At 37.7% G+C, this 72,089-nt stretch overlaps 2 protein-coding genes across 2 annotated transcripts; both read left to right on the top strand.

The window, feature by feature from the left end:
• The first annotated feature begins 42,029 nt into the window (after positions 1–42,029).
• LOC133823373 (uncharacterized) lies at positions 42,030–43,425 on the top strand. Its single transcript, XM_062256071.1, has 2 exons — positions 42,030–42,369; positions 42,827–43,425. The coding sequence occupies exons 1-2, from the start codon at positions 42,030–42,032 to the stop codon at positions 43,423–43,425; spliced, it is 939 nt and encodes a 312-aa protein (XP_062112055.1).
• A 64-nt stretch (positions 43,426–43,489) lies between these two features.
• On the top strand, positions 43,490–45,412 carry LOC133823367 (uncharacterized). The gene is made up of 3 exons (XM_062256059.1): positions 43,490–44,018; positions 44,139–44,226; positions 44,449–45,412. Exons 1-3 carry the CDS (start codon positions 43,490–43,492, stop codon positions 45,410–45,412), a joined length of 1,581 nt encoding a protein of 526 aa, XP_062112043.1.
• The last annotated feature ends 26,677 nt before the right edge of the window (positions 45,413–72,089 follow it).

Genomic DNA, 72,089 nt, shown 5'->3' with positions numbered 1-72,089 from the left:
TAGACTTGAGGATTAGCTCAGACCCAACTTATGGATTCAAGCAAAGGTTAAGGTAAGCTCTAAAACCTGGTGATCAATTGAATTAAAAGTTTATGCATGTAAGCTAAGTTGTGAATTACTCTTGATTGTTTAGTTGTGTTTTGGGATTAGTGTCTGTTGGGTAATGTTGTTGGGAACATAGTAGAACTATTGTGATGATTAATATGAGTTGTGGGATTGATTGTGGGTTCAATTGGCTGGGTTTTGGTTGATAAAATGGGGGATTTTCTGGGTTCAAAAGGGTCGGGCCGCGGCTTTGTTCTTGGTGAACCGCGACCCTCTAGAGCAGAAGAGAGGCTAGGAAGAGGGGCGGGCCGCGAAACCCTATAGGTTGGGCCGCGATGTGCATAAGGAAAAATGGGAGGCTGGGCCTCTGGTTGAGGTGGCACACGACACTTAGTGGGCTATTGGACCCCGAGAGGGTTTTAGGCTTGGGAATCCAAAAGTTAAGGCTCAGGATGGATTTTATCACCTGGATTGATAGAATTCAAGGTCCCGGAGACTAGGATTATAACCCAAAGTTATTTAATGGATTAGAACTTGATGGATGGATGTTGTTGGCACGTTGTGACTAGGTTTTCAGTGAGGCTCGGACTAGGGGACTATGCTCAAGATACCGGTGCTCGGAAAGCTTGGGACATAGGTAAGAAAACTATTGTACCCGTAGAGCAAGGCGTGGCCCTATAGTTTGTATTGCAGGGCATGACCCTATGTGATTGTGTTGTAGGGCGTAGCCCTATTAATTATTTTTGTATTTGTTTAAGTATTTGTTAAGTTTATGCTATGTGTTGCATATCTGTAAATGTACGGTAAGGGCTGGGAACGGCGAAGGCCGAGTACGACAAGGGGTCGGGAGTGGTGTTAAGCACGCAGAGTGCAAGTCGCTAGGGTGAGACCCTTCTCAGATGCTTAAGACATCCTCTCGGTGTAGACCGTGAACCCAGGGCCTGGTAAAGTGCCTAGGACGGCATGGCCGTTTTGTGTTTAGCATGTTGGCAACTTTGTTATATGCTGATTGATAGTTATGCTTGTGTGGAGTTTTCTTGTTGGGATTTGGCTCATGGGTGCTCTATGGTGCAGGTAAGGGCAAGGGAAGAGTCGACCAACCATGAGTACGGAGAGCGTGGAGTGACGTGTACATGTTTGGCCTGCTTGGCTGCCACGACTAGGGGTATTTTTGGAGATGTTATGTATTATTTTAAGTTTTGTTGTTTAGTCGACTTTAATCATATTTTTGAGTTGTAAATATTTCTAAACAGTATTTTGGGATATCAAATGTATAATGCTTTATAATTTCAATGAATGACCATATTTTCAAATTATATGACTTTTATTATAGTTTAGCTACACTTTTAACCTAAAACCTCAATGAGTGAGTTAATTGCATGTTTTAAAATCACTTAGTAACGGCTCTAAGGAAGTTGGGTGTTACATAATCCAGGACCATTACACTGTGTGTTTAAAATAGTGCTTAACTCGTTAAGCGATCCATTTGGACTGAAAAGTTTAATTAAGATTAATTAAAGGCTTAGGTGATAATTTTTTGTCAAAAGGTATAAACTTTTTGTTCAAAACTCAAAATATTTACAAGGGATCCCAAAAAAATTTATTATAACATAATTATAAACATAGTTAACAAAATAGTCGACCTAAGCGACAAAATTGGACTCATAGCCTAAGTCCCTCAAAATACTATAGTGGCCAAGGAGGCCAAACATGTAGGCGTCGCCCTAAAGCCCTCCAACTCATAGCTGATCGACCTTTCCTTTGCCTTTACCTGCACCATAGAGCACCTGTGAGCCTAGGGCCAACAAGAAAACCATCATGACATTATAATTAACCAATTAAACATGAATAACTAACAACATGCTTCCACAAAAAATAAACAACTCATTTTAGTTCATAAACAGAGTACACGTCCAATGCCTAGCAAAGTGCTTCTCCCAACACTAAGCATACAACCATATGCTGAGTGAGTGTGTACAACACTCCACAGTGGTCCTGCACCATCACGGCCTACATTCCGCATGTATTTCCAAACCCAGCCAATACCTATTAAACACACACAATCACAAAGCAATCAGATGCATTAGTAAAGATAGGAAACATACACAACTCTAACTGTGTACAAAGCACATTTATAACTGTGATAAGATAACAGGGCCAATGCCCAACACAAGGTGCATGTATCAGTTTTCTTACCTCAGTCCAACGCAATGAAATCAAGACGACCACGAGTGTGATCCTCTCACAAGCCTTTCAGAAATCCTAGTCACAACAAAAAGTGTAGGTTTAGTTTCCCTCGAACTAAAACATATCACAATGTTTCTATGAACTTTATTAGGCCCCAAATAACCCTTAAACATGCCCCATAATGACCTAGGTGTTGGGGTTTTATGCCCTAATTAAAACCCAATTTCTTTGTAATCTCATTTATTATCAATAAAGATTAAAAATCAAATTTTGACTTGGTCAATCACTTTGCTCACATGATTTATTGTCATGATTATTTTTTTAATATAAACTTCCATTATATCCCAAGCATATAGCTAATCGTATTTATAGTGACATAATCACAGTGGAATATAAATATGATTATATGTTCAAATATAAGTTAGTCCTAAGATTAGTCAGTGCACAGGATTTACACTGACTTGCCAATCTACGATATGATCTACTTACACATTATAGTGTTATGTTCTTTCCAGAACATTAGAAAAGTAGATAAAATCAGATGTACTTTTTACATCGGACTGGACCGATAGTGACAGTAGATAGGATAAGTAAACATACCATTATTATCTATTCTAATCATATCATATAGTTGACCATAGGTCAATTCAATCTAATTCTGAGTGGTTAGTATTCTAACTGATTGTATTATTTGAGTTCTTTGGCTTGTTCGTTACCAGCTTACCCTACCGACTAGCCCATACTTACATCTTGGGAACTCGGTAGTATAATTGAGTGGGAGTGTTAATCATAGATATGAACATCTATAGCTTCTGATGAAGAAGTAAAATGATGGTTTCCTTTTAGGTTGGTTCAAGGTGCTAAATGATAGAGATCTCATTTCAGTAATTAATATTAGTTTACTGAAATATCATTTACAAGGAACTAAGTGTTTTAAGTTTAGTCCCATATCAATTTTAGACCTTCTATAGAGGATTGAGTGACAATTATGGTGGTAACAATGGATAATTAATAACTTATCTATATTGCTTATAGAGCGTTCTATGAATTCAAGAGTGCAATTCTGAGTCTTTAGTGGAGTGAGGAGGAATTAATAAGTTAGTAATTTTATTTGTTAAATGTATGATAACTTATTGGAGCTTTGATTTCATAGGCCCATGGTCCCCATTGTACCTTTGATAAAATCATCTAGATAGTCTCAATTAATTGATTTAATTATCAATTAGAATTATCAAAGTTGACTAGGTCAATTTGGGATAGTTTCACGAAGTTATGTTATTTAGAGAAGAAAAGAGAAACACGAGTTCACTCACTCAGCTAGGGTACAGCTGGCAGGTAAATACGTGGAAATATAACCAAGTAGAATATTTGATTATTAACCATGTGAGCAGCTCGAGTTCATAATGGCCAGACCTAATATTAGGCGTCCAGAATTCATTACGAGCTAAGAGTAAGATAGTTGTCAAACACGAACTCAGAGTCATATAGATGTCAAAGCATGAGCTCGGGTGAGATATGCAGCTCGTGATGAATTAGACATAAACATACTGAAGGATCCCAAGAGTCGGGGATTCTTTATATGCTCATCAATGACCAGGCTGTATTGTATTTATGTCATTTATTACCCAAGATAGCATGAATGTATTTATTATGTTATCAAATCATATCCCAATGTATATGGGAATAATCTGTATTAATTATATATCATATGTATAATTACGCAGTTTGTTTACACGGTTACCCAAACCTATTCATGGGATTCCCCTATAAATACTGGGAATATTGGATAGGAAAAGGGGGCCATTATTCTGTATTACCGAAACTCTGCCAAAGTAGAAAGAGAAACAACAATAATATTTGACTCATGGACTAGGTGAATTTTAACCACTGAACCACATAAAAGTTCTGTGTTTTTTTTCGTTATGGTTTAATATTAAGTGCTAATCTACCCTTTTTAATTCTCAATATACTGTTGGCGAAAAACCGCGTCAACAGTTTGGTGCTTTCATTGAGAGTAAATTAGTGCTTCACAAGTTCCAGTAAATTTTCATCATGGTGGTCACTCGTTCGATGCACGATAATGAGGCAGAATAGCCTGGTGTGCAGGAGCCCCATCATACTGCTGTTCCTAATGAAATGGGTCTGGATGTTTAGCAACATCCGGGAAAACAACCGGCGGGTTAGGGCGATACTAGGAGTTCGGTGTCATTATCGCTGAACCCTAACCCAGACTATCTAACTGCCATCGAGATGGAAATCATGCAGTTGAGGAGCCATCTCGCTAGAGAAAACAGGAAGATTGAGGAGGTTTTGGCTCGATTACCCCCTCTTGCAAGCGACGTTAATGTCGGAAAGAGGCAAAGTGGGTCTCATAAGTCCCACAAGAATAACCGGTCTAAACCGAGTCGATCTGTCAGAATTGCCACTCCAAGTTATGTACCTTCAGGGTGACACCACCAAAATGTTCAGCTCACTGACCATCACAGGGGTCATCAGCATGTCAGGATCGGTCAGGATTGCGACCCCAAGTTCGGTGCCTTCTTCACAGATCCCCAGAAATGCCCATGAAAATCCACGAGGAGGGGCTGGGATAGGCTCATGAAGGCACAACACTCCGACAAATCCCTTTGTGCCACAATCGGAGCACCAGGCACAGAGACCTAGGGACATTGAAGTAGAACAGAGGTAGGCTAATTTAGTCCGTCCTAATGGAATGAGGATAGCCTCACCAATAAGGCATCCTTCGTCACCTGTAAGACATCTAACACAACCTCGTCCTCAATGAGATATTCCAGCTTATGGGGACAGCAGGAGAAATCCTCCCCCATCCATGAATAATTCTGCCCCACAAACACATTTTGAGAATCCAGGCCCTCGATCTCAACTGCGAGTTGTAAGCTTCACAAACATAATTTATTAGATAGAAAGCCATCGTGGTGGCAGGTTTGAGAGTGACCTAAGACATCATTTGAGTTCGGCATAGAGTCCTCGGTATAATCCACAGCCCGACTTGCACGATCATCTGAACTCAGAGAGAAGGTATCCAACCTAGGATGAAGATATTAGCTATACTCGACACGAGGGAGGTCCGTCCATAGTACGCGACAATGGGAATGCCCCACCTAACCAAGCTCGAGCTTGGAGGGATAATAACTCGTCAAACGCGTATGATAGGATGGGAGTTGTTGAATAGCCCCCAACTAACCTAGGGACTGGGTACCAAACCCTTGAGAGGCTAGCTCTAATGGAAGAAGAAATGAAGAGACTCTTTTCTGGGAAGGAAAAGGATGATTGCGACTTAGAAGAGGAGCTCGAGCCTTTTGCTCCAAACATTGCGGCGACAACATATCCTATAGGTTTTAGGATGCCACTCATGTCAAAGTTTGATGGAGATGGAGATCCGTTGGATCACCTTGGAATGTTTAACACCATAATGATGAGCCATAATGTCGGGCTAGATCTAAGGTGTATCATGTTCCCTACAACTCTGGTCGGGCCTGCCAGGCAGTGGTTTAAACAATACAAGAGGCATTCCATAAGCTCGTGGAAGAAATTTTCATCCGATTTCAAAAAAGCATTTCGAGCTTCACAGGCAGCTCGAGTTGAGGCTGATTCTTTGGCCAACATGTAGCAGCAACCTGGCGAGACGCTGAAGGCATATTTAAAAAGAATTGCCAACATTGTTGCACAAGCTAGGGATGCTGATGACAACTCTAAGCTCATGGCGACGAGGACGGGAATTCTTGTCGGGGGCGACCTATGGCAGGAACTCCAAAGAAAAGGAGGTAAGAGCGTAGGCGAATTCGTAGCCCAAGCTCAAGAATGGATAAACATGGAGGAGGCGCAAGCTTTTGTCACAAGAACTAGCTAGACCCCTATCCAACCCATTGGAGCGGCAACGGATATTGCAGCTACGGGTCAAAGCATTGTCTAGAATAACCAAGGGGTGAATAACAAAAGGAAGAGGAGTGGTGAGGGCGACCAGAGAAGATCGAAGAAAAACAAGTCCGTGGAGAAGTTAAATCCTATCTATGCTACTTATACCGACCTAACAGACACCCGGGAGCACATTTTTCTGGCAAATTCTAATCGCCTTCCATGGAAGAAGCCAGATTCGTTGAGGAACCAGAGGGAAAAGAGAGATCCCTCAAAATTCTTTCGATTTCATAATGACATCGGTCATAACATTGCTGACTTTCGGCAGCTAAAGGATGAAATTGAAACTCTGATCAGAGTCAGACCATTGCACCAATATGCCCAAAATCAGGAGATTCCTAATCCGCTCGCTGGGCAGAACCCTCAATCAATCTCTGAAGCTCCAATAGGCTAATTCAGAGCTCAGTAAATTAGGTCGAACCTCCTCCGATAGTTGGGGGAGATATAACCACTATTGTAGGAGGACCTCATTTGGCGGGCACGAGCAGTGGGGCCCAAAAGAGGTACATTAACGAGCTGAAGGCTCATAACGGGGTGGAGTTCATCCCAGAGCAACGATTATCGAAACAACAACAATTGGAAAAGAAACCAATCATTTTCATGGAAGAGGATGCTAGCCACATCCAATTCCCACATAATGATCCGCTGGTAGTAACCGTTCAACTCGCCAACTGAAGGGTCCGAAGAACACTAGTGGATAACAGAAGCTCTGTAAATCTAATTTTTGGGTCCACCCTGGAAAAAATGGGTTTATCTGTAACCGATTTGAAGGCGACCTCAATGACCTTGTACGGGTTTTCGGGTGAAGGGTCAGCGTCCATCGGAACTATCAGATTGGTGGTGAAATTGGGAGAAGAGTCACGAACTGTTTCCAAAGTACCCGAGTTCGTGGTAATCAATTGTCCGGCCACATACAATGTGATTTTGGGCCGACCTGCGCTGATGGCATTTGAAGCCATAACCTCTATCCGCCACCTGGCAATGAAATTCCCCTCAGCTACGGGGATATGCACAGTCATAGGCGATCAGCTCATTGCCAGGGAATGCTATAGCATTTCTATTAAGGGAAAATTACAACTCGGCCAGCAAGTGATGGTTATAAATGACGGAGGTGAGGAGTCCTAGGAAGTAGAAGTTACTCATGGGATGGAAGAACCTCAGCATGAACAAGATAGTGAGGTCGCCCAACGTGACGACATTGACCCATGGGTAGGCAAAGATAGATCAGAGCTCAAAGCCATAGAAGAGCTCGAGGAAGTAAACATCGATCCCAACAAAGCTTCAAGAGTCATAAAGATTGTAAAGAATCTTGACGACAAAAGAAAGGCATAGTTGGTCGATTTTTTACAGAAAAACCTGGATGTCTTTGCTTGGTTGAATGAGGATATGGTGGGAATCATTTCAAATATAATAATGCACACTTTAAATGTGGACAAGAATGTGCCTGCAAAATCCAAAAAATGGAGACTTTCGGGAATAGTCCGAGCTAAAGCCCTTGAGGAAGAAGTAAATCTGTTACTAAAATGCGGGTTTATCCAGGAGGCGAAATACCCGATCTGGGTGGCCAATCTTGTGATGGTCCCGAATCTAAATGGGAAGTGCAGAACCTGTATCGACTTCTCCGACCTAAACAAAGCTTGTCCCAAGGACTATTTCCCATTTCCTAGGATTGACCAGTTGGTAGATGCCACGGCAGGTCACGAGCTCATGTCTTTCATGGATGTGTACTCTGGATATAACCAGATCGCGATGGACCCTGCGGACCAGGAGCATACTAGTTTCATGACCGAGCATAACGTATATTGCTACAAAGTTATGCCATTCAGATCGAAGAATACCGGGGCTACATACCAACGCTTGGTCAACAAAATGTTCGCTAACTAGATCGACAGAAATATGGAGGTGTATGTTGATGACATGCTTGTCAAGTCAAAAAATGACAATAACCATGTATCTGATCTGGAAGAATGTTTTGGAATATTAAGGAGATATGACATGAAGCTGAATCCCTAGAAATGCACTTTCGAGTTGGCATCTGGAAAATTTCTGGGGTTCATAGTCAACACGAGGGGAATAGAGCCGAATCCTAAAAAAATCAGATCGTTGTTAGAAATACCTTCACCTAGGTTGCGAAAAGAAGTTCAAAACCTGATTGGAGGGGTGGCGGCTTTAAATTGCTTCATTTTGAGATCCATTGACAAGTGTCTGCCATTCTACAACTTTCTAAGAGGAAACAAGAAATTTTAGTGGACCAAGGAGTGTGAACAAGCATTCCACGACCTAAAAACGCATCTGGCGGAGCCCTCGATATTATCTAAACCAATACCTGGAGAGTCTCTGTTCCTTTATATGGCCGTGACAGAAAATGCAGTCAGTGCCGTGTTAGTTCGAGAAGAAGACCGTTCTCAGAAACCAGTGTATTATGTAAGCAAGAGGTTTCTCGGAGCCGAGTCATGATACCCACTGATATAGAAGCTGGCGTTCAGTCTTTTATTGGCTTCCCGAAAGCTCCGGCCATAATTCCAGTCCCATTCTATCAACATCTTAACCGACCAACCTTTAAGGAAGGTTTTTCAAAAACCTGAAACGTCGAGATGTCTTTTAAAATAAGCCATCGAACTTAGCCAGTTCGAGATATTGTATAGGCCACAGACTTCAATCAAGAGTCTGGCCTTTGCTGATTTTATGGTTGAATGCACTGGTTTTCAAGATGAGCTCATGAGGGAGCCGGCACAGGAATTAAGGAAAATCTTCATTGATGGATCGTCGAATGAGAACGGATCAGAAGCTGGGATAATCTTAATCTCTCCAGAGGGACATCGATTCCATATAGCTCTAAGATTTGAATTTGAGGCATCCAACAATGAAGCAGAATATGAGGCCTTACTGGCAGGGTTGAGGGTGGCAAAAGAGCTGAAGGCAAAAGCCATCCAATGCTACAGTGATTCCCAACTCGTGGTACATCAGGTATTGGGGGAATATCAAGCTTGAGGCATCAAGATGGCGACCTACCTAGCTAAGGTAAAGGGAAAACTATCTGAATTTGAGTACAACTCTGTTGAACAGATACCCCACAAGCAGAATTCTAACGCTGACACTTTGGCACGACTTGCTACCACAAAAGAAGCTGAAACATTAAATGTAGCACCAGTGGAGTTCTTAGAAAGCCCAAGTGTAACGGGAAAAGCAATGGAGGTCGAAATGATTGACATAAGACTGACCTGGATGATTCCTATGATGGAATATCTTGCAACTGGAAAGTTACCCGATGACAGAAAAGACGCGAGAAAAATACTCTATCAAGCTCCACTGTACATAATAGTCGATGGCTCCTTATCTCGGCATGGTCATTCATTACCTCTCCTGCGATGTGTTCTGCCCGAAGAAGCCAAATCCATTTTGCAAGAAATACACGAAGGATTTTGTGGAGATCATGTTGGGAGGGAAACTTGGCGCTAAAGGTACTGAGACAAGGCTATTTTTGACCCACTTTAACAAAAGATTTGATCTTGTATGTTCAGAAGTGCGACAAATGCCAGCGTTTTTCCATAGTTGCCCGAGCTGCTCCAGTAGAGTTAACAATGATTTCCTCCCCGTGGCCATTTGCAGCATGGGGAATTGACCTGATAGGTTCCCTACCTATGGGAAAAGGAGGAGCTCGATATGAGGTGGTGACGATCGATTACTTCACGAAATGGGTAGAAGCAGAACCTCTGGCAACCATCACCTGAAAGAGAGTCCTGGATTTCATAATGAAAAGTATCATCTATCGAGTTGGACACCCTAAGAAGATTGTGTCAGACAACGGGACGCAGTTCGATAGTGATCTCTTCACAAACTTTTGTAAAAGATACGACATAACGAAGAGTTTCTCGTTGGTAGCATACCCACAAGCCAACGGGCAGGTCGAGGCTGTAAATAAGACCCTTAAGGAGAGCCTGAAGAAGAGGTTAGATGAAGCCAAAGGATTATGGCCCAAACAGCTCCCACAAGTAGTTTGGGCCTACCGAACTTCTCATAGGACCTCCACAGGGCATACTCCTTTTTCCCTAACTTTCAGAAGCAAGTCCATGCTTCCAATTAGAGCAATGGTAACTACTCACAGGCAAATGACGTTTGATCAAGAACAGAATAATGGGTTACTTAATGCATCTCTCGATCTGATCAAAGAAAAATTATAGCTTGCCCATTATCAACAAAAGATCACTCGCTATTTCAATTCAAAAGTCAAGGCGTGTAGAGTGTGATTAGGTGACCTGGTTCTTCGAAGGTCTTTTTGGCGAATAAAGACCCTAAGGATGGTGTGTTGGGCCTGAACTGGGAATCACCATACCAGATTGTAGAGGTCTTACGCGAGGGAACTTTTAAGCTAGCTCGACTGAATGGGGAATTAGTCCCACGGACCTGGAATGCTCTTCACTTGAAAAAGTATTATCAATAGTACTACCATCAATGTAAGGCTTGTTTATAAAAGTCGTTTCAATTAAATAACAAGTGGATTATTAAATAACCATTTCTTAGTTTTATTATTGCGGGCTCGTGTTTTCATAATTGTAAAAGCAACCAGGAAAGTTTATACATTCTGGTTACTTAGGGGGCACATAACCGAGGTTGGTGAATTTTAAAAAAAAATTAAGCCTACTCAGATAAGATTAAAAACTTAGAAGCTTAGAAAAATTGATTATTCAACTACTTTTTAAAGCTTGAGTTTTCAATAAACCTAGTGCGAACTAAGTTTAAATCATCTAAAACTCTGGATATAACCATGTCCGAAGCTTAGAAGCTCAGAGAAATTGATTATTCAACGGCTTTATAAAGCCCGAGTTTTCAATAAACCTAGCACAAACTAAGCTTTAATTCATCTAAAACCCTCGATATAACCAGGTCCGAAGCTTAGAAGCTTGGAGAAATTGATTATTCAACGACTCTTTAAAGCCCGAGTTTTCAATAAACCTAGCACAAACTAAACGTAAATCTTTTTTTTTTTTTAAATAACCCTGGATATAACCAGGTTCGAGGCCTGATTCTCAAAGTGTATAATGTTATTAAGCTTATTAAAAACCCTGGATATAACCAGGTCCAAGGCCTAATTCTTAACAGGTATGATGCAAATAAGCAAGCAAAATCTTGGATACAACCAATATTGATATAATCTATCTCAATCTAGAGTCGATCCTTAAGATTTTGAATGTGCAAGAGTCTAAGGATTCATAAACATGAGAAAATAATAAAGGAAAGACAAATAGATCACAAGTTAGATGTCTATTCAAATAAGAAAAAATCTTGTCACATAGAAGAGAAAAAACCTCGAGTTAAGCCCTATGGCAAAAATTTTAATCCCAAGGGATTGTTAGAAAATGATAATGATTACAAAAGAAAATCTTAAATAAAGTCATTGGGCTCCGTCAGCTCGTCCCACTGAAAAATCCTCCTCACCGTCTCCCTCAGCTGCTCCAGAAGCCTCGCCAGTTTCCGAGGGTTCTTGCGAAAATCCAATCTTGAATTTAGCAAGATATGGATCCCATAGCCCGGGCTCCATGAAGGAGAAGTTCCCGTCCTGGTTGAAAGCCCAACAATGGTAAAGCATTTCCTCCATTGTTAATGATGACAATGCAGCTTCCTCCTTGGCTTTAGCTTCAACCTCGATTAGCTTCGCTTTGAGTTCGTCATTTTCGGCCTGAAGCTGTTTAGCACGACAGCTCGCCTCTGCGACCTGAGCTTGAGAAGCGAACCATGTGGTATTTGTGGATCGCTTGCCCTCTTGAGAAGAGATAAGAGCAGCCTTAGCAGCATGCTCACTCTCCTGAGCAACTGTCAAGGCAGCTTTGGCGGCATGCTCACTATCTTGAGCAGCATTCAGGGCAACTTTGGCAGCGGCCAGCTCAGCTCGGAACTCTTCTTTTCTGGCCTTAGCACGAGCTATGCTTCAGTATTGGGCCCGGATGGACTGCCGAATAACGAAGCAAGTCAATAAAAAAAAGAGGAAGAACACATAGTAAAGAAAATAGAAACAGAAGTGGGAAAAGGACTCACAATGTAACACCCTGGATAACCAAGGTTGTTACACTATGTGATTATAAAAGTGCAAAACTTGCTAATCCAGCCGTATAGTTGAAAACATGACCCTAAAGTCGTAATCAGCTTAGGGTTAAATAATTTTGGTCATAAATAGGAAATTTCTCATTAAAATAAACGTTTAATACATGGGATCCCAAAATAGGTGTTAAAGGACAGTTTACATAATTTCAGAGGTTGTAAACAACCACAAGCCACTCTAATGGAAAAATAAACACTTTAGGTTCTCCTATCCCTGAACCATCCCTCGGCCGTGGCGGCCGATCAGCTGACTATGTACATTCTACCCCAGAGCTCTCCAACTCAGGATTGGTCCACCTTTCCCTTGCCTTTACCTGCACCACGTAGCACCCGTGAGCCAAGGCCTAGCAAGAAAACCATAATGCAGAGCATACACGATAATCAATAGCCAGATATTTCTTAAATCATCAAACAGACACTCAGAAGGTCATATTATTCACATAATCAATGATATAAATCTACAAATATATATTCAATCATCTAGATAATAAACACGCCATAATGATCAGATTAATAACAATAAACGTATCACACAATATTCAGGGTCGACGCCCTTAGGCTGCACCCTCTGATTGTCCCACTGACTCCGGCTCGCTTAGGCCGAGCTCAGTGATTATATACTTAACCTCAGCTACGAGTGGCTGAGCCGCATCCTGTGCGCTAATATTAATTCCGGCACTCTTAGGCCGTTTATATCATGTCCCCATGGCATAATACCATCATATGACATCACATACAAGTATAGGGAACTCTTAGTCCCGACATAACCACATAACCGGGTGCAGTTCTTTTACCTTTGATTTCGAGCGCTTTGGCTAATTAAAATGACCCTCGAGTACGATCCCGTCTCAGCCCTAGCGTACACCTAATCACAACCGTAAAATAGAATCCTCATTAACATTCAATCCCGTGATCCAACTTTGGAACTAATCCCAAGCTCTCGGGAAGCCCAATTCCACCAAACGGGGTCGTGGAATCGACCCTCGAGCCCCCAAGCAAAAACCCTAAGAAAAATACCCAAAAACCCATTTCTGGAGGTAGGGAAGCGCTACAGTGCTAGAGTTAGAGACTCAAGCCCCCTAGAAAACGTGGCCTAGCGCTGTAGCGCCCCTTACCTAGCGCTACAGCTAGCACATGCAAACTTCTGGATTTTTTCCTTCGAACTTACTCGAGCCAAAGCTCCCTAAACCCACTCCAAACCTTAACTAAACTCCAAATTGAGCCTACCATCCACTACATCTCATCCAACATGACCTAACAACATCAAAACTTGGCCACAAGCATCATCGAACACATAAAACAGAATCGATCTTGAAGCTCAAGAACTTCATCAGGAAACCAGAAAACCCAGAAACTCAAATGGTCAAGTCTAGAAATTGTTACCTGAGCTGAGAGAATTCAACCTTAGGTTGCCTTCTATGCCCTTCCAGCCTTTAGTTCCTCAACTCCCCAAGCTCAAGTCCTCAATTTCCATCCAAAATCCAAAATCAGAATTCAACCTCAACAAACCCAAAAAATTTAAGATAAAAACTTTAAACCTTACCTTAATTAGTAGCTAATTCCAGTTAAGCTTCTCAGCCACTTCCAAGGTTCAAAGTCCCAAGACCTATCCTAGACCTCCCTGAGTTCTCAGCTTGAAATTCACAAGAGAGGGAGAGAGAAGTAGCAAATTGTGTGGGAAAGGGATGGAGTGTTTTGTTTTTCCTTCTTTCCTTTCCTTTCCTTTCCTTTAGTTTCTATCACTTTCCTTTATACTCTAAAAACATCAGATATAACAAGCTTATCTCCTAATAGGCAAAAGACTCTTTTACCCTCCCATTTAAATCCAAGCCTTTTAATCACTTTAAGGGCATTTGGGTCATTTGCTCCAAATTTCCGCTAATTCCTCGAGTGTCCCTAACATTTACTACTTAAATCTCGTCATCTAATTAATCACCAATTATTTTCTCCAATGCCTAATAATCTCCAATATATTTCCCAAATTCCCAGAAATACCCCCAGGCTCCCCCGAGCCGGATATAAATCCCCACCGTGGCCATATCGCTAAACCGCTCACTAGGATTACCTCGAGCCTTATGCTGCAAATACATACATATAATAATGTGGTCTTAACAATTTATCACAAATAATAACATTTATGCCCTCAACGGGCTAAAATTACGAATATGCCGTTATAATCTAAACAGGGCCTACATGCATAGTAATACTCATAATCATGCATCTCATATATCCATATAATCATATAAGCATGTGTATCACATAATCATGCATTAAATAATTTAAATCACATATAAACCATTTATGCCCTCCCGGCACACTAATCAAGGCTCTTAAGCCTTATTAGTGATTTTGGGTCGTTACACACATTGAGGTTCATCCCCATAGCAGACTCGAGGACATCCTCCGGGCTGCACCCTTCTATGGCCCTCAATTCCTAGCACTAGCTTTATATGCATGGCCCACCATGTGACTCACTGTCTCATACACGATACCCCAAAAGGCCTCAGGGATCTTGTCCAAATTGTGTGTCTCAACCGGTATCCAGACGATAGGGGCCTCGGTTTGAATTACTTGGTGGTATGAGGGAGGCATATATCGAGGAGGGGGAGGAGGAACTTGACGAATGGTGACAATTGTCACAGGAGCTGGGTCTCGAGTAGAGCTCGCATGTTTACCCTTAGAGGGGGATTATGTAGTACCCCCCATTTTAGGGGTGGCCTTCTTCGCCACCCTGGGCCTTTTCACGATGGGACCAGTTCCAGACCTTCCAGCCTGAAAGGCACTCCTTAAATCAAAAGCTCTTGTTGATTCCATCTCTTCACCAGAAAAGAACAAAGAGGAGTTAATTCACAGGAGTAATGTTTCAAAGGAAAATATATATAAAAGAACAAGGATCCTACCCTCCGGGCTAGGGGAGGAATCTATTACGATTAGCTCGGATGTATGGACCGGGCTAGGCACGACCTCCAACTCTTGGATTAACGGAGGGGAGGGGGAATATAAGGCTACAATCTCTTGGATCCTAGGGGGTTCAAGTCCCTCCTTAGGGCTGGATTCATCTACGTACTGCCTGAACCCAGGAGCAAATGCACCCTAGAGCAGAGAAGGCCAAGTCCTACGGTTAGTCCCATATTCTTTGAAGATAGAGGATCTAAAGTTTAGCATGTTATCAACTACAACGGTGCCTCTAGGATAGCTGTGGTCATAGCGTACCACCAAATGATCCACGCATTGGAGGAGGTTTACGTTTAGGTCCGGAACAGTGGGATGGCGACTAACGAGCTGGCTGGGATTAAAAAGTATTAACCTAAAGCTAGCAGCAGCCTGATCTAACTCTAAAGGGGTATGGGTTACCTCGGCCGGAGGGACTGGCTGCTACCCCTGACGCAGCTTGGTCAGGATCGAGCCCTTAGTTAACTTTGGGAGCCCATCTTTTTTGCACAAGGGGCACCACGGTCTCTTCCTCGTTAGTGTCCTTAGCGGTTGGCAAGGCCTCTTAAGAGGAGGGGTGCTCGAGAATAACCGGGAGCAGAGCTCAGGTCCTCAGAGCTAGTGTCTGACCCTCGCTGACCAATTCACACGCTAACATCGTGGCATCATTCACAACTTGGCGATAATATTTTTCCCTAGGGTGAAGACTGGACAAAGTCTCGTACTGACCCCCGAGGGTCACATATTTGCCCATCCTTGCGAATATAGTTGCACGAGGAACAAACTCAGTCAGAACATATGTAAAAAAAATGTATTTACAATGAAAGGGATAAAATTCACGTGCTTAGTTTACAAAGATAGAGGACTTACGAGGACGGTTGAAGTACTGATATTCGCAGTTCTTGAATCCATTCAATATAAAGAATAAATCTTTATAGTCATTTGGATGGCTGGGGAGCTCGATGATGGAGGTGGAATTCGGAAACTGCGTAAGGTAGTAGAACCCACCACCTTGCCCTTTCTGGTCGGGGCTCACTTTGAGGTAGAAGAAATATAAAATATCTGCTAAAGTGGGGACATCCCACTCATGCCTCAGAAACAGATATTTTAGCCCCACCAAAAGTCTGTAGGAATTCGGGGGGAGCTGGAAGGGAGTCAATTTCACGTAGTTTAAAAAATATGCGAAGTATTGGTCTAGAGGGAGGAAAGCACCAGCCTTCAGGTGCTCGTCACTCAAGCCCAAAAGTCATCTTGGAAGGGGGCATAACTCCTTTCCCCTTCAAATGCAGGTCGGGCAAAGAGACTGTCAACTTCCATTTCGATGTTGTGACTTAGCATAATTTTGTTCACCTTTCCTTGGGTCGTTATCTTCAAGACTATATGCTCAGCCTCAAAGAATGCGTTGGGGTCGATGGTAACTTCTCTTTCCACCATCAGACCAAATTGTGGGATAGGAGATTCAGAGGCGATCTGCTTCCCTTTATCTTTGTGTTGAGTGGATGAGCTCGCGATATTCTTCTTAGGAAGTGCCATCACATCGACTGACGACAAAGAAACCTAGTTAGTAGGCGACCTAAGATGGTCTATAACTGTGGTCGTGGAGGTACGAAGGATGAAATGGATTACTTTCGCTATACAAGTTAAAGTTTGTCCTGGCCTCATCACGTGATGCCACGCGATATCCTAGGCTACGCGCCTTGGTTTCTTAAAATCCCCAGATACTTCGAGATCTGCGTGTCAGAAATGTCAGGCCCACTACTTTCCTTTGGAAAGTGGTTTAGTGCAAAACCGCCTAAGGAATCGTAACGCCTAAGCTACCCGGTATTAAACCTAAAAACTCTTCAGTTTTTATACCCCAAACAGGTATTCTTTAAACCGATTTGCCATTATGGCTACCCCAAATTAACCCAGAAATTTGCCCAGTTTTATGAATGTCTTATTTCTAAAATATGTTTGGGTTCACTCATAGAGCCTAAACCAAAAACTATTTCCTATTAGCACATAGAAATAGCCTAACGATACCGAACGATGAACATTGTTGAAAAAAAATCTCATTAGATAATGAAGATTAAGAAAATAAAACCTTTCAAAATAGGGGATAAAATACTTATAGGAAATATGTTTGATTCGGAGAGGGTGTAGATACGGCCACGGGAATTTCCTGGAAAGCATCTAAAGGTCTGGGATACGATGAAAAGTTCTAGGGATTCTAGAGAAGAAGAAAGGTAGCTTGAGAGTTTGATAAGGGATATTTTTATAATACAAAGGTGGTGAAGTCTGAGGACTGATCACCCTATTTATACGTAAACTACAGAAATTAATTTGGGCCATCCAATTGGGTTAGCTCGAAATCCAAAGACCAATATTAAATAAACCAGATGGCAGAAAAAAGTTGATAGGACAATTATTTCAGTCCTCAAAATCCAAACGGACACCAATCGCAGAAAGCCACATGTCCAGTACTTGAGTAATAGGCAGGCACAATTTTATGTGACAGAAGTCTAAAAGCCCCTACTGTGTATGTCAGAAAGTGTCGACATCAAACACAAGCAAGAGCTTAGGGAGAAAATGTTGTACCCTTAATACGAGTTCACTCACTCAGCTAGGGTACAGCTGGCAGGTAAATAAGTGGAAAGATAACCAAGTAGAATATCTGATTATTAACCATGTGAGCATCTCGAGATTCATAATGGCTAGACCTAATATTAGGCGTCCATAATTCATTACGAGCTAAGAGTAAGATAGCTGTCAAACACGAGCTCGGAGTCAGATAGCTATCAAATCATGAGCTCGGGTGAGATATGCAGCTCGTGATGAATTAGACATAACGCATACTGAAGGATCCCAAGAGTCAGGGATTCTTTATACACTCATTAATGACCAGGTTGTATCGTATTTATGTCATTTATTACCCAAGATAGCAGGAATGTATTTATTATGTTATCAAATCATATCCCAATGTATATGGGAATAATCTGTATTAATTATATATCATATGTATAATTACACGGTTTGTTTGCATGGTTACCCAAACCTGTTCATGGGATTCCCCTATAAATACAGGGAATATTGGACAGAAAAGGGGGACCATTATTCTGTATTACCGAAACTCTGCCAAAGTAGAAAGAGAAACAACAATAATATTGACTCATTGACTAGGTAGATTTTAACCACTAAACAACGTAAAAGTTTTGTGTTTTTTAGTGAATTCTGGTTATTTCATTACAGTTTAATATTAAGTGCTAATCTACCCTTTTTATTTCTTAATATATTGTTGGCGAAAAACTGCGTCAACAGATTTCATAGGCCCATGGTCCCCACTATACCTTGGATAAAATCATCTAGATAGTCTCAATTAATTGATTTAATTATCAATTAGAATTATCAAAGTTGACCAGGTCAATTTGTGATAGTTTCACAAAGTTATGTAATTTAGAGAAGAAAAGAAAAATTAGGGAAGATTTATTAATTAAGATAAATTGGTATCTAAATTAATAAATAAGTTTAAATCAAGGTTCAAATTATAAATAATTAATTTGATACAGGATTTAAATAATTATTTCATTAATTAATCAATAGAAAATAATACAGGCCTTGATTTTAAGTCCAACATGCTTATAATTAAATGGGAAATTTCATGGGCCTAAAGCCCATGATAATTTTGACCTAGGGCTGATTATTTGCTATTATTTTATTAATTTTTTAATTAAATAAATGACCTAATTGAGCCTATAAAAGGAATGCTAAGTGAGAGTTGAAAACATATGTTTTTGACAAGTTTTTTAGAAGATCTAGTCTAGATGCTCTAGGTTTTAGATTCTCTCTACAACATAAGTCCTTTTCTAAGCCTCAATTTTTCTCTTCTATTCTTCTTCTTGTTGTATCTATCTCATGTGTTGAGAATTGCCCACTCTAGTTTAGGTGATTCTAAGGATACTTTGGAAGGCTGTGAAGAAAATTGAAGATCGGTTCAGTTTCTTGGTGATACCTAGCGACAAAAAGGATACAAGGGTTAGAGAAATTGAAGGAAGGACTCAATCATTTCGTTGCGTATAATGTAAGTGTTCTTATCATTATTTCTATTTGAATTCAATTTTAGGAACATGTTCTAGGTTTTCTTATATTAATTTGTTTAATATAAGATCTACATGAAAATAAATAAGATCCTATATAAGTTTTCCCACCACTAGGAACCTTAGCTTTCAATCCCCTAGGGTTAGTCCTCCAAATCCCTTAAAACTAACCCAAGAACATAGATGTGAGCATGGGCCGGTCGACTGCCTGACAAAAATTCTTAGGCCTGTTGTAGCTGTTATAAAAGTATGTATTTGCCTCAATGGAAATGGTAAGAAAATACAACTCTAGACAAAATATTACAAATAAATATTGATTGATTAAATAAAGTTACAACTCTATGACTGAAAATACAAATAAATAAAAGAAGAAATAGAAGAAGAGAATAGAGAAATACAACTCTAAGCAAAAGAATACAAATAAAGTAAAGTGTTTGATACAAAAGGAAAATGGATTACAACTCTAAACAAAGATACAAGTAAATATGACAAGAATGATGAGAAGAAAAACAATAGAAGAAAAATAAGAACAAGAACAAAATAATAAGAAACTCTCACTCACACAACCAAAGTGAAGAGTGTTGGGGATCACCAACTTGAACAAGGTTTGAAACCTTTGTCCAAAAGCTTATTTCCCCCTAACTCAAGCACTAAGGGATCTCTCACAGATTTTTGGAAATGCTTTCTGGAATAATCAAGCCTCTAGGTGTTTTCTAGCCAAGTGCTCTAACAGATAGAAAAGTTGTGTCTTACAAGTGAGCATTAGGCTCCTATTTATAGAGTTTTGAGACACCCTTTGAATTTCAAATTTCACCAACCCCCATGGCTGTTACCAATGATTAATTGGATGTTTTGTGGAATTAAAATTGAGATTTGGGACTTATTTGGCTGTTGGAAACGCTCAAAATTGGATAAAACCGAAACTTGGAATATGCTGCCAGCCACTTGGGCCGCGACCTAACAAACAGGCGCCGCAGCCCTAGGCCTTTTCCAACAACCAATTTTTCAATTTTTCCAAAAACGTTCCAAATTTATTCCCAATTGATTTTGTAACCTCCATACACAATATGGGAGTTAAAATCACATCTCTATCAGCCATTTCTCATATGGCTTTAAGAAATTCATCTCAATATTGTGTAACAACAAATCTACACAATAATGTGTGATATTTGGAAGTTACAAATTTGTAACACTAAATATGTTACATATTTGGATATATCTCATATATCTAAATATTGTAACTCTATATTATATGTTATAATATGTGACACTCTTTGTCACATTTATTTAATCTAAAACATTATATTATAACATAATATAATATTACATTATATTATAAAATAATATAATAGTAACGCCCTAGATAGCCAAGACCCTTACACTGTGTGTTTTAAATAGTGTTAGACATTCTAAACGGGTCTCTTGGCCATAAACGTGTAGCTAAACGTGATTAACAATTTAGGGTTAAAAATTTTGGTCAAATGTTTACGTTCGTACATGGGATCCCAAAATAATATTTGAAAGGCTAATTATAGTTCAAAAGGTACAACCAACCTACCTATCCTCGGTATAACCAGCCTTAGAGCTGGCCCAACGTACCTGACGCTTTAATTTTCCAATGACCATAGGGTTTGTCAAGCGTTTATCACACTCCTGATTAGGCCTAACCATACCGACCAGCGTTTAGCATGTTATTGCCACCCTTGACTTAAGTCAATGCTTTCGACCAGCGCTCAACACGATATTGCCTCCCTTGACTTATAAGTCAATGCTTTCCAATCAGATTATACAAACATGCATACAAAATCTAACAATTATCCACATACAGAGTATTCAAGCATGCTTAATCAATCAATCACAGGCAAAATCATAATCATGCTCATTCATAGGGGCCTGAGCCCTAATCAAATCTATGTCTAACAACTGGGGCAAGCCCTAATCACATACATCACGTATTGGGTGTAGTTTTCTTACCTCCGTTCCAAGCACAAGTTAGTTAATCATTACCCCCGAGCACGATCCTTTTCCGAGCCCTAGCGATACCCTAGTCACAACCATAAAGACTTCCATTAATATCGAATAAATAAAGACTTCCGGACCGAGTCCTAGTCTCTAAGACCTCGAATTATACTAAACCGGGTAGTAGAATCCTTTCCAAGCCCTTAGGTTTGAGTTCCTGCCACCCAAAACCTAACTTGGCCAAAATTCCCATTTTGAGACGCGATGACCCTCACCGCGACTCTCCTTAAATCAGAGAGCCCAACCATCTTTTCTCTGGACACAGACCACGTGTTGGGAATAGTGCCCTTAAAGAAATTGTAGTTGACAAATGTTTTAAATGAAATAAATAATTGAATTGAATTATTATATATATATATAAACTATGCCCGATATTATATTGAAAATATTAAGTAAATACCAGAAAATTCCAAAGTTTATCTATGTGGTCTTAATCTCATATTGGTATGAAAGGATCTAGATTAAGATAATAAACTTAAAACAATTCGCAGTAAAATAAAGCTATGGAATCTTTAGATTAATTACTGCTAGTACGGTTCGCTAGTATTATGAATACAAATGACCTAGATTCGGATCACTAGTGTAGTAGGACACTTTAGTGAAGGTGCTTAATATATAGTGATATATAGAACTGGCCAGATATAATTTGTTAATACTTGTTTAATGATAAGATCATTTTTGTATTAATATTTGATAAGTTTTTCCATGCTTAGATGGTGTTATGATAGCATTTTTAGTAGTTTTAACTTAGTTTCGTGAATCTACAACATATTTTCTATATTGCATTTTATGATGATAAATCTGACATTTTGATGGCAAGTGTAGTTTATAAATCATAGGTTGAAAAAAGACTCGCTGAGATGAGGTTAAAATGAAGTTTTAGGAGCATTCCAGGCTTTCGAGATTGAAATGTTGAAGTGGCGGCAACGTACAAGCTATCTAAGGTCGAGAATTGAAGAAATTGAAGATAGGTTGCGGCCCATAAAATTCAGGCCGCTACACGTTAATTGGAATTGACGTTTCAGATTTTTTTGTTCCAAACGGGCCGCTGCCCAGATTTTTCAAGCCACTGCCTGTTGTGTAGAAAAAGTGAAGTTAGGTCGATGCATGCGTGGCCAGTTTTGCCTATATTCTGCTTTAGGCCGCAACACGCATTTTCTAGGCTGCGGCTTGCGACACTGGTTTTAGATTTTTAATTACATTTTAAATATAATTTAAAGGAGACTATAAAAGATTATTATGGTTAATTTGAGATGAGGATTTTATTACGATTTTTGAGATAAAAAGACTCAGAAAGGGCTGGAGAGAAGACTACAACACTATTGTTCATCAATCTAGTTTCTTTTCTTCCTTTAATCTCTTTAATTTTAATTATAATTATGTTTGTGATTATGATTACTATTATGGAGTAGGTTCTTTTTAGGTTAAGGGTTAATTCGAAACCCAATACATGAATTCTTGATTGTTGATAATGAATATTGTTCTTTAATTTATCTCAATATTAAATTGTTTCTATTTTTCCAATTGAATGTTATGAATTTTGTGATTTCTTGTTAGGTGGCCAACTAATTAAGGTTTTACATTATTCAATTGTCATCTTAGAATTACTACTCACCTAATAGTTTAGGATTCTAAGTGATGTGATAAATTGCAATTGATAGTGATGTCAAATGAATTGTTGATTGTGATGAATAATAGAACCTAGGTTAAATGAATTATATGCTTCATTAATTTATTGCCTAGATTAACTTATCTCCATAGGACTTAATGCTTTATCTAAGTTAAATAGATTGTATGCTTCATAGATTTATTGCTTAGCTAAAAGAGTTAATTATTGAGTGCTTCGCCTTGATTACTTATAATAGGGAGACTGGGATAATTGTTTGCTTTAGCGTTATCTGCGGGGTTAATAGTTTAATTGAGAAATTGGAATAATATTTATTATTAGTGATTGGGAATGATTGTTGAGGGTGGAGATTAACCTTGAACTATTTCTTAATATCGTAATATCAATCTTTATTTGCTTTCTAATTTATGTTATTTAATTTTTAGTTCAAAATATAAATCACCTTGGACTTATTGTTAATTATTGAATAATAAAGTGAACGATAGTCCTTGTGGGTTCAACCTGTGCTTGCTATTATACTAAAATAATTGGAAGTATTGAAAGAAAAGTAATTGTTAAATTTGTTGTGGTATATGACACGCATCATTTAAACACTATTTCATTGTATTATTCAAATACATCAAACAATGATCATGTACATGATAATCTTAATCTTGAGGTTGCTATGAAGTCCTATATATGTCATCTAATCCTTTGATTCATGCGTTAAGGTTTGTCGGAATGATCATGCTAAGAACAAATGTTTTGGGGACTCAATGATATATATGGCTGAGGACATAGTTTAACAGATATGGAATATATACCTTCTTATAGATTGAATAATGGTTCCTTATTGGGTTGACTTTTGGAACTGAAAAGGTAATGAGCGCTCACGTCGCAAACTTGTTGCGACACAACCTTCACTAGTAAAGTCAATGGTACTCAAGGAACAAGATATAAATAAAAGGGTTAAACAGTAATTTTATTCCCTTTTAATTATGAGCCATTAATAGAGGATTAACGTTGAATGTAATGATTATATCAATGGACAATTTATTCTTTAATAAAGTACTCAGTAAATATATGTCTATAACTATCAAGAGTTCAATCTCATATTTATAGTGGAGTACTCATGAGATTAATAAATATGATTATTTAATCAAAGAGCTTTGATTAATAATCTAATATTTATTGGATCTTGATATTATAGGTCCGTAGGTCCCCTGGGTAGCTTTATCAACACCATATCTAGGTAAAAGTTGATACAAGGGTATAACTATAATTTGGGAATTTGAGAATAATTTGATTCTTCAGGTCAAGAATACAATTATATGATAATTGATGTTGAATAATTAATTTGGAATTAATTATTAATTTTTGAAAATATATTTATTAATTTAAATATATAAAATTTTGAAATTCATATATATAAATAAATAAATTATTTTATTTGAGTGGGAGAAAATAAAATTGGTAAGTCAAAAATAGTTTTTTGATTTATTGAATTTTAAAAGATGATGATAATGATGATCATCAATTTGAATTTTGAAATATTGTTGTCATCTTTTCCTTAAAAAGATAAATACTTTATTTTGTGGGAGATTGATTTTAGTTAAATAAATAAAAGAAAAGAAAAATGCAATATCTCTAAAAATGGATATAGCAGTACACACATGACACAGCCCAAGGATTGTGCCATGCGTGTACCAACTGTATTGATATTGCATCAGTGTTGTTTTTATTTAATTAATTAATTAATAATTTGAAAATAATTTTGTCAAATTTGGTAATTTAGATATTTACCTAAATCAAATCCTACCATCATTATGATATTATTATTATTAGAAATAATAAGGTAATAGTGTTAGGAAAAACTTATACAAGATCTTGTTTATTTTCATGTAAATCATATATTAAACATATTAATATAAGATAACCTAGAACATGTTTCTAAAATTGAATTCAAACATAAATAATGATAAGAATATGTACATTATACGCAGTGGAATGATAGAGTCCTTCCTTCAGTGTCTCTAACCCTTGTATCATTTCTGTCGCAGGGTATCACCAAGAAACTGAACCGTTCTTCAATTTTCTTCACAGCCTTCCAAAGTATTCTTAGAATCACCTAGACTAGGGTGGACAATTCTCAACACATGAGAAAGATACAGAGAGAAGAAGACAAAATAGTATTGAGGCTTAGAAAATGACTTATGTTTGTAGAGAGAATCTAAAACCTACTAGATCTTCTGATCTTCTCAGAAACAAGTGTGATTTCAACTCTCACTTAGCACTTCTTTTATAGACTCAATTACGCTATTTAATTTAATTAAAAAATCAATAAAATAATAGATAATATCAGCCGTAGGTTGAAATTATCATGGGCCATAGACCCGTAAAATTTCCCTTTTAATTATAAGCCCATTGGACTTAAAATCAAAGCACATTTTATTTTTTATGGATTTAATTAATTAAATAATTATTTAAATCATTTATCAAATTAATTATTTATAATTTGAACATTGATTTAAAATTATTTATTAATTTAGGTACCAATTTATCTTAATTAATAAATCTGCCATAATTTCTATTTTCTTCTCTAAATTACCTAACTTTGTGAAACTATCAAAAATTGACCTGGTCAACTTTGATAATTCTAATTTATAATTTGATAAATTAATTGAGACTATATAGATGATTTTATCCAACGTACAGTGGGGACCATGGGCCTATGAAATCAAGCTCCAATAAGTTATCATAAATCTAACAAATAAATTTACTAACTTATTAATTCCTCGTGACTCCACTAAAGACTCATAATTGCACTCTTGAATTCATAGAACGCTCTATAAACAATATAGATACGTTATTAATTATTTATTGTTATGACCATAATTGTCACTCATTCCTCTATAGACAGTCTACAATGAGATGGGACTAAAATACTGTTTTACCCCTCATTATATTTTATCCTTAAAACACTTAGTTCATTGTAAATGATATTTAAGTAAACTAATATTAATTACTGAAATGAGATCTATATCATTTAGCACCTTGAACCAAACTAAAAGGAAACCATCGTTTCACTTCTTCATCAAAAGCTATAGATGTTCATATCTATGATTAACACGCCCACTCAATTATACTACCAAGTTCCCAAGATGTAAGTATGGGTTAGTCCGTAGGATAAGCTGGTAACGAACAAGTCAAAGAACTCAAATAATACAATTATTTAGAATACTAACCACTCAGAATTGAGATTGAATTGACCTATGGCCAACTATATGATATGACTAGAATAAATAATAACGATATGTTTACTTATCCTATCTACTGTCAATATCGGTCAAGTTCGATGTAACAAATACATCTGATCTTATCTACTTTGCTAATGTTCTGGAAAGAACATAACACTACAATGTGTAAGTAGATCATATCGTAGATTGGCAAGTCAGTGTAAATCATGTGCACTGACTAATCTTAGGACTGAATTATGTTTAAACACATAATCATATTTATATTCAACTATGATTATGTCACTATAAATACGATTAGCTATTAAACAAATAATCATGACAATAAAACATGTGAGCAAAGTGATTGACCAAGTCAAAAAATGATTTCTATTATTTTATTGATAATAAATGAGATTACAAAAGAAATTGAGTTTTAATTAGGCCATAAAACCCCAATAAACTCCCACTTGCACCAATTGAAACTAATGCCTTAATTCTACTATTCCCATTTCTTTGATATGCTTATCAAATGTAGCTTCTGATAGTGTCTTCGTAAACGTATCTGTAAGATTGTCTTCAAATGCAAGCTTCATAACCTTCACATCTCCTCTGGCCACATATTCTCGAATTATGTGATACTTCCTTTCTATATACTTACTCCTCTTGTGACTTTCAGGTTCTTTCGAGTGGGCTATCGCTCATGTGTTGTCACAAAACAACACAAGCATTTTATCCATTTTTTTGAATAACACCAAGATCTGAATAGAACTTCTTTAGCCAGACTGTTTCCTTAGTTGCTTCTGACGTAGCTATGTATTCAACTCTCATGGTGGAATCTGAGATTGTAGACTACTTTACGCTTCTCCATATCATAGCTCCACCCCCAAGAGTAAACACCATTCCATAAGTAGACTTCCTGTCATCGACATTAGTCTGAAAATCTAAATCGGTGTAGCCGGCAGAGTTTAGAACACCACCCTTGCAGACTAACATATAATCCCTAGTTCGCCATAAATACTTCAGAATATGGTTAAATGCTATCTAATGTTCTGGTCCTGGGTTTGACTGATACCTGCTCACTACTCCCACTGCATAGCAAATATCTGGTCTAGTACACAACATAGCATACATCAGACTTCCAACTGTAGATACGTAAGGAACTTTTCTCATTGCTTCTTCCTCTCCAGAAGTCTAGGGAGACTGCTTCTTTGAAAGATGAATTTCATGGCGAGACGGTAGACGTCCTTTCTTGGATTTTTTCATTGAGAAACATTCAAGCACTTTATCAATGTAAGCTACTTGAGATAGAGCTAAGAGTCTATTCTTTCTATCCCTGATGACCTGGATACCTAGAACATAACTTGCTTCACCCAAATCTTTCATCTGGAATTGAATGCTTAACCAATTCTTCACATATGACAATTTCTTAACATTGTTTCCAATGAGTAAGATATCATCTACATAAAGAACCAGGAATACCACTATTTGATTGGTCTTCAGTTGCTAAACACAAGGCTCATCAATATTCTGTTCAAAGCCATAGGTTTTGATTATTTCATCAAACCTAAGATGCTAGGAATGAGAAGCTTGCTGAAGTCCATAAAATATTCAACTTGCAAACTTTTCTTTCTCGTCTAGCTACTTTAAATCCTTTTGGTTGATCCATATAAATGACTTCATCAAGCTTCCCATTAAGAAAAGTTGTCTTGACGTCCATTTTCCAGATCTCATAGTGGAGAGCGGCTGCTATGTATAGGAGGATGCGAATGGACTTGAGCATGGCTACCAGACTAAAAGTTTTCTCATAGTCCACGCCTTCTTTTTGGGTATTACCTTTTGCCACTAATCGAGCTTTATAAGTTTTGATATTTCCATCAAAACCTCATTTCTTCTTGTAGATTCACTTGCAACCAATGACCCTAAAGTCACTAGGTGCTTCCACAAGTTCCCAGATGGAATTTGAGTACATGGACTCCATTTCTTGTTTCATGGCTTCGAGCCATAGTTCCTTTTCAGGGCTTGCCATTGCCTGTTTGAAAGACAACAGATCATCATCACTAGTGTCACCAACAACCATATTGGTTTCACCATCCAAACCATAGCGAACTAGGTCCCTAGAAACCCTCCCACTACGACAAAGCTCTGTGACTATTTTCTCAGGGACAATGCTACTTTCTTCATTTAAATTTACTTGCGTCCGTTGGAATTTCATCATCAAATCATGTTGATGACGATGGAGCATTTGTTGGAGTCAATTATTCAACCATCTCCTCTAAAATTACTTTGCTGTGCGGTTTGAAGTTTTGGACATAGTCATTTTCCCAGACAAGTGGCATTTGTAGAAGTAAACACTTTCTTTTCTGAATGACTTTCGAGGTTCTAGCTGCCCCTCCTTTTTCCTCTGGATGTGGGCGGGACACCCTCAGATTCTATAATGATGTAAACTAGGTTCATGACCATTACAGTTTTCTAAAGGTGTTTTGGGGATTGATTTGGACAGCACGACATTGAGAATATCGTTCTCGGTTTCAATTGCATGTCCTTAGAACGAAGTTGGTAGAGTTGAGTAACTAAGCATGCATCTAACTGTGGATGCCAAAAATACACCAAGAAAAAAATCCCCAGTGCATGGTTAAAATACAAGGCTAAAGGACACTTAGTTACTATGGACGCTCAATATTCCACACCCATAAAAGAACCAAGACGTGTGCTAAGGTCCCTTAAAGGCCTAAATGCATGCTTGAGCCACGAGACACGAGAGACACCACCCTCTCGCAATGGCCTCGCATGCCTAGGATCGTGCCCCGCGAGATGATCTCGCGCGCCCAGGCTCACGCCCCAGCGCCCATGGCCTCGCGTCCAAGCCCGCATGGCCTCGACGAAGTACCCTCGGCGTCGCGCCCCAGCAGGCATTCGACCTCGCGCAGCCACGCCTGAAGCACCCTCATCCTCACGCCTCTGCACCGTGGCCTCGCGCCCCAGCAGGCATTCAGCCTCGCGCCCCGAGCGAACCACGCCATCATGTGGCCACACGAAGGGGGGAGGGCCTCGTGAAGGGAACTCATGAGCAGCTAGGGAGCCGCGCCATCAATAGGCCTTCCAAGGAGACCTCGCGAAGGAATAAGAGCCACGCCACCAGGTGGCCACACGAGTGAGGCCACGCATCAAGGGAGCCGCGCCCCCAAGGGGCTCACGAGGAAGGCGTCTCGCCTTGCACCCTTAGACATCTGTCGAGGCCATATGCCTATCACCTATGCTCGTGGGTGACCTCGGGGTGCTTCATGCATCTCATGCCAAGGACCCGAGAGCCTCGCCTCACGTCACAACCATTGCACACACCAATTGTCCCATTCCCTATACCTTGAGACCCCAATGCTTAGAGGTTCGGGTACGAGTCGAATGGAACCTACTTGTACGACCTAGTACTGGGTACGGCCGTTAAGACCCTGTGTGTCGAGTATGGACACCCGTACCAGTAGGGGAGTGGGACTGCTAGGATAGGAGTTATGGCCCGTACGTCTACGGCCAGGAGTCAGAGTCGACACCACTACCACCTGCGCCACTATGTCTGTCACCACTCCTCTGACATGGGTACTGACAAGTAGTGGAGGCATCCTCTTGACACCTGCCCCTGTACTGGATGCCAGACCACAACCTCTGAAACCACTCTCCCGACAGAGTACTTATGTAGCACTTGGTCTACTGGACCACCATGTATCCAAGGCCATTAGAGCCTGCTATAAAAAGAACCTCTCTCACACATGGGAGGGGGTTGGAAAATTGATTGTATGCAGAGGCTATTGAGAAATATACCAAGGCTTGCTCCATTGTTTATCTGTGTTTATTTTTTCTTACAGTTTATTCTCAGTTCTTATATAAACATCACCTAACTTACCTTTGAGTTTTCCGATCTAATTTCGTTGACGAGATTTCACCGTCAACACTAACCATTTCTAATAAAGTTCTGTTCCGGCGTTCTGCTACACCATTTTGTTGCGGAGTACCTAGGGAAGTAAGTTGTGATAAAATCCCAAGTTTAGTTAAATGATCTTAGAACTGCATATCCAAATATTCTCCACCCGTATCAGAACGCAAAATCTTTAACGTTTTACCTAATTGGTTCTGAGGCATTGCTAAGAATTCCTAAAAATTTGAAAATGTTTCAAATTTCCTATGCATTAGGTAAAGACATAAGTATCTCGAGTAATCATCAATGAAAGTGAAAAAATACTCAAAACCACTCCTGGCTTGTACATTCAAAGGTCCACAAACATCTTAATGAACAAGTCCAAGTGGTTCCTTGGCCCTATCACCCCGTGCAGAGAATGGACGCTTTGTCAGTTTGCCCTCGCATGCGGGGGAAGGGCAACCTCGCATAGTGGGACCCTTGTGGCCTTAGCAGGCGCATGCGGGGGAATGGTAGCCTCGCATAGTGAGACCCTTGTGGCCTTGGCAGGCGCATGCGGGGGAAGGGCAGCCTCGCACAGTGGGACCCTTGTGGCCTTGGCAGGCGGATGCGGGGGAAGGGTAGCCTCGTATGCGGGGGAAGGGCAGCCTCGCATAATGGGACCCTTGTGGCCTTGGCAGGCGCATGCGGGAGAAGGGTAGCCTCGCATGCGGGGGAAGGGCAGCCTCGCGTAGTGAGACCCTTGTGCGTGGTCGGGGGGTGCATGGCGCGAGGCCCTTGATGCGCCTGGCCCCTTGTGACCCATAGTTTGGCCTCCTAGCCTAGCAAGGCCATACTTCACAGCCCACAAGGTGATGCTTCCCTTGGGATAATCTCCCGGTTTCACAAGACTTACAGGTCTGAGCCTGATAATGTGACTAAGTGTGTATTTTAACCATTTACTGGGGATTTTTTTCTTGGTGGATTTTTGGCATCCACACTTGCCCCCCAGTCTATAGGGAGGCCTTTAGGCGTTCTTGTAGACTCTTCTCTTCCTTTTTATTTTTTATCGTATTTTTTTTTGTTCTTTTTTTTTTATGCTCGAGGTCCTTTGGAGCCCACGCGAATGGGGGTTCGATAGGTCTCTCTTTGGTGCACCTTGGTTGTATCTATAAGGATATGTTGACCCTTTGGGTTCTAGCTATCCTTTTATCTATTTTTGCACGCGCTTATTATATCTAGCGAGAAGCGTCCTTCTCGTCATTAGGCATAGTACTATTTTTGCAAGCGTCTTCTTTGAGGCCCTTTTTGCAAGCGTCTTCTTTGAGACCCTTTTTGGAAGCGTCTACTTTGAGACCCTTTTTACTAGCGTCTACTTTGGAGACCCTTTTCTCAAGCGTTTATTTTTGGAGACCGTTTTCTCAAGCGTCTGCTTTTGAGGTGTTCTCCCCTCGGGTCGGGACTTTCATGGCTAGATGGTCTTTGTTCAATCTCAAACTTGGTCAGTGACCCCTCTAGCACGACCCCCCCTTCTATATGGAATCTTCAGACGTACTGGTAGTAGGGCAACTGGAGGAAGGTTCGCTTTCTTCCACATAAGGTGATGCTTCCCTTGGGATAATCTCCCGGTTTCACAAGACTTACAGGTCTGAGCCTGATAATGTGACTAAGTGCGTATTTTAACCATCTACTGGGGATTTTTTTCTTGGTGGATTTTTGGCATCCACAGTATTAAATGATCATATGCGTGTTAATGTGAATTATATTATTATATGATGATAAATGCATGCATATGGGTGTATTTATAATGATAAGGGCATTTTGGTAATTTGGCCTGTTGAAGGCATACTTGTTAATTGGGTGCATATTGTAATTTGTGAATGAGATTTTATTATTATGGAGATATATTCGAGCTATTCGGCATGAGACGATCATAGATTATGAGTTAGCAGCTTTGTCATAACGGGGTCAAGTTTGGGGTAATAGAAATGTTTATTTGATGATAAATTGGGAGTATTTGAGATCAGGATGGAATTCTGGAAGTTTTGACTATAATGTCCCCGGGGGTGTTTTCGGGACCCCGAGCCTTAGGTTTTATTTGAGGTTACTTAAGCTTGAAGTAGCTTGTCAGATAAGAACGTATGTTAGAAAGTCTCTCTCTTCCTTCCCGATAGCCTATTTTACCGTTCGAAGCTTTCTTAAAGGAATTTCGAGTTCTAGGAGTCGGAATCAAGCGAGGGTCGAGGCATAGCGATCCTAGGAAAGATTAGAAGCTTCCTAACTGAAGGATTTGACGGAAAACAACCCAATCAAAGGTAATCTAAGTTTGAAGTTTTGAGTTTCTAAAGTTTTCAAACTTGGAATTGGACTTTGTGAATTGTTGAGTTTTTGGTTGGTTTGAACCTTGGGTTTTGAGGGTTTTGGAGTATTGGGAAGCTTGGGAACTTTGATTTGATGATTGGGGAGTGTTTAGGCATGTTTTAGAGGATTTGAGAAGTGGAAAATCATGTTTGGGGATGGCCCAGGGTTAGAGGGCCACGGCCCTAGCTCGAAGAAGCAGGTGTCAGGAAATTGGTCTTGCTGGGCGCCGCGACCCTTGGCACAGAAAATTCTGGGGGCCGCCGCCCTTGCCCAGTTTTCGCCCCGTTTGCTCGTTTTGACCCCGGGAACTTAGTTATGGGCCTCGGGAGTGTCCCTACTACTTGGATTAGTTTGGATTGATCTCTTGGAGGCTAGATTTTTGGTTTGGTAACCTATGTTGATCATTTTATTGATGGTGTCCCGTATTCGGTTATGACTAGGTGACCGCTAAGGGCTTAAAGGTTGATCGTTCTCAAGGGTCGTTCTTATATTGGTTCTAGCTCAAATCTGAGGTAAGAAAACTGCACCTGTTGTATATGTGACATGCATGGCTATTATTGGTGCATGTTGGATTGTGAATATAATGCATATGATGGACAAGAAACATGTGAATAGGATATGCTTTACACATTGAGTATGATGTTGTTCAGAGCTTGAGCCCCTGTGTTCGTGCATAGTCCTAATTGTACTAGTACATGTTAAGTAAGCATGCTGAATACTTTGTATATGAATATTGGATATGTGATATATGTTTGGTGGCATGGCTTACTTGTGTGTGGCACTGACTTACTAGTCAGAATCGGCAATGGTGTTAGATCCACCTGTGAAGCTGTGATTTATTAGTCAAGTTCACAATGGGTTGAACACTGCTCTTGTTTTACTGACCTAAGAGTCAGAAATGGCATAGCGTCATGAACGCCTAGCCAAATGAAGATTAGATCTAATCGATATCAGCAAGAATGACTCATATGGGGTATTAACGCTGGACGGACCCTAAGGTCGATGAACTTATAAGCGCTTGGCTAGTCTGAGACTAGTTATTGAGAGCCAGGGCATATGGCCTGGTGACTGTTTGTCACATGGCTAGGGAACGTTGTTCCAAGGTTATGACTCTATGGTCATGGGGAAGGTTATGTTGGTGACTATTCACCATACACCTATCCTGTTCAAACTTATGAAAGGTTCACCTATCAATTAAGCCCGAGTGACCCTATCGTCACATGGCTATAGGGGGCTGTACCCACTTTTGTGACTTTTACGATTGTCACCTATTTGTTTGGACTAAAAGTCCTGGATGATTATTATGATCATTGGTTGATGTATTATACTCAACATCGCATCTCTATTAATTGGGGCTAAGAGTCCTGGATGGTTATTATGATCATTGGTTGATGTGTTATACTCAACATTATGTGGATCTGTTGCCTGTTGGAGTAGGGCGTGTGCTTTATGATCCGATGACATGTTATAACTGTTCATGAGCATATTAAGTTTTCTTGCTGGGCTTCGGCTCATGGGTGCTATGTGGTGCAGGTAAAGGCAAAAGAAAGCTGGACCATCCTTTAGTTGGAGAGCTTAGGTGATGAGGTGTACATATGCAGCTGCTCGTCCATCACGGCTGAGGTTGAGAAGGAACTAGGGTTAAACCCTGTTTTGCCACATAGAACGGTCTGTTGTAAATATTTTTCTTGTAGTAAACTCTGAAATTATAATTTTGGGATCCCAACATATATAGTAAACGTTATAATGAAACGTTAAATCTTAACCAAGATTTTTAATCCCTAAACTGCTAATCATACCTAGTTACACGATTTTGGCCAAATGACTCGATTAGCGAGTTTAGCACTGTTTACAAGGCACACCGTAAAGGTCCCTGGAGTTGGGGCGTTACATTAAATTTCTAATAAAATCTAGAATAAAAAATACATCATTTAAGATTAAAAATTTATTTCTGAACTTCAGACGTGCTCTTCCTCTAGCTTGGACCGCAACGAACGCTCTGTTTCCAACTTTAAGCTTTAAGCCGCCTTCGTCCACTTCCTCCCATGATTCAAGAAGTTGTAAAGAGTTACAAACATGGTTAGTAGATCCAGAATCAACAATCCAAACAAATTTATCATTCTCTAAAACACATGTTTCTAAGATATATGAACTATAATCATTTCCTTTATTTTTTGCTGCTAGAAACTTGGGACAATCCTATTTCCAATGTCCCTTCACTTTGCAGTGAAAACACTTACCTTTACCTTTCTTGTTTTTCTTGTTCTTCCCCTTAGGTGTATGTGCATTTGGTTGTGCACTCGTCTTTACAGCCTGTAACACCCTAGGTAGCCAAGACCGTTACACTGTTTGTTTATAAAGGTGCAAGACTTGCTAATCAAGTCGTTTAGTTAGAAATGTGTTACTGAAACCATAATTGAACTAAGGTTAAAATATTTTGGTCATAAAAGATGCATTTCATTTAAATAAACATTTTATACATGGGATCCCAAAAGAAATAGAGTTTAAAAGACAGTTACAACATTCCAGGATATATGTACAGTTACTGGCCACTCTTAGGGCAAAACAGACATTTAGGCTTCTCCCATCCTGTACCACTCCTCGGTCGGGGCGGCCGATCAGCTGACTATGTACATTCAGCCTCAAAGCTCTCCAACTCATGACTGGTCCACCTTGCCCTTGCCTTTACCTGCACCACGTAGTACCTGTGAGCCAAGGCCCAGCAAGAAAACAATAATACAAAGTATAAATGATAAACAACTGTCAGATATTTCATTAATCATCTATTAGATACAAACAGATCATATTGCTCATGTAAACAATGATATCAATTTACAAGCCAACAATCAGTTTAACATCAATAAACATTTCACACAATATCTAGGGTCGACGCCCGTAGGACGTACCCTCTGTATAAGTCATTGTCTATGACTCACTTAGGCTGAGCCCAGTGTTCAACCCACTGACTCTGGCTCCCTTAGGCCAAGCTCAATGATTATTTGATTAACCTCAGCTACCAGTGGTCGAGCCGCGTCCTGTGCGTAAATATTGATTCTGCCACTCTTAGGCCGTTTATCACATGTCCCCATGGCATAATACCATCTATCACATTATATACAAGTAAATAGAACTCTTAGTCCCAACATAACCACATAACCGAGTGCAGTTTCTTACCTTTGATTCTTATAGCTTGATTAGTGAAATCGACTTTCAAGCACGATACCGTCCGAGCCCTAGCATACACCTAGTCACAGCCATAAACTAGAACCATCACTAAACTTCAATTCCATAAACTAACCTTGGGACCAATCCTGAGCCCTTGGGAAGCCCTAATTCCACCAAACGGGGTGGTGGAATCAAACCCCGAGCTCTAGGGCAAAAAACCTAAGAAATTACCCAAAAATCCACTTCTGAAGGCAGGGTAGCGCTACAACGCCACAGAGTGGGTGCTACAGTGCTACAAGCAGAGCCAAAAGCCTCCAGACAACCCAGGCGTAGGGCTATAGCGCCCTAAGGCTAGCGCTACAGCGCTACTTACAGCAAACTCAGCACACTAAGTTTTCTCCTTCGAATTTCCTCGAGCCAAAACTCCCTAAAACCTCTCCAAAACTCAACCACACAAAAAATTGAGCCTACCATCCCCTACATCTCATCCCACATAACCCAACAATTTAAAGCTTAGCCACATGCACCATCAAACAAAGAAATCAAGAATTGAAATCAAGAACTCATCAGAAAACCAGAAACTACCTAGCAGTTCAAAATGACCAAACCCAGAAATCCTCACCTTTAATGGAGAGTCCAAACCTAGGTTGCCCTTAGTATCCTTCCAGCCCTTAGCTCCTCAATTCCCAAAGCTCAATACATTGAATTCCCATCAAAAGTTCAAGTTTAGAAATCCATTCCAACAAAACTCAAAAACTCAAGAACAACCTTTAAAATTTACCTTAATTCGGTGACTAACTCCTGCTAAATCCTCTAGCTTTATCAGGGACCCTATCCCCAAGCTCCAGCCCAAGCTTTCCTTGAGTTAAAGCTTCAAAATTCCTCAAGAGAAAGGGTAAGCTCAAGTGTTCTGTTTTTCTTTCTTTCATTCTTCTTTTCTTTTCTTTCAGCTTCTTCTGCTTTCTAGACTTTCCACTAAGTCTATAAAGGTTGAATATCACTTATCCCTTTTTAAATCAAATGACCATTTTTCCTTCCCATTAAAACCTAAGCCTTTAAACATTCTAAGGGTATTTTGGTCATTTGCTCCCAATTCCCGCTAATTCCTCGAGTATCCCTAATAATTACCGCTTACATCCCGACACCTAACTAATCACCAATTATTTCCCTCAATATCAAATAGCCTCCAATATATTTCCCAAATTCCCATAAATACCCCCAGGCTCCCCTCAGCCGGGTATAAATCCCCACCATGACTTTTTCGCTAAATCGCTCACTAAGATCGCCTCGAGTCACAAGCTGCAAATATATCCACATAAAAATGTGATCTCAACAATTATTCACAAATAATTACATTTATGCCCTCAACGGGCCAAAGTTACGAATATGCCCTTATAATCTGATCAGGGCCTACATGCTTACTAATATACATAATCATGCATCTCATATATCCAAATAATCATATAAGCATGCTTATCACAAAATTATGCACTTAATCATTTAAATCACACATAATCCAATTATGCCCTCCCGTCACACTAATTAAGGCCCTTAAGCCTCATTAGTAATTTTGGGTCGTTACAGCCTTTGCAGGCTTGGGGTTGTTGTTTTGTCCACCTTTCCTCTTGTTTCTAGCTTTCAAAGACAAAGCTTGGTTAGCTTCAGCCTTAGCTGGATCAGCAGTAGTAGTAGTTGTCTTTTCGCCTCCTTTACTTGGTCCACCCATGATAGACTCGAAAGTCTGAAGCTCGTTCATGAGCTGTGTCAGACCATAGTTGAGTTGATCATGAACGTGTGGAGACGGTGCCATTCGAGCATTGGCATATTTCTTGGTGGCCTCAAAATGAGTCTGCACAGAATTTGCACCGAACATGTCTTGGAGCTGATCCATGATTTCGTAGGCCGTCTCGACATTCTCCATCTTTGTCTTGAGAGTGTACTAGTCAACATGCAGTGTCGTGCCTTGTTATTAGCCGCTTGCCAATGCTCATATTTATCTCTTACAGACTTGGGAGCTCCTTCAGCTGGAACTTCCGGGGATTCCTCAGTCATGACGAACTTGGAGTTGTCACCAATCAACACTATGTTGATGTTCTGCTTCCACGTAAGGAAGTTTTCACCAGTGAGTTTCTCCATAGAAAGTTGAGAAAGGATGGGATTAGACACATCCATACTTAAAACTACCAATCATCAATAAAATAGAAATCAATCACTTTTGCTCAATAAAACTTCTACTCACACAAATTTCAAGAAATAGCACAACATATACCAAAAATATGTAAGATATGAGAAAAAAATACCAAAATACTAATATCTCTATTTCTTTAGGTTTTTAACTAATATATGATATCCTTGTCCAGGTTGGCGAGAGTAAAATATACCACTAGTTAAATAAAGTTGTAAACTTATTTAATAATGGAAACCATTATTAACAACCTACTATTCCATTAAAATAAGAAAACAAAATCTCTTATTTTATGAGCTAGACCCACAGTTTCGATAATCAATAGATTTAGTCCTAGTAGTCACCGTAGGGGTGAGTATAGTAGAATTTGGCCTATCATTATCTATCTTTCGAACTCTAACATTGTCAAAATAACTAATGAACACCTTCCGTAGGGGACGAACCAAAGCTTCTCGAGGCCCCATTAAGCTATTGACCTTGTTAAACCAACAGTGGATATTGAATATAATTCTTAAAATAAACTCATTATAAAATTAAAAGACAATATTTTTTATTATTTATTTTCGAAAATTAATGACTATGGTTCTCCAAAAATTGAAAAGTTAAATTTTTAAAACCAAAGTCCTATAATTTTTTTATTAATTCTAAGGTGTCACGTTGAAACAAATTCAATTAAATTAGAATTAATTTCTTGGTAATCAATATTTAGGTTTAACTATTATAATAAACCTATACAATTAAGTCCAACTTAGGTAAACGAGTCTTAACAATTGAGCTTGTATGGAGGAGGGCTGGGTCCATTATGTTGTTCCCACTACTAAGGCCCCCATACTTCCATACAAGGTCCAAAAGACAGGAATTTAAACATTTGTTTTATTAATTGATTAGGCCCACTATAATCATGCAAAGCAAATGGGCCTTCACAAGTGGAACCACCCACAAGAGAGGAATTTAAACTTTACATTTTCTAATGGGCCCAAATAAAACCTATCATTTTATGAATATTTTATTTTGCAAAATCCAAATATCTAACAAACATATGGGCCGCTATATACATCTATGCCCAATTGCAAAAATACCACAGATAGTGCAAACATACATGTTATAATTGGATGGGTCTAATCATGTTACTATATAAGCAAGTCTATGAATTTATGCAAAAATACCACAATTTATTTCATTTGCAAAAATACCACAATTAATTTTCTAGAATTTATCAAAAATTCAAATTAATTAAATTTTTACAAAGATAAGTCAATCTAAATGAAATTCATCAACAATTAACAATAGTTAATTTAAATTTCATTTATCAACAATCATCTTGGTTTAGGTTAATTTGAAAAAAAAAAATTATTTAATTTAAATTGGATTTATCAACAATTAACCATAGTTAATTTAAATCCCATTAAAAAATTATTTTATTAATTGGTTGAAAAAAAATGATATTTGTGAAAATTTAATCAATTTCAACTTTTAAAATCAATATCTTAACTGTTTTTCAAAAAAAAATATATTGTGTTACAACTATAAGCAAATATTTTAACCATTTAAAAAAAATTAAAATATTAATAGTTATAACAACGCTAAAATATCTCAAAACAGTTAAACAAATTCAAATATCCATAAAAATATATAACTAACAAATTTCAAATAATTTAAATATTAAAAACTATAGATTAAACATATATTAATATTGTCAAATAAAGATTTAATAAAAATAACAAGTATTTAAAAGAAAATATCTTTAATATCTGATATCTTAATTCTAATATTTTAATATATTAAAATATTTAAAATAAAGTTGTTAGCCTATTTTTAAATTTTAATTTGAATATTTGTAGAAAATATCTTATTATCTAAATCTCAAACAACAAAAATATCTTATTTTAAAAAATCATTTTCAAATGATAAAATAAATCTAATATTTTTGGCTTTGGTAAAAATAATCAATTTCATATTTTATTTTTGTAATGCCCCGAATTCTCCGATGTGTTTAATGGCGGGAATAGTAGGCCGGGAGGGCCATACTTGTTTAATTATGCCATTAAATAAATATATGCATGTTTAAGAGAATTATATTATAATATGATGTTAAATGCATGCACGTGGGTCCACATTTGTTTACAGGGGCATTTTGGTAATTTGGCCCATTGAGGGCATAATTGTATATTTGTTTGCATTTCAATGATATATCGTGAGGCCACATTATAATGTGGATTGGTTCGAGTTATTCGGCATGAGACGATCTTTAAATATAAATTATCGGTTTGGTCATAACAGGCTTGAGCTCAGAGCTCGGGGTGTTTTGGTGAATAGAGTGTTATCGAGAGTTAGAGGGTAACGGGATAAGAATATTTGGTATTTGGGAATATTGAGATTAGCAGGAATTGGAAAGCGTTAATTATGATTAACGAGATAGGTGGAAAATAACAATTTTACCCTTGGGATGACTTTAGAAACCTTAAGTGACCTAGGGGCATTTAGGTCATTTGGCTTGGGTTTATATGAGCCTTTAGTTGGCTGTAGAAAAACAAAACAAAAACAAAGCCCTCACTTCTCCTTCCCGTACATCATTTTCCCTCATTTCTCCTTTGGAGTTTTTGAGCCCAAATTGAGGAGTCAAGCTAGAAAATCAAGGATTGGAGTTTGTAGACTTGGTTCATCCATTGAAGGGAGTTTAATCTCAAGTTCGAGGTGAGTTTCAGCCATTAGTTTCTGGTTTTACTCTGTTTTGGTTTAAGTTTTCAGTTTGTGATTTCTTGGTGGATAGTTGTAATTAATGGAAGTTTGGGTGGTGTTTAACTTGGGTTTTGATGAGGGTGAGTTGTAGATGAAGTTTAGGGGTTGAATTGGGTGTTAGGTTGATGTTTGGAACTGGTTTGAAGGGTTGGTTTCAAGGAGAACCGCAGGGGAGAAAAGTCTGGTTCCTTGCTGTTTTGCATAATGAGCCGCGGCATGGCTTTGGTGAGCCGCGGCCTACGTTGGTTGGCAAGGAAGGGCCGCCTCTGTCTGAGGGGCGAGCCGCAGTGTGGCTAGGGAGGGCCGCGACCCATAGGGCATTTTTGGCCAGAAATGAGTTTTTAGCTTGGGGATTCAAGCCTTAGGCCTCGGGATCGATCTTACTACTCAGTTTGGTAGGATTCGATGTCTCGGAGGCTAGGTTTTGGTTTGGGAACCTTTGTTAATCATTTTCATTGATGAATACTATATTTTGGTTATGACCAGGTGACCGTCAAGGAGTTAAAAGGTTGATCGTTCTCAAGGGTCGTTCTTATATTAATTTTCACTCGAACCAAAGGTAAGAAAACTGTACCCTGAGTATATGTGACACGCGTGGTTGTATTTAGGCATGTTGATTGGTAAATGTGGACATGGATTGCATATGGAATGCTAGCAAATATTGTTTATCTGAAAGTTTTTCCCGCGCTTTTTTTCTCTCTTGGTGATTCTCATCGGCGCCATGGCAAAGGGTTCAAAGGTTGGGGGGAAAGGCAAATCGAAGAGCAGAAGCAAGAAAACAAGTCCAACATCTTCTGATAGGGTCATCAAAACTCGATCTATGGATGCCATTCTAAGGATCCAAGAATTGGAGATGTCAGAGGATGAACAAGGAGCAGGCGACGTACGAGCTTGTGGTGATTCCACTCCAGTGCCGCGAACAGGAATATGTAAGAATGTAGAAGATTGGATATCGGCCTCCAAGCAAGTAATGCAGGATGTAGACATGGGTAAGGCTGTTCCATCTCCAATTTTATAGTCTAATGCTACTAATGCCACTTATACTTGGGCCAAAGAGAAGAGTATTGCAGGGAAAGGTGTTATGAGTCAGGAGAGGACTTCAGGAGTCAAAATTGATGATGAGGATATAGCTGAAGAGGTGAATTATTGGCAATCTTCCATAGTCTGTTATGTGCTTGGTGCTAATCCACCAATTCGAATCCTGGAAGGCTTTGTGAGGAGGTTATGGAAAGATCAAGTAGACAAAGTTGGGATTCTCTCATCAGGTATTTTCATAATACGATTCTTGTCTATGGAAATGAGGAATAGAATATTGGATGGAGGCTATTTGTTTTTTGGGAAAAAACCTCTGATAATGAAACCTTGGAATCCTATTGATGATTTCTCTAAAGAAGATATAGATTCAGTTCCGACTTGGGTTCAATTGGGAGGACTGGATATTAAATATTGGGGTGATAGGTCACTTTTCAAGATAGTGGGTTAGATTGGGAAGCCAATTCAAGTTGACTCCATTACTAAGAACAAAGATCGATTAGCATATCCCAGAATTCTTATTGAGGTGACCATGACACAGGACTTTCCATCTCGAATCAGTTTCTGGAATGAATTTGACCAGGAAGTTGACATTTTTGTAGAATATGAGTGGAAGCCCACTATCTGCACGAATTGCTCTGGCTTAGGACATGAAGCTCACATATGCAGGAAGAGTAAGTCAGTCAAGCAGGAATGGGTTCCTAAACAAAGGGTCTCATCACCAAATGCAAGTAAAGCTAATGTGGATGCAGAAGGATTTCAACCAGTTACCAAAGGAGTTAAGATACAGGAATCTATAGCCAATCAAACGAGTGTGAATAACAAATTTTGTCTGCTGGAAGGGGATCCTGAGATAGAACTGTTACAGAGGAGTAATACAGGAAGAGAGGGGGGAGGACCCTCTACACGAAATGGATAGAATACTTACCTGGAATGTACGAGCGATTAACAGTCAACATAAGCATAGGGAGATTAAGCATTTGATCCTTTCAAAGAAGGTTGGCTTGGTTAGTCTGCTCGAAACAAAAGTGAAAAATAAAAATATGGGTTCTATGTATACAAGTTTGTTTTCCGGGTGGTGTTTCACTTATAACAATCCTTGGATTGATAAGGGTAGGATAATAATTTCTTGGAACTCGAGAGTTTTCTCTCTGGATATCAAGCTATGTACTACACAATTAATTCACTTGTTAGTGCAGGTTCCAAATAGAACAGGAAGGTTTTTGGTCACCTTTGTGTATGGTTATAATGATGAGTCCTTCAGGGAGTAGCTATGGAATGATTTACAAGAATTGGCTGTTGGTATCACTGAACCTTGGATGGTGATAGGAGACTTCAATGAGATTCTTTCACTACAAGATAGAATAGGCAAAAAGATTACCACTAAGATTTCAAGTAAATTTCTAGACTGTCTGACATCTTGTCATTTGGAAGACTTGAAATTTTCAGGGTGCTTTTATACATGGAACAACAAGCAGAGAGCAGAGGAGAAGGTGTATTCAAAGATCGATAGAGCTTTAGTTAATCCACAATGGATCGATCATTTTCCTAATTCAGAGGTTGTCTTCTTACCAGAAGGGATTTTTGACCATAGTCCAATTCTGGTTCATGTTACTTTAGAGATGCAATTGGAGAAGAAGCCATTTAGGTATTTTCGGATGTGGAAAGAAGCACCTGGTTATGAAGGCAAAATCCAGACCAGCTGGAACTTACCAGTTGCTGGTACCCCAATGTTCCAAGTTGTATCTAAGCTGAAAAGGTTGAAACAGGTGCTAGTGAGTATAAATAGAGAGGGTTTTTCTGACATTCACCAGACAGAATTTAAGGCGGGACTACTATTGAAGGAACTTCAGGAAAAATTGCAGAAGGATCCACTCAATGATAGGTTGATTACTCAAGACCAATTGGCTAGAGAACAAGATGGTTAATGGAGATGAAAATACTCACATCTTTCATGCTTCTCTTAAGGCTAGGAGAATACATAATAGGATTATGTCCATCAAGACTGAGGCAGGGGTTTGGGTCGACTCTCCTACAGATATAAAAAAGGCCTTTTTGGATTATTACCAAGGCTTGTTGGGGACAACCATGATGCACAGGAAAAAAGTGTCTCGGTCAATCATGAAGCTAGGACCAGTTCTAAATGCAGCTCTTATTCAGGATCTCACAATAGATTTTTCAACTCAGGAGGTTAAGGATGTAATATTTGCAATTCCAGGTTTGAAAGCACCAGGCCCAGATGGATATAGCAGCTACTTTTACCAAGATAATTGGAATCTGGTGGGTTTGGAGGTTACTACAGCAGTGTTATCGTTCCTAAATTCGGGTAAACTTCTTAGGGAGATTAATAACACAACCATTACACTCATTCCCAAGCATATTTTCCCTGATACTGTGTGTGATTTCAGACCCATTGCATGTTGTAATGTTATATATAAAGCAGCTTCCAAGATGATATGCTCAAGACTTCGGAAAGTTCTACCTGAAATAATTACAGAAAATCAAGGGGGATTTGTGCATGGTAGATACATAGCTCACAATATCATGATATGTCAAGACTTAGTTTGACATTATGGGAGAAAAAGTTGTAGGCCAAGTTGCATGATCAAATTGGATTTAAGGAAAGCATATGATACTATAGAATGGGACTTTATTGAAGAAATGCTCACTGTTTTTCAGTTTCCTCATGAATTTATACAGCTCATCATGGTTTGTGTTCGAACTCCCAGGTTTTAATTGATGATTAATGGCTCATTGAATGGATATTTTGAGGCCAAAAGAGGATTGAGGCAAGGTGATCCTTTGTCTCCCTTATTATTTGTACTTGGTAGGGAATATCTATCTAGGATTATGCTTAAAGTTAGATCTTCTCCAGGCTAAAAAATCCATGATAGATGTGCTAGTTTGAAGCTGAACCATCTATGTTTTGCTGATGACATATTACTATTCAGTCATGGAGACTTTATATCTATCCTTTGGATGCTTAGGGGGCTCAAACTATTTTCCAAGACTTCGGGACTCTTTCCAAATGAGGCTAAATCTGCAATATATTGCAGTGGTATGACTGCATCAGAAATTGACAGAGTGGTGAAGGCCTCGGGATTCATTCGAGCTTCATTACCATTTAGGTATCTGGGCATTCCCATCTGTTCTAAACGTATAACTAATGCTGAATGTGGGATCATACTAGAAAAAATGGTAGCTAAGATTAAGCAGTGGATTTCTAGGAATCTATCCTATAGTGCTAGAGCTACTTTGATCAATTCGGTTTTACTGTCAATACACTCTTATTGGGCTCAAATTATGGTGATGCCAAAAAATCTATTGAAGGATATAGAAGCAATTTGCAGGGCCTTTCTTTGGAAGGGAGTGGCAGAAGCTCATGCTCCAAGAGTAGTTGCTTGGTCCACTGTTTGTACGCCAAAATCAGCAGGAGGGTTAGGCTTCAGGAAAATATTGGAATGGAATATTGCTGCATTAGAGAAGTATGTATGGGCAATAGCTTCTAAAAAGGATAACCTATGGGTAAAGTGGATTCATAGCATCTATTTGAAAAGGATGGACTGGTGGGCTTACACAGTGCAACAAAATTGCAGCTGGTATTGGAAGAAAATTGTTGAAATTAAGGATTTCTTTAGAGCTAAACTGGACAGATCAGCATTCATGGCAATGAAGTATAGTATTCAATTTGGGCACGCAATACTATATGACCAACATACCAAGGTTCAATGGAGTAAATATGAATGGGAGAGATGTAGTATTCCGAAGCATAGATACATTCTTTGGCTAGCTTTGCATCAGAAGCTGAGAACCAAAGAGTATCTCAGTAAACACTGGCACGCAATGGACACAGAATGTTTGCTGTGTGGGGATCACAATGAAGAGATTTCTCATCTATTCTTTCAATGTACTTAATGTAAACACTGTCTTGTGAAGATGAAGGAATGGATAGGTTGCCGAGCACAAACAGAGAACTACCACAATTTATTGCAATGGATTTCCAAAGCAAAACATCTCAGCAAACTCAAGAGAGGCTTTTACATAGCAGCTGTTTCTGCACTAGTATACCATATATGGAGGGTCCGAAATGATGTCTTGTGGTCATCTAAGATTTGGCATGTAAATCATACTATGGAGGTCATCAAAAGAGAGTTGAAGTTGAGACTTACTGTATCAATGTACAAGGGGAAAAAAATAGAGATAAAGAATGGATTCATAAATTGTAAAGTTAAATACATGGATTGTAAGTTAGATATATGGATTGTAAGTCATATAGAGGTAGAAGGAAATCCATAAGTGTACATGATTTGAATTTGAGCAATATAATGATTCTTATTCACCAAAAAAAATAAAATAATAATATTGTTTATCTGTATATGGCACTGACTAGTCAGGGACACTGACCTAAGAGTCAGAAATGGCATAGCGTCATGAACGCCGAACCAAATGAAAGTTAGATCTAATCGATATCAGCATTGAATGGCTCTATGGCATTAATGCTGGACCGATCCTAAGGTCGATGAACTTATAAGTGCTTGGCTAGTCTAAGACTAGTACTCAGAGCCAGGGCATAAGGCCCTGGTGACTGTTGTCACATGGCTAGGGAACGATGTTCCAGGGTTATGACTCTATGGTCATGAGGAAGGTTATGTTGGTGACTATTCACCATACACCAATCGTGGTCAAACTTATGAAAGGATCACTTATCAGTTAAGCCCTGGTGACCCTATCGTCACATGGCTAGAGGGAGCTGTACCCACTTTTGTGACTTTTGCTACTGTCACCTATCTGTTTTGGACTGATAGTCCTGAATGATTATTATGATCATTGTTGATATTATATCATGCTTTATTGTGTTTTCTTGCTGGGCCTTGGCTCATGGGTTCTATTTGGTGCAGGTAAAGGGAAAGAAAAGCTCACCCAGCCTTGAGTGGAGAGCTTAGGTGGTGATGTGTACATATGCGGCCGCTTGACCACCACGACTAAGGAGTTCTCAAAGGAACTAGGGGGTTTCCCCTATTTTTGCCGCTTAGGTCGGCGGGTTTGTAATTTTGAAACTGTAATGACCATTTTGAGTTGTAAATAACTTGTAAATGTTCTTGTGGGCCCATGAACAGTTTTATGCATTAAATAAACACATATCCTTTTCTTTTTACTGATTTTTCACCTTAACCTGGTAATAACACTTAGATCACATTTTTAACCAAAGGACTCGGGTAGCGGGTCAAATTTCCGGTTCACCGTAACTGTTCTGGGGTAACCAGGGCATTATAACTTGGTATCAGAGCGTGCCAAGGTTAAGGTTCCTATAGACTGGCCGGACATGTACACACATCACTGAAGTCAAGCTCGACTCATGGTTTGGTAACTATTTATGTAGTTATATGTATAACTGCTTAGATATGGTATATATGCTTTACCTGTATGCATGAGACACCATGTTAAACATGTGCCCTGAAATGTTATATCCTCAGCAACTGTGTGCTAATTAGTACTGAAATTGCTGGAACATACTTATTAGTGTGGTTGTTTATGAGTTATTATGTGATACATGCTGAGTGCTAAATGCTATAAACATGTATCTGCCTGAATAAATGTATGACTATGGAATGTGATAATTGTCTGCTTGTTCTTGGACCGTAAGGTGGTAAGAGGTCTAGTTATTACTACCTGACTCGCCGTATTGATCATTTTTCCAGCAAGGTAACAGATAAGAATGAATCCAGGGCAGACAGACATGTCATCTGGCCAGAGTGATCAGGGCCAGAATAATAATAACAGCCAGGGTCAAGAGAATGACCAGTCCTAGATTCCACAACCAGCTCCTGCAAACTGGCAATAGTTGTTTAATGATTTGCAGGCAACATTGTTGAAACAAGGAGACGAGCTTCGTCTCCTGAGATAGCAACAAGTGCCTGCAGTGATTAGTGTATCAGAGGCACCTCCTGTGTCGATGCCAGCAGCAGAGCAGCTGCATGAGGTAGGAAATAAATGGGAACCTCTTTATGAAAGGTTCAGGAAGCAACAACCTCCTGTATTTGAGGGCAGTGCGGATCCTGCCAAGGCAGAATAATGGATGAGTATGATTACCACTATCCTTGACTTTATGAGGGTAGCTGGTAATGAGAGGGTGGCCTGTGCTACCTATATGTTTCGGGAGGATGCTCGGATTTGGTGGGAAGTGATTACCCAGACCAAGAATGTTAATGCCCTGAGTTGGGAGGAGTTTCAGACCTTGTTTAATGAAAAGTATTACAATGATGCTATCAAGGCAACTAAAGCTGAGGAATTCATTAGGCTACTTCAGGGAAGTTTATCAGTCACTGAGTCTGCCTTAAAGTTTGATCATTTGGCAAAGTTTGCCAAGGAATTGGTGCCCACTGATGGGACCAGAAGAGAGAGATTCCTTCAAGGGCTACAACCCAGATTAGCCCGTGATGTACGTATCACCACTGTGGCAGGGGTTACTACCTATGCACAGGTGGTTGAGAAGGCACTCACAGCTGAGAGTGCAGAGATCAAGATCTGGCGTGACAGTGCAGCCAGAAAGGATTTTAGGAGGACAGTTCCTCCATTTGTGGGTTCAGGTAGGGGTGTTGGCCCCAGTGATCAGAAGAGGAAGGTTCCTGACACCTTCCCAGTTCCAGGTCCTGATAGGTGGCCCTGTGGTATTTCTATGGGTCGTCCAGGTGGATGTGAAGCCTGGAAGTCTTATCCTGAGTGCCCTAGATGCAAGAAGCATCACTTGGGAGAGTGTAAGGCAAGGGCCTGCTTCTCATGTGGAGCAGTGGGTCATCTTAAAAAGGATTGCCCTAAGGCAAGAAAAGAAGAACCCAGGAAAGCGGACAGCTCAGCCCCAACTCGAGTGTTCGCATTGACTCAAGCAGAAGCTGAGGCTTCTCCCTCAGTTGTTACAGGTCAGCTTCTTAGTGCTGGAACCGCTTATAATGTATTGATTGATTCTGGTGCTACACATTCTTTTGTTGCTAGTAGTGTTATTGATAGATTGTGTAGACCCTGTGATTTTTACGCTGTGGGGTTTGGTACTTTGCTACCCACTGGAGAGTTAGTGGTATCCAGGAGATGGGTCAGATCTTTGCCAATGACAGTAGAGGGCAGAGAATTATCAGTGGATTTAATAGAGTTGGTTATGACTGACTTTGATATGATACTCGGTATGGATTGGTTGGCAAAGTATGGGGCAACCATTGATTGCAGAAGGAAGATGGTCACCTTTGAGCCTGAAGGTGAGGATCCTTTTGTGTTTGTTGGTGCTGTGCATGAACCTCGCATTCCTATGATTTCTGTGTTGAGGGCCAGGGATCTTTTACAAAGAGGATGCATTGGATTCTTAGCCAGTGTGGTTGATACCACTCAGGTCATGCCAGTGAGACTAGAGGATACCAAACTTGTATGTGAGTTCCTGAGTGTATTTCCAGAAGATTTGCCAGGGTTGCCACCACACAGAGAAATTGAGTTCATTATAGAACTGGCACCAGGGATAGAGCCAGTGTCTAGAGCGCCTTATAGAATGGCCCCAGCTGAGTTGAAAGAATTAAAAGTGCAGTTGCAAGAGCTGTTAGATTTGGGTTTTGTCAGACCTAGTTTCTCACCTTGGGGTGCGCCAATTCTATTTGTGAAGAAGAAGGATGGTTCTCTGAGGATGTGTATTGATTATAGAGAACTGAATAAGCTGACAATTAAGAACAAGTATCCTTTGCCAAGGATAGATGATCTGTTTGATCAGTTGCAAGGTAAGAAGGTATTCTCAAAGATTGACCTTCGTTCTAGTTATCATCAGTTGAGGGTCAAGGAGGGAGATATACCGAAGACTGCTTTTCGTACCAGGTATGGGCATTATGAGTTCTTAGTTATGTCATTTGGATTGACTAATGCCCCTGCTGCTTTTATGGATCTGATGAACAGAGTGTTCAAGGATTATCTAGACCAGTTTGTGATCATCTTCATCGATGATATTCTGGTGTATTCTCAGTCTGATTCAGAGCATGAGCAGCATCTGAGGTTAGTTCTACAGTGATTGAAGGAACACAGACTATTTGCAAAATTCAAGAAGTGTGAGTTCTGGTTGTCTCGGGTATCCTTTCTTGGACATATTGTCAGTAAGGAGGGGATTAAGGTAGATCCAGCAAAGATTGAAGCGGTCAGAGATTGGCCAAGGCCAAAGAATGATTATGAGGTTAGAAGTTTCCTTGGATTGGCAGGTTATTGCAGGCGTTTCGTGGAAGGGTTCTCAAAGATTGCTACTTCGTTGACTGAGTTGACACGCAATAGTCAGAAATTTGTGTGGTCAGATAAGTGTGAGAACAGCTTCCAGGAACTGAAGCAGAGATTGATTACAGCTATGATTCTGAATCTTCCGACAGATCAGGAGAAGTTTGTGATTTACTGTGATGCTTCTCATCAGGGTTTGGGCTGTGTTATGATGTAGTCAGAGAAGGTAATAGCTTATGCCTCTCGTCAGCTGAAGGAGTATGAAAAGAGATATCCTACTCATGATTTAGAGTTGGCGGCTGTGGTTTTTGCTTTAAAGATTTGGAGACACTATCTCTATGGAGAGAAGTGTGAGATTTATACAGACCACAAGAGCCTGAAGTACTTCTTCACCCAAAAAGACTTGAATATGAGGCAAAGGCGTTGGCTAGAGTTAGTAAAAGATTATGACTGTGAGATTCTGTATCATACAAGAAAAGCCAACGTTGTAGCTGATGCTTTAAGCCGGAAGGGTCCGGGACAGATTCATGGTATCAGGCTGATAGCCAGAGAGTTAGCTGATGATATGACCAGACCTGGTATAGAGTTGCTGGTGGGGCAGTTGGCTAACATCACGCTACAGTCTACGCTGTTGGAGAGAATCAAGGAGGGTCAGTTGAGTGATCCACAGCTGATCAAGATCAAAGAGGATGTTCTGGCTGGAGCATCCAGAGATTATACAGTGTCTGAGTTAGGCTTGTTGAGATACAAGGGGCGGATATGTGTTCTGCTGGACACTATTTTGAGGCGAGAGATTCTGGATGAATCTCATACTACACCTTATTCTTTGCATCCAGGCACCACGAAGATGTATCAAGATGTGAGATCGATGTATTGGTGACCAGGAATGAAGAGAGATGTACTAGAGTATGTGGCTAAGTGCTTGACATGTCAACAGGTCAAGGCTGAGCATCAGAGGCCGGCAGGGTTATTGCAGCCTCTGGATATCCCAGAGTGGAAGTGGGAAGACATCACCATGGATTTTGTGGTGGGCTTACCCAGGACTGTTGGTTAGCATGATTCTATTTGGGTGATAGTGGATCGTTACACCAAGTCTGCTCACTTTCTGCTAGTGAGGACTACATATACAGTTGACCAGTATGCAAATCTCTATGTGAGAGAGATCGTGCGGCTCCATGGTGCACCTAGGTCGATCGTGTCAGATCGGGACCCTAATTTTACTTCCAAGTTCTGGAAGAGTTTGCAGAAAGCCATGGGGACACAGCTGAAGTTCAGTACTGCTTATCATCCTCAGACAGATGGGCAATCTGAGAGGATGATCCAGATATTGGAAGACATGCTACGGGCATGTGTGCTGGACTTCGGTGGATCTTGGAGTAAGTATCTGCCTTTGATAGAGTTCTCCTACAATAACAGTCATCAGTCTACCATTGGAGTTGCACCTTATGAGATGTTGTATGGTAGGAAATGTAGATCTCCCATTCATTGGGATGAGACAGGTGAAAGGAGATACTTAGGTCCTGAAGCAGTTCAGAGGACCAGTGAGGCCATTGAGAAGATTAGAGCTCGGATGCTCGCTTCTTAGAGTAGGCAGAAGAGCTATGCAAATCCTAAGCGTAGGAACGTGGAGTTCCAGGTAGGAGACTATGTTTTCCTTAGAGTCTCGCCATGGAAAGGGGTGAGAAGGTTTGGGAAGAGAGGCAAGCTGAGTCCTAGATTTGTAGGTCCATTTGAGATCCTGGAGAGGATTGGTCAGGTGGCTTACAGGTTGGCTTTGCCTCCAGCGTTGTCGGCTGTGCATAATGTATTCCATGTTTCAACACTTCAGAGGTATGTATCTGATGTGAGCCATATTTTGAGTTATGAAGATCTGGAGCTTGAGCCAGATCTCTCCTTTGAGGAGCAGCCAGTTCAGATACTTGACAGAAAGGACAAGGTCCTCAGGAATAAGATGATACCTTTGGTTAAGGTATTGTGGAGGAACAGCACGGTCGAGGAGGCGACCTGGGAGATGGAGTCAGATATGCAAAGTCAGTATCCCGTGCTGTTCAGGTAAATTTCGAGGACGAAATTTCTGTAAGGAGGGGATAGTTGTAATGCCCCGAATTCTCCGATGTGTTTAATGGTGGGAATAGTAGGCCGGGAGGGCCATACTTGTTCAATTATGCCATTAAATGAATAAATTCTTGTTTATGAGAATTATATTATAATATGGTGTTAAATGGATGCACGTGGGTCCACATTTGTTTACAGGGGTATTTTGGTAATTTGGCCTGTTGATGGCATAATTGTATATTTGTTTGCATGTCAATGATATATTGTGAGGCCACATTATAATGTGGATTGGTTTGAGTTATTCGGCATGAGATGATCTTTAAATATAAATTATTGGTTTGGTCATAACAGGCTTGAGCTCAGGGCTCGGGGTGAGTCTCGGGATGTTTTGGTGAATAGAGCGTTACCGGGAGTTAGAGGGTAACGGGATAAGGATATTTGGTATTTGGGAATATTGAGATTAGCGTGAATTTGAAAGCGTTAATTATGATTAACGAGATAGGTGGAAAATACCAATTTTACCCTTGGGATGACTTTAGAAACCTTAAGTGACCCAGGGGCATTTAGGTCATTTCGCTTGGGTTTATATGAGACTTTAGTTGGTTGTAGAAAAATAGAATAAAAACAAAGCCCTCACTTCTCCTTCCCGTACATCATTTTCCCTCATTTCTCCTTTGGAGGTTTTGAGCCCAAATTGAGGAGTTAAGCTAGGAAATCAAGGATTGGAGTTTGTAGACTTGGTTCATCCATTGAAGGGAGTTTAATCTCAAGTTTGAGGTGAGTTTCTGGTTTTACTCTGTTTTGGTTTAAGTTTTCAGTTTGTGATTTCTTGGTGGATAATTGTAATTAATGGAAGTTTGGGTGGTGTTTAACTTGGGTTTTGATGAGGGTGAGTTGTAGATGAAGTATAGGGGTTGAATTGGGTGTTAGGTTGATGTTTGGAATTGGCTTGAAGGGTTGGTTTCAAGGAGAACGCAGGGGAGAAAAGTCTGGTTCCTTGCTGTTTTGCATAATGAGCCGCGACATGGCTTTGGTGAGCTGCGGCCTACGTTGGTTGGCAGGGAAGGGCCGCCTCTGTCTGAGGGGCGAGCCACGGCACGGCTAGGGAGAGTCGCGGCCCATAGGGCATTTTCGGCCAAAAATGAGTTTTTAGCTTGGGGATTCAAGCCTTAGGCCTCAGGATCGGTCCTACTACTCAGTTTGGTAGGATTCAATGTCTCGGAGGCTAGGTTTTGGTTTGGGAACCTTTGTTAATCATTTTCATTGATGAATCCTATATTTTGGTTATGACCAGGTGACCGTTAAGGAGTTAAAAGATTGATCGTTCTCAAGGGTCGTTCTTATATTAATTTTCACTCGAACCAGAGGTAAGAAAACTGCACCCTGAGTATATGTGACATGCGTGGTTGTATTGAGGCATGTTGATTGATAAATGTGGACATGGATTGCATATGGAATGCTAGCAAATATTGTTTATCTGAATATGGCACTGACTAGTCAGGGACACTGACCTAAGAGTCAGAAATGGCATAGCGTCATGATCACCGAGCCAAATGAAAATTAGATCTAATCGATATCAGCATTGAATGGCTCTATGGCATTAATGTTGGACCGACCCTAAGGTCGACGAACTTATAAGCGCTTGGCTAGTCTAAGACTAGTACTCAGAGCCAGGGCATAAGGCTCCGGTGACTGTTGTCACATGGCTAGGGAACGATGTTCCAGGGTTATGACTCTATGGTCATGAGGAAGGTTATGTTGGTGACTATTCATCATACACCTATCCTGGTCAAACTTATGAAAGGATCACTTATCAGTTAAGCCCTGGTGACCCTATCGTCACATGGCTAGAGGGAGCTGTACCCACTTTTGTGACTTTTGCTACTGTCACCTATCTGTTTTTGACTGATAGTCCTCAATGATTATTATGATTATTGTTGATATTATATCATGCTTTATTGTGTTGTCTTGCTGGGCCTTGGCTCATGGGTGCTATGTGGTGCAGGTAAAGGGAAAAAAAATCTCACCCAGCCTTGAGTGGAGACCTTAGGTGGTGATGTGTACATATGCGGCCGCCTGACCACCACAGCCAAGGAGTTCTCAGAGGAACTAGGGGGTTTACCCTATTTTTGCCGCTTAGGTCGGCGGGTTTGTAATTTTGAAACTGTAATGACCATTTTGAGTTGTAAATAACTTGTAAATGTTCTTGTGGGCCCATGAACAGTTTTATGCATTAAATAAAACATATCCTTTTCTTTTTACTGATTTTTCACCTTAACCTGATAATAACACTTAGATCACATTTTTAACCAAATGACTCGGGTAGCGGGTCAAATTTCCAGCTCACCGTTCTCCGTAATTATTCTGGGGTAACCAGGGCGTTACAACTTTCTTTAATTTTATCAAAAAAAAAAATTGGATGAACACCGTGGTTGCTGGCTAGGCGCACGCGCAGGGGTGATGCGCCAAGGGGCACGTGAGCGGAAGGGGAGCTAGGCCGAGGGTGTGCACGCATGCGCGCGCGTGCGACTGGCAACTAAGCAAAATTTTCAGAAAAAAAATTTTGTTCAATTTTTCGAACCAAAAACGTCTACTAATTAATTTTTACCATGTTTCACACAAAATAAAGCATTTATAAAAATTAATGGCATAGATTACACAACAAAATAACCTAAAATTGCTAATAATCACATAAAATTCAATGTGTTTCATAAAAACATGAAATTCATCTAATTACTCAACATATCAAATAATTTAATTTTTTAACATGTTCATGCATGAAAATAAATATTACAAAAGTCTCTGATACCAGTTGTTAGGAAAAACTTATAAAAGATCTTGTTCATTTTCATGTAAATCATATATTAAACATATTAATATAAGATCACCTAGACCATGTTTCTAAAATTGAATTCAAACAGAAATAATGATAAAAACACTTACATTATACACAACGGAATGACAAAGTCCATCCTTCAGTTTCTCTAACCCTTGTATCCTTTCTATTGCAGGGTATCACCATGAAACTGAACCGTTCTTCAACTTTCTTCGCAACCTTCCAAAGTATCCTTAGAATCACCTAGACTAGGGTGGACAATTCTCAACACATGAGATAGATATAGAGAGAAGAAGAGAAAAAAGTATTGATGCTTAGAAAATGACTTATGTTTGTAGAGAGAATCTAAAACCTACTAGATCTTCTGATCTTCTCAAATACAAGTGTGATTTCAACTCTCACTTAGCACTCCTTTTATAGACTCAATTAGGTCATTTAATTTAATTAAAAAATCAATAAAATAATAGATAATATCAGCCCTAGGTCAAAATTATAATGGGCCATAGACTTGTAAAATTTCCCTTTTAATTATCAGCTCATTGGACTTAAAATCAATGCATGTATTATTTTCTATTGATTTAATTAATTAAATCCTTTATCAAATTAATTATTTATAATTTGAACATTGATTTAAACTTATTTGTTAATTTAGGTACCAATTTATCTTAATTAATAAATCTGCCATAATTTCTCTTTTCTTCTCTAAATTACATAACTCTGTGAAACTATAAAAAATTGACCTGGTCAACTTTGATAATTCTAATTGATAATTAAATCAATTAATTGAGACTATCTAGATGATTTTATCAAAGGTACAGTGGGGACCATGGGCCTATGAAGTCAAACTCCAATAAGTTATCATAAATCTAACAAATAAATTTACTAACTTATTAATTCCTCGTGACTCCACTAAAGACTCATAATTGCACTCTTGTATTCATAGAATGCTCTATAAGAAATATAGATACATTATTAATTATCCATTATTACAACAATAATTGTCACTCAATCCTCTATAGACGGTCTACAATGAGATGAGACTAAAATACTGTTTTACCCCTCATTGTATTTTATCCTTAAATCACTTAGTTCCTTGTAAATGATATTTTCGTAAACTAATATTAATTACTGAAATGAGATCTCTATCATTTAGCACCTTGAACCAAACTAAAAGGAAACCATCATTTCACTTCTTCATCAGAAGCTATAGATGTTCATAACATGTGAGCAAAGTGATTGACCAAGTCAAAAAATGATTTCTATTCTTTTATTGATAATAAATGTGATTATAAAGAAATTGAATTTTAATTAGGGCTTAAAACCCCAACAAATAGAAAGATATACACATAACAACAACACAATTCAAAATAGTTCTGAGAATTTTTGTTAGACAAACACTCTTTCTTCTTCTTCTTTGTTCTAGCTATTCTCATATTATAATCCAAGTTCTCATGTGTTGATAAATACTTGTGATTCCTAAAATTGCAAACCCATGTTCTCTATATGCCCACACACATCTTGAGTTGTAGAGAACACTCCAGAAGATCGTGGTTTGAGTGCTTATAGCTTTGGATAGGAAGATCGATAAATATACGAAAAGATTCAAAGACTCTTGATAGGCTTCAAGAGGTAAAAGTTCATGTTCTTGTATGTTTATATGTTATAAATAAATATATTGTATTTATATATATGTTGCATGATTAATAATATTGTATGTTAATGTTTCTGTCTGGATGTTTTCTAGTTCATATAAACTGTTTATATGAATGATGAGAATTTTTTTTTTGTTACCGAAATTGGGCCCACCACGCTCATTTCGCCGCGTGCTCTGAATATTTTTCCAACAATTGGTACCAGACCAGGTCATTATACTATGCATATTATTAATTTTTGTGTGGGATTATATGCATTTTGATATTATATGTTTGAATGGATGGATGTTTATTTTTATGACGATAGATTCTTAAGGGTTGTTTATAATAGTGCTTTTTGGGTTTAGGAATTGTTCTTAAAATTTATAGATGAAATATGTAAGCCATTTTGGGGCATAGGAATTTTGTAATTTTTTCTTTAAAAATTATGGGTGAAATTCTGTTTCGGCTCGAGCCCCGAGCCCAAGCCTGAGTTGTTGCCTATGCACCAGCCTAGCCGCGTGCTTGCTTGCTGCCGTATCGCGCCCTTGTGCGCCCAGGAACCACACCCTTGTGTGCCCAGGCACCACACCTCAGCTCATGCCCAGCCTTGCACCCCACCAGACCTCCAGCCGCCGCACCCTTGGTACAACCTCAAACAAACCCTAGTGTGTTGTTACCATAATTAATTTTTAATTATTCATTTAATTCAAAATCAGAAATTGAATTAAAATAGTTTTAATTTGGAAATTTCTTTAATTGAAATAATGTTGATTATTTTCTCTAATTAAAAATGTTTTAATTGGTATCTTCCACAATTAAAATTGTTTTAATTAAAATGTCCAAAATTAAAATTATCTTGAATTTTAATTTATGAAAATTAAATTGTTTAATTTTATTTTTTAATTAAATTACCCAAATTTAAATTGGGCCTTAGAAACTTTTGGGTGTTGAAACCCAGACTTTAATTATTTTAAAATTTAAAAAGTTTGTTTAAAATAATTAAAAAGTTGTATAATTCAAAATAGATATGGAAAATGGTGCATTGGCTCAACACGACTACATTTCAAGGTTCAAGTTCAAAGTGATTTTTATCAGGCCTTAGTCTAGGTTACATTTTCATGTAGTTTTTGCAAGTGTTGTAATTTTTCTAGAAATACCCAAAAGTTACCATACCCGCTTTTAATTAATTATTATAAATGTTTGAATGTGATTAAAATGTTTAATATTTTGTCATGCATTATAACATGCCATTCATATACCCACACAATATGCATTTAGCATGCATTACATTCGTGTAGAAACATGCTATTAGGAACGTCCTATATATATTTTGTTATATGTTTATATGTGATAATTCATATAATAATAAATTTAATCTTAATTAGTTAAGATGGTAAATCAAAATTAAAATTTTTTACTTTGTTGTTTTAATGAAAAATATTTTATTAAAAGAAAATTGATATTATCTTAATTAAAGTAAAATTAGAATTAGAATTAAGGGCACAATTTTGTTTTATTTTGCTTCATTGGATTAGTAATAATTACAATATCATTTGGTAAAAAATAATTAAATTTCTTTTTACAACTAAGTTAAAAAAATATTGATTTTGTGAAAAACACACTTTTCCAAAATAGTGAGTGAGAGAGAGAGTTATGACAATAAGTCTCATAGTCTCCATTATTGGCTGAACACCGAGAGGCATAGGAAGGGCCTCGTGTTGCCTCTGTTTGCAGCCTCCCAAAGGAAAGACTTCCGAAAATGTTTATTTTATCTCAAGGTTGACTTCTCTTATGAGAATATAATTAGTGATGTATTTTTTATTGAAAATAATGAGTTACACTCCGAAGGTGTATCTAGGCTTTCGAGCATGACTAATGCATCTTGACCAAACTAGTGGTAGTTCATAAGTCAAAAGAGAAAATGCGTTTTTAAGTTTTCACTTATAAAATTGAGATTTGTCTCAAAATTAATTTGGAGTTAGTCTGACCTACCCCATGGCGGTCCATTAATTTTTAAATTAATTTATCGTGGATTAGTATATATTTTTATATATTTTTTATATGTTGCATTCATGCATCATATTTACTTTTCCAAATAAAATATGATATCTATTATATTTTATTTATTTATTTCCAACAACAATGGTTAATTCTCTTAATCCTGATCATGTACTTCAAAACTTGGGAAATCAAACATACCTCATTGACAAAATCTTGGAAAGGATTCCATTTAGTCTTAATCACATAAAAGATGGTACGAAGGGATTCACATTGTCTTTGGAACACAAAACTTGTATGCAGCGATCTATGATCTACCACCAAAGGTTCCAACAAGATTTTCATCCATCTTTGATGAACAGGAAAAATATGGTAAATGGATGAGATCGAATCACCTGGCACGTCAATGCATGTTATCGACCATGCATGGTGAATTAAAGAAAGATATATGGTTATTGAAACTGCATACGAGATGTGGGTCATAATAAAAGATGATGACATAACAGAAGCTCAATTTTTTAAATGCGGGGTAAATTTGATCTACTCAAAAAATCTTCTTTAATTTTTTGAATGGTTGATTCAAAATTATGCCACTAATATTATTTTTCATATGTTCTTGTTTTCAGGGATGCAGAAATCTTTTGAGAAAAAGAATAGTTGGATTGAAACTAAAGCGAAGAAGTAATGATGAAGACAATTAAAAAAAAGATTAGTTTAGGAATTTATTTTGTTTAGTTTAAAACAATTTAAATTTTTAGTCATTTTGAAAAAATTGATTTTTATTATGAAAGTAATTAATAAGTTCTTTTTCTTTAAATTAGTTCTAGAACTCTTTCTAAAAACTATGTTTTTAGATTCCTTTATTTGATGAATGAACAAGTTTGATATTTCTTTTAAATAATAAATAGATTTGTTATTTTTGAAATATACTTGTTCCACCTATTTCATCAATGAGTATAAATGATAATTATGAATTATTTATTATTGTGCAGATCATAGATTTAATAAAACATCTTATTTCAACCATAATTAAGTGAAACATATATGTGAATTATTTTTTAGATTGACTTGTAATTAATTAGACACATAAAACAAATAAAAGACAGTCTTTTATTGCAACCATTCAATGGTTATCTCCCTATTTATATAGTCTGTTATTTAAAGTAAACCAAAAAGTCCTTTCTCTAATAAATGCTCAAAAAATCACATAATTGTTTAGCTAATACATGGAGATGTATGTTGAACCTTTTTAATGTTCAAAGCTAAATGAAATAATAAATAGTGAGTCAATATTGATTGACATTTATTTTATATATGTTTAACTTTGATTGAATGCAAAGAAAATTTCTATAAATTTTCATGCAACACTTAAGGTAAAGTCACTTAGAGACTTGTTTGATTTGATCAAAAGGAATTCTAAACTCAAATTTGGAATTCAAGTAATTTGCATGTGAACTTGGAATTCAAATCCAACTCACATTCAACTGGAATGCTAAGCAAAATTAGTATTTTGGAAATGAAATATAATCATATTAGATAAGATTATATTCATGATGAGTAATCATTATCGTCTTTATTATTTCTATAATTTTAACACTTGTTATACTATATACATGTTTGATTGTATAACATCAAAGACTTAGAAGTTGAGATTCACAAGAGGTTATGTAAATAAATTGAAAATTTTCAATAGGAGTCATATAGTGAAACTGTTTAATAATCATAAAATATTACAACAGAGTTTGTATCTTTTTCAATGCTACTTTAGTGAAGCGTGATTATTATAATCACTATATTTTCTAGTTAAGTTGTACTAGAAATAATGATTGCAACTCAAGTAAGCAAGTTACTGATAATTAACAATGATAAAACCAAAGAATATCACAAAATTTGTAAAGCATTATTGTAGTGGGAGCGTTAGTTAGTAACTACTCCATTAAAAATGTAAAGATAGTTAAATTGTGTGTAACACAATCTAACTATACTTCATTCACATACTAGTATATGAAATGAAAAAGATTTTACGGAAAACAATGGTTGAAACACCATGAATCTAGAAATGGAATTTGGAATTATATGACATCTGGATTCTTAAACATCCAAAATCATTTGAAAATCTCAACCAGAAAGATTCTATTGTGAATCTTATTATTAGTATCGAAAACATTCTAATCATTGAGAATGATGTGGAGAAATTGTCAATAGAAAAGAAATGGTTAACTGAACATTTCTAAATATTAGATTTAGAAAATCCAAGAATGTTCTATACACTAAACTCTATAGAGATTGAAAGAACAATCTTTAAACACTATCTCAAGCGACTTATATAGATGAGATGTTTAAATGCTTTAGTTTACAAAAATCCAAGAAAGGTATTTTGCCTTCCCGGTAAGAAGAATGTATTATCTAAATAATAAATGCCCACTTTATAGAGATTGAAAGAACAATATTTAAGCACTGTCTCAAGCGACTTATATAGATGAGATGTTTAAATGCTTTAGTTTACAAAAATCCAATAAAGGTCTTTTGCCTTCCCGGTAAGGAGAATGTATTATCTAAATATTAAATGTCCATTTATTTTTTTACTAGAAAATGAGGACATGAGACAGTATTCCTACAACTAAGTGATGGACTGTTTAATGTATCGAATGTTATATTTTCGAATTGACATTTGTTAAACAGTGGGAATAGTCAGCAGTTGTCAATCTAATGATGGAGTAAGTCATTGAATAACTATAAGGACTTCATTTTTTAGTATCTTGAATATAATAGAGATTATATGTATGTGCATTTAGGCAGAGACCTAAAATCCCAAAGGGTGAACTGATTTTTAAATCTTCAAAGAATAATATCAGAATCAGCCTCCATAACTGTGGAGGAGACACATTGATCAAGAAATATATTAGACATTTCATATTTGTTTGTTTCACCACAAAAGCCGATACATAACAGCTACGAGTAGTTAAATAGGCTATGTGTTTAGTTGAGTTCTTTGTCATTCTGGAAAGGGTTTCAAACTAGAATAAACAACTAGTATCTCATTGCGAAAGTAATTGAGATACAATTATTCTAGAAGAGCTATAAATCATGAGATGGTAAAGCACATGAAATGAAGTATCATTTAATATTAGACAATTTTACATAATTGATGTAATGATCTTGAAGATAACTTCAAAACAATTTCTTACAAAACTATTACAAAGACTTTGTTGCACAAATTCAATCAGGAGAATGTAATTGACATATTGAAAGAGATGCCTCAATTTTCTTTAGAACAAGTGGGAGATTGTTGGGAATAATGCCCTTAAAGCAATTGTACTGAAAAATATTTTAAATGAAATAAATAATTGAATTGAATTATTATATATATAGACTATGTCCGATATTATATTGATAATATTAAGTAAATATAAAAAAAAATTCAAAGTTTATCTATGTGGTCTTAATCTCATATTGGTATATATGGCTGTAGACTCAATGATATATATATGGCTGGGGACATAGTTTAATAGATATGGAATCTATACCTTCTTATAGATTGAATAATGATTCCCTATTGGGTTGACTTTTGGAACTGAAAAAGTTATTAGCACTCACGTCGCAAACTTGTTGTGACACAACCATCACTAGTAAAGTCAATGGCACTCAAGGAACAAGATATAATTAAAAGGGTAAAACAATAATTTTATTCCCTTTTAATTATGAGTCATTAATAGAGGATTAACGTTGTATATAATGATTATATCAATGGACACTTCATTCTTTAATAAAACACTCAGTAAATATATGTCTATAACTATCAAGAGTTCAATCTCATATTTATAGTGGAGTAATCATGAGATTAATAAATATGATTATTTAATAAAAGATCTTTGATTAATAATCTAATATATATTAGAGCTTGATATTATAGGTCCATAGGTCCCTAGGGTGGCTCTATCAACACCATATCAAGATAAGAGTTGATACAAGAGTATAACTATAATTTGAGAATTTGAGAAGAATTTTATTCTTCGGGTCAAGTATACCATTATATGATAATTGAGGTTGAATAATTAATTTGAAATTAATTATTAATTTTCAAAAAAATATTTATTAATTTAAATATATAAATGAAAAGAACGCCCTAGACTAATACTTACAAAACATTCGCATAACATAGTTTATAAAAGAATACCATTCATTATCAAAGTCTCAGGGGGACTTGTTTAAAACCATGCAAGTTGGCGCCATAAGTTTTAAAATAAAACATAGATTTTTATGCAAAGTTCAAAGAAACCAAAAAAAATTAAATAACTGAGTCCCACTGATAATTTAGGAAAGTCCATTAAAAACAAAACATAATTTAAATGGCGTTCTACGTTGATCGTTTTTCCGTCCATAGGATTACCCCACGCCATACACCCCATGATGAAAGAACTCCTCACGTCACCACGCGTGCCATAAAGAAATCCTATTTGCTACCTGGAAGGAAAGTAAGGGGGTGAGCTAAAAGTCCAGTAAGGAAGTACAAACAAATAAGCAAGTAAGAATACAACAAAAACAAACACTAACGTTCATCTAAAACATCATGGTATATCATAACATAATCGTAACATATCATCATATCATAACATAATCGTAACATATCATCATATCATAACATAATCGTAACATATCATCATATCATAACATAATCGTGACATATCATCATATCACAAACATACAGCATACATGATGAGCATGGATCGCTAGTTGTCCATGTCACCCTATGAGGTAAACAGGAGATCACTGGTCCTTGAATAACCTCGGCGCGTCCGCCCTAGGAGTTACGTCTCAATGTCCTTAGTAACTCGTTCGATGTATCTGACATCGAAATCTGTTTGATGTATCTAACATCGTATTCTGTTTGATGTATCTGACATCGTAACTGGTTTGATGTATCTAACATCCATACACATATCACATTCAACATATCATCACGTTAAGGCATTCATAATTCATAACAATTTATTCATACAACAGTCTTACCATTCATAGCATAAAATCATAGAATCTATCGAACTTCCTTACCTCAGGTCCAAGCTAAGAATTTCACAATCTTTCAACGAGCCTATATCATAATCAAAATAACATTCTTAGGTTCATAAAATTACTATTTTGCCCATCCATACAACTCATGTGTGCATGGGCCATGCACTCATGATAACAGTTACACAAAACATGCAATTATCGCCAAAAAGAATAATGCTCGTTTTACCCATTTTACTAGCATGATCGTTTTATAAAAACCACATAGTTGAATATTAAACATAATTTTGGACGTAAAAGTGGATTTGCATGTAACATGCATACGTGGGAACATTGCGTAATAAAGACGTTTTCAAAAACGATAATTCTATATTTCTTACTTTTATTGTTTTAAAATCAATAGACATATTACATGCTTTATTTTTCTTAAAAATTTCTAAGTTGATTAAATTTCTCAAAACTTTATTTTATTTTATAAAACTATTTTATTTTAGCTCAAAAATAAAATATGTGACATCTTCATTAATAAATCTCAAATTACAAAGAATTAACCAAAAAGCTTGGATTTAATTAAAATACCTATTTTTAATATGTTTCTTTTAAAAATATATTTTATCATTGTGTTACATAAATGAAGTGAAAAATATATTTTTAAGTGTGGACAAATATATTTTTATTTAAATTATTTAAGACTTAGTTTTATGTAACAAAATCCATATGTGACAATTAAATAACAATTTTTAACCTTTTAAAATAAACTTTCAGCCACCATTTATATTTTCTCAAAAATCACAAATAAATAGAATCTAAATATTTTTCTCAATCAAAATAAAGGAAAAATCATAACTTATCAAAATATGCATTCATACCATTAAAAATACCATTTTTCAATATTACTATAACTTAGGAAAAATAATTTATTCCAAAAACTCATCAAATTCATTTTAGTGAAACTCACTTCATATTTTCTTACAAAAATTCCAGCAACTATTTTTATCATTAAAAATCACCATAATCAATTTAAAAGCTCATATTTTTCTAAAAATTCAATAAAAATTCTGTAGGTAAATAATTGAGTAAAATATCATTTTAATGGGACTTAAAATCCCCTTTTTAATTTCATAAATTAACATAACATCAAGAACATTACTTATGCATGCAATTCATCTTTTTATCAACTTTTTCCCAATTATTTACAAAAAAAACAGCAAGCTTAATTCCTCATGAAACTCAACTTTTATCCCAAAAATTACATAAAATCATACATGTCCAAAATCTCATCATACTCTTATTATATGCATGATTCTAATATCACTAACATATTCACATGAAATCTTTTAAAACCATTTTTTTCTATTCCATTGAATCTACACATGAAATCCAACAAAACACTAACAATACAATAACATATATTAATTCATAAGCACCATATTCACATATGCCTTATATTAACCTAACATGTTTCTATCATTATTTTCATGCATCTTATAATTTATTCATTCATAATATAACATGCATCCTATCAAAAATTCATGGACCCAAATATCAAGATTGCCAATTATCAACTTACCCATATTACATAGGTCCTAAAACATGGATCTAATATATTGAGAATCACACAACATCAAACAAAAATATCAAGAACATCCTTGGGTATGCCTAGGCCGAAATCTCCACATATGCATTCATAAATTATCACTAATCATTATTCATAGAAAGATCAACACCAAAACCCTTTTATACACTAAACCATAATATCCTTCATGCAAGATCAAACAACTCATAATCAACAAGATATCAAGAACACAAAGTACCCATTTTTTTCTACCCAAAACATGAATCCCCTTTTTAACCATAATCTCTCAAATAATCTATTCATCAAAACCATCACAAAATTTAGAAAGGATTTCAATACCTCTTCTTGATAGAAAATCAAGAATCAAAACCAACCAAGAGTCCAATAATCCTCCTTGCTCAAACCCTAGGGGTTGTATATTTGAATGATCAAGATGAACAAGAAGATGAACAAGGTTAGAAACAACCCAATAATAATACTAGATTAATCATAAGGAAAAATAACCAAAAACCTTACCCTAGCTTGAACCCCTTTTTCTTCTTCTTCTTCCTTTCTTTCTTCTCTTCCTTCTCTCTCTAGGTCACGCCCTCTCTCTCTCTCTATAATTCGGCAGCCCAAGAGCATAATGCTCTTCCATTTTTCCCATTCCCTCTTTATCCTAATTTTCCCATAATGACTCAATAAAAGAAAAAGGTAACTTTCCTATTCTCTTCTTATTTTCTCTTAATTCCTTTTTATTTTTCTTTTATTATAAAGGATATGAGTCAACTAATAGTTTCCCAAATGGTCTATCCTCATCCAATTAAATCTCATTCTCTCAAAAGAAAAATGGAAAAAAAATCAAACAAATCCCCTAATATCCTTCACGCCACCTACATGCCCTTTTCCTTCCATTATATTTATTTTCCTATTAATTAAATAAAACTACACAAAAATATCAAATAAAAGGCAATTATAAAATGTGTAGAAAATCCACACATGTGCACCTTATCACCATGTACTAGCACACACTAAAACACTAGAGTGCATCACTATCTTCCATGCACCTTAGTGCACTCAACCATAGTTCACATAATTACCTCAATTGTCACACTTATTTAAAATGTAACACTAATAGTAAAATAAACATGTTACACAATTATTCACTTATTAAATAAATTAACCAAACAATTCTAACAATTAAATAAAATAATAAACAATCAAATAAAAAAATAATCATCCAAATAAAATAACAACACTTAAATAAAACAATTCATCACACTTAACATTTAAATAAAATAAATCACAAAAATTTAAATAATCTAAAAAAAAATATTTTGGTGCACTACAATAAATTTTCGAAATTCATATAAATAAATAAATTTTTTGAAATTAATTATTTAATTTGAGTGTGAGAAAATAAAATTGGTAAGTCAAAAATAATTTTTTGATTTATTGAAATTTAAAAGATGATGACAATGATGATCATCAATTTGAATTTTGAATTTTGAATTTAAAATTTAAATTTTTAAATATTGTTGTCATCTTTTCCTTAAAAAGAAAAATACCTTATTTTGTGGGAGATTGATTTTAGTTAGATAAATAAATAAAATAAAAATGCAATATCCCTGAAAATGGATATAGCAGGACATGTATACCACAGTCCAAGGACTGTGCCATGCGTGTAGCAACAACATTGATATTGTATCAGTGTTGTTTTTATTTTATTTATTTAATTAATAATTTGAAAATAGTTTTTTCAAATTTGGTAAGTTATATATTTACCTAATTCCTATCATCATTATGATATTATTATTATTATTATTATTATTATTATTATATTACTATCATTATTAGGAATAATAAGGCAATTGAAATATCTCTATATATGATATAGAATAAAGAGAAGAAAGATATAAACATAACAACAACACAATTCAAAATAGTTCTTAGAATTTTTGTCAGGCAAAAACTATTTCTTCTTCTTCTTCTTCTTCTTTATTCTAGTCATTCTCAGACCATAATCTAAGTTCTCATATGTTGAGAAATACTTGTGATTCCTAAAATTGCAAACTCATGTTCTCTATGTGCTCACACACATCTTGAGGTGTAGAGAACACTCCATAAGATCGTGGTTTGAGTGCTTAAAGCTTTGGATAGGAAGATTGATAAATATACGAAAAGATTCAAGGACACTTGATAGGCTTCAAGAGGCAAAAGTTCACGTTCTTGTATGTTTATATGTTATATATAAATATATTGTATATTTATATATATGTTGCATGATTATGAATATTGGATGTTAATGTTTCTCTCTCGATGTTTTCTAGTTCATATAAACTATTTATATGAATTATGAGAATTTTTATTGTTGTTACCAAAAATGGGCCCACCACGCTCATTTCGCTGCGTGCTCTGAATGTTTTTCCAACAACGCGGCATAGTCCAACAGGCGCTGCGATGGCGATTCAAGGAACTACCCAAGCTCCTGGGTCCATGAGGGTAGCGACGCCCTGGAAACAGGGCCGCGGCATGACCCTGCGAACCCAGCTTTTAAAACGTTTCTTCGAGCTAATTCCCTTAAAATTCACCCTAAAAACAATACCAAACAAACAACAGAGTCCTAGAACATCATCACTACATCACAGGCAGCAAAACCCAACTTAAAATCGAATCAAACACTCACCAAAACAATAAAATTCAATCAAGCTTAAGAAACTTAAGAAAACAAAAACTCAGAAACTTAAGAACTCGAATTCCCTCTGATACAATCATTTTCTAGTTAAATTCCCAGGCTATCAAGCTTCTAATCTTCCCTACAATCGTTATGATTCTAACCTCGCTTGAATCCGAGTTCTAAAACTTGAGTTTCCTTCGAAAACGCTAACGAGCGTAAAGATGAACGGGAGAGAGAGAACGAGAGTGAGATTTGTGTTTTTTTGAGTTAATGAACTCAGTCGAACCCTTATATTCGAACGGTCCCAAATGATCAAAATGCCCCCACTCAACTTGCTTCTCTCTCAACACCCCCCATATGGGCAAAAATGTCATTGTCATTCTCTAATCCCGCTCTATACCCAAATCTTCCCAAATAATTCCGCTAAACCCACATTGTTATTTCTCCCAAAATACGACTAATGCTACAATGAGTCTCAGTGGCTCTTCAAATCACCCAAAATACCCCTTGGCTCACCCCGAGCCTGGTATTAATCCCTGTTGTGACTAAACCACTAACTTGCTCCCTAGGATCATCTCGTGCCGAATAATTCAAATGTATCCACATAATAATGTGGTCTTAATCAATATGCACACATATATATACAAATATGCCATCAACGGACCAAATTACAAAAATGCCCTTCTAATAAGAAATGGGCCCACATGCATGCTTAATACACCTAAACATGCCCATATAGTCATATTATAATATAACTAACATAATTCATATAGTCATGCATATAATCACATAATACTGCAATTAAATCAATTATTGCCATCTTGGCCCCCTAATCAAAGCACTAAACCTTATTAGGGAAATTGGGATGTTACAACTATTCCCTCCTTACAAGAATTTCGTCCTCGAAATTTTACCTAAAATGCTTGGGATATTGATCCCGCGTGTTGGACTCCAACTCCCAGCTTGCCTCCTCAACCTTGTTGTTCCTCCATAATACCTTAACCAAAGCCATGGTTTTTTTCCTCAGGACCTTGTCCTTCCTGTCTAGTATTTGGACTGGTTATTCTTCAAAGAAAAGATCTGCCTGTAGCTCCAGATCTTCATAACTCAATACATGAGTCACTTCTGACACATAATTCCAAAGTGTCAAAATATGAAACACATTGTGTACGAACGAGAGTGCCAGAGGTAAGGCCAATCTATAGGCCACCTGATCGATCCTTTCTGGGATCTCAAACGGTCCTACAAATCTAGGGCTCAACTTGCCCTTCTTCCCAAATTTCTTCACCCTCTTTCCATGGTGAAACTCTAAGGAAGACATAGTCTCCCACTTGGAATCCCATGTTCCTGTGCTTCAGATTAGCATAACTTTTCTGTCTACTCTGAGAAGCAAGCATCTGAGCTCTGATATTCTCAATAGCCTCATTGGTTCTCTGAACTACCTCAGGACCCAAGTATTTCCTTTCTCCCATCTCATCCCAGTGAATGGGTGATCTACATTCCCTACTATACAACATCTCATAAGGAGCCACCCCTGTAACGCCCTGGATAGCCAAGACCACTACACTGTGTACTTATAAAGGTGCAGGACTCGCTAATCAAGTCATTTAATTAAAAACGTGTCTCTAACCATGAATGTGCTAGGGTTAAAAAGGGTTTTGGTCTCAAAAGATACAATTTATATAATTAAATAGTCTTACACATGGGATCCCAAAAAGAAATAGTGTTTAAAAGTTGGTTTACAAAATCTCCAAAATACAGACAACCATCAGCCATTCTAAGGCAAAACAGACATTTCTAGTTCCCCTGTCCCTGCTTTTTCCTCAACCGTGGCGGCTGAGTAGCTGGTCATGTACATTCAGCTCGCGGAGCTCTCCTAGTCAAGGCTGATTGAGTTTGCCCTTGCTCTTACCTGCACCACGTAGCACCCGTGAGCCAAGGCCTAGCAAGAAAACATAATATGCAACACAAACATCAACAATAGATAATCAATCCTTTAAGCATGATCAAACACTTAATACTTTTATTAACCACATAGCACGAATTCAGAATCAAAGATGTAACCAAGCATTAATAACAATCAAGTTACATAATAATTAGGGCCGACAACTTAGGCTGCACCCTCTATTTACCCCACTGACTCCGACTCGCTTAAACCGAGCTTAGTGCATAATAAGCTGTCCTCGACTACTAGTGGCCAAGTCGCGCCCTGTGCGCTAGTGTAACCCTTGGCACTCTTAGGCTGTTGGTTTACTTCTTACATGGCATAATACAATCCTTTCAAGCCTACATATTAGGGAGCCCTTAGTCCCATTATAAATACACAACCGGGTGCAGTTTTCTTACCTTTAATTTCTACGTTCATTGATTACGAGCGACGTCCCTCGAGCATGATCTGTTTCCCGAGCCCTAGCTTTAACACCTAGTCACAACCAAGGTAATGGATTCCATTAATATAAAAATAAAGGTTTTCGGGTACAATACTAGCTTCTGGGACATCAAATTCCACCAAGCACGGTGGTGAAATCGATCCCGAGCACCCTAGATTAAGTTCCTGCGCTTAAAATCCCCAAAAGATCAGAAATGCACCTAAGGGCTGCGGCCCTTGAAACTTATCCACGGCCCGCCCCTAGAACAGAGCCCAATCCCCCTAGTAAGCAGACATCCGTGGCGGCGCTCTCCTTTGGCCGAGCCTCCCTGGCTCTCTTGCTTCGTAGGGCCGCGACGCTCTAGAACAGAGCCGCGGCCCTACCCTTCGTGCCCAAAAAATCCACCATTTCTAGCATCCTAACCTCATTCAAAACCATCCCAAAGCTCCCTAATTCAAAAACCCATTAATTACAAAGCTTTTAACATGATTCTAACAGCATAATCCAACAGAAATCCAGCTTAAAAACCTACTAAAAGTCCATTTTGATTTCTGAAACCCAGCAACTCAAAACACCAAAACCAGTCATGCAAACTCAAATTTTAACCTCTAAATTATGAATTGAAGCTTATCTCCTTTGCTAAACCACTTCCTTGACAACTTCTGAGCTAAAACCCAAGCACTCAGCTTCAATTCAACCCTTAAACATCAAAGTCATAAACACCTTTATATTTAGGCAAAAAAACTCAGAGTTATAACACCCAAAAACACAACTCAACTCTTACCTTAATCTTGGTTGAGTGATCCTTAGTCTGAGCTAGGCTAAACCTTCATGAATTCAGCTCAAACATAGAATTTTCCAACTGATTTCCTTTGAATTCCAGTGGTTTCTTGAAAGAGAAAAGAGAAGAAAGAGAAGAGCTGAGAAGGTCGGTTTGTGTTTTATTCTTCTTCTTTTCATTAACTTAGTCTAATCTTAGCTAGTTTAGTCAACCCCGAGGCTCGGGGTATCGAAAACGTCCCCGAGGGCAAAACGGTAAATTTCCCCAATATTCCCGCCTAAGCTTCCTATCCTCAAATATATCTCCATATATTTATTTCCATAACCCGATAGTCTAAATAACTACCCGATACCTAAAATATCCCTAACTTATCCAAAGTCAAATATTAAGCCCCGTTGTGACTTTTCCCGCTATCTAGCTCCCTAGGATCGCCTCAAGTCGCACACTGCAAGTCTACCCACATAATAATGTGGTTCTCACAGATATAACATTTAACAACATTTACATTCATATAATCATACAAGCATGCTTATCATATAATCATGCATTAATTCAATAAATTCACACCTAAGCCAATTATGCCTTCCCAGCGCACTAATCAAGGCCCTTAAGCCATATTAGTGATTTTGGGTCATTACAACCCCAATGGTCGATTGATAGCTATTATTGTAGGAAAACTCTATCAAAGGAAAATACTTACTCTAGGACCCTTCAAGGTCTAGCACCTATGCTCGCAGCATGTCCTCTAATATATGTATTGTCCTCTTAGATTGTCCATCTATCTGAGGATGATAACTGATACTAAACTTCAGCTATGTACCAATATCCTTCTGCAGACTTTCCCAAAACTTGGAAGTAAATGTGGGTTCCCGATTTGACACAATCGACCTTAGAGCCCCATGAAGGTTCACTATCTCTGTAACGTCCTGTATTTTCGAGTACCTTAAAACAACTTGGGTCGGAATTTTTGTCCCCGAGTTAAGAATATTATATTTAAATAATGTTATATTTGTTTGGAAATTATTCTATGAGTTATTGCTAGCCAAATTATGAATTTTTTGATTTAAAAGTCAAGATAAGACTTTCGGTCCTGGACCGACACAAAAACCCTGATCGGGTAAAAATCTCGGAAAATAAAATGAAAAGCTATGGAAAATATATTTTGGGCATAAAAATACATTCATAAAAATTAAAGTTTGGTCAAAAATAATAAACCTAAGGAAAAATAGAAATTTTAGGGCATTTTGTGTTAAATGCCTAATTTTACCGAAATGGGGAATTCTATTCCATGAATAGACCTTAGGTTAAATTTTATAGTGTGATTAATTATGTGTGAGACGTTTAATTTAATTATTTAATATTAAGTTTTGTGATTTAAAACTTAATAAGAGTGAAAAATGTATCAAAAGTCAAATTACACTTTTCTTCTCATGAATTAATTATTC

This window comes from Humulus lupulus, chromosome 1 (assembly GCF_963169125.1).
Source record: "Humulus lupulus chromosome 1, drHumLupu1.1, whole genome shotgun sequence".
Classification (NCBI taxonomy): Eukaryota; Viridiplantae; Streptophyta; class Magnoliopsida; order Rosales; family Cannabaceae; genus Humulus; species Humulus lupulus.
This window is presented reverse-complemented; position numbering and strand designations above follow the sequence as displayed.

Bases quoted from the DNA above. Each gene is read 5' to 3' on its own strand.
- LOC133823373 (XM_062256071.1), top strand. From the start codon at position 42,030: ATGACACAGGACTTTCCATCTCGAATCAGTTTCTGGAATGAATTTGAC. The intron at 42,370-42,826 runs GTAATACAGGAA...GGATGGTGATAG, and splicing joins GATAGAACTGTTACAGAGGA to GAGACTTCAATGAGATTCTT.
- LOC133823367 (XM_062256059.1), top strand. From the start codon at position 43,490: ATGTCCATCAAGACTGAGGCAGGGGTTTGGGTCGACTCTCCTACAGAT. The intron at 44,019-44,138 runs GTAGATACATAG...ATGATACTATAG, and splicing joins TCAAGGGGGATTTGTGCATG to AATGGGACTTTATTGAAGAA. The intron at 44,227-44,448 runs GTTTTAATTGAT...ATTACTATTCAG, and splicing joins GTTTGTGTTCGAACTCCCAG to TCATGGAGACTTTATATCTA.